The 66,712-nt window shown below is 32.3% G+C and overlaps 1 pseudogene; it reads right to left on the bottom strand.

The window, feature by feature from the left end:
- Positions 1-9,429: 9,429 nt before the first annotated feature.
- LOC136216803 (factor of DNA methylation 4-like) lies at positions 9,430-42,427 on the bottom strand (annotated as a pseudogene).
- Between the last annotated feature and the right edge of the window lie 24,285 nt (positions 42,428-66,712).

Here is a 66,712-nt window from a genome sequence, read left to right as displayed (position 1 = left end):
TTTGCTACCAATTTCTTTTAGACCTACTCGTTAGCAAGGTAAAAAAAGTAAAAAGTAAAATGAAACTATCGCCCCTTCACACATTGTTTGATTTCATGAGATTCTAATTAAAATGCATCACTTAAGATTTCAACCATTCTCAATCTTTTCTTCCATATCTAGTATAGCCTATCTTTTCTTCCATAACAAGTATAACCTCTCATCTCTTTCACAACTACCCATTTTTCGTCCTTCTGAGAATCTAACTGAAACTCCTTCTTTTCCTTGTACAACACAGTTTCATCATTTGAGTTTGGTAGAGTTCACAATTAAAGGAAAGAAGAGAGGGGAAAATAAGATAAAAAGTGAGAAGGGTCAGGTAAAGTTCATGAGTAAAGGAAGAGATGTAGATTTAAATCCCTTAATTAGACTGAAAATCCATTGATCTAGAAAAAATAAATTCCTCTTTCCGCTAATTTATGTGTTTAATGTGGCTTTGATAAATTATGGATTTTATAAGCATTGAGTATTATTAATTGCCTTTAATTCGTGGACTGATCACATTAAGGATCAGATTATTTTCTGTAGATACATGTAACTGAAAACAACCAAGGAAGGAAAAACTTTAAAAAATGAAGGCTATAAATAACTAGTTGGGCAAAAATTATGGACCTAAATTATATCATGACTGCAATTCTAAAAGGTTATCCCTGGTGTCTTTATGGATTTTGTAATTTTGTATCAACAATAAGGTATATGTTGTTTTGTCTCTTCTACAAATTGTTCCTTACACTGTTAGAATAGTCAAGCCAAAATGCAAAGCCCATCCTTTCCGCCTATTAACATAATATTTTATGTTATCTTTTTTAGTATTTATAGACATATACTAGGGGAGGGGGGGTCAAAAATCACCAGATTTGCAGTCATTAGAATCAAATTGAGTATTTTCTTCCTTTGATTGTTCTTCATTCAATTTTGCATATTTCTTTTTGAAGATGAGTGAGTAGTTCACTCTACAAGCTGAAGCTAGCCTTGAGCTGGCGGCTATAAGTTATTTTCTTCCTTTTCATGAATGAAAACATATTTGATGGTTGCTTAATGGATTATTAATGCATTATAGGAATAGCTAGCCTATATTTTGGTTGAATAAGCTCTATTTAGGAGATGGAGACACTATTAGCAACTTGTGATTATGACTAGTGACATGAATAATTGCATGATACGTGTTTTTAACAACTACAAATCTTAATGCTTGAAAATTGGTAGACATAAGGAGACTTACTTATTTGTTTCTAAAGAATGTTGGGAATAAGAGACGCCTCACTCAATTCAATCCATTAGAAGAGACCCTAGACTTACGACCTCAATTTCATTCATCGGGAGATATATGCATGTTCAGCGTCTATTCTCGTTGTGATTTATGCATGTTATTTGTTATTTATAAGTAAATCTATCAACTTGTCTACCGTTTGTTACTATAATCTCACATTCATCTATTTTAATTTAATTTACTTTTATGTCGTCTCCTTATTCAAGAACCCGTTGCAGGCGGTCCCATGGATTTTCTAAGAGGATTGGAATAAATGTCAAAGGCTTATCGCTGATTTGAGATTCGTGGCTTCTCACATTATGCGAGAGGGTAACTGTGTGGCCGACTCACTGGCTAATCACACAAGACTCGGACACTCAAATACGTGGTGGGGTGAAATCCCATCTTTCTGTAATAGCCTAGTTTTAGCTGATTCGATAGGCAGAGTTAATTATCGGTTCTCTTAACGCTTTATTGGCGAAACCTCTATATTCTTTCATTATTTATTTATTTATTTATTTATTTGGGCTTTGGTCCAGGTCTAGGGAGGTGCCAGCATAGCTGGGATGTCCTGAAAGCCGGTTCCTTCCCTCGCCTTTAATCAAAAAAAAAAAAGAGCATCTGTTTTTTTCCATTGTACTTCTTTTAATATGTAAAAATGTTTTAAAATATAAAAGTTTAACTATATTTATAAACTTTTAAAATATCAAAACATTTTTATAAACTTTAAAACTATTTTGATACTTTATCGCTATATAAAGAAACTACAATATTTATTTTTGCAGTTCTCTCAAAACTAATTATGTAAAATCCCCAAATTATTTGTTACTGTAATGAGGCCTAATATCTAGTCCTTCAATAATAAGCCCACCTTAAAGTTTATGGACTAATCTTAAAAAATAAATGATAACTTAAAACCATGAAAGTTCAAGGGTTTAATTATGAGTTTAGCAAAAAAAAAAAAAACAAATTATTATGATATTTTTTTTTTTTTTTTGACAATAAGCTTACATTGATAGTTTTTTTTTTTGAAAAAGCTTAAATTGATAATTAAATCTTAATAATACCTTTTATTATATTAGTAATTATTTTTTATATAAAATGATATTCTAATAATTTCCTCTTAAATAAAAACATTGAACTTTAATTGTGTGATAGCTATAAATGTTTTAATTATATTTATATTCGTAGTAATGTTTATGAATGGTTACTAAGAAGTTTTTTGTTTTTATGAATGAATAATTCGTATTAAAACTTAGCAAATGCTAGGAGCAATGCAAGATGAAATAAAACTAGGAAAGTCATTGAAATAGACTTGAGATTGGGTAAATCATCCACATTATTACTCAGTAGGATCTGAAGTCTCCATCAATGAGGACCCATCCAACCATTATTCACCATTCAAAACAGTTAGCTGTTGAGATTTTATACACCTTCAATGGTAAACCTGAATACTTCCATATCTCGAGAATCAGTCCTCGACCCGACCTCAGATTAGGAGGAGAAATCATAATCCCCAAATCGGTAATTGCATTTCTCTACTAAGTGGTTTATCGTTATTCTTCATATATATCTGATACAGATCGGTTTTGTCTGAAAGTTTTAATCGTAAACTTTCAAAGATATTTCTTCTCTCGCTAAACCAGAAGGAGTGAATCCCGGGTTTTACGGACTAAATCAGTAGGAAATCAAAGATCCCCCATTGATGAAGGTGAAAACCTTAACAAGCTTCTTGAAGAAGATTTAATATTGATTGATAAAAAGTTGAACATTACAAAGAGAAAGAGATGAATTTATATCATCTCAAAAACCTAATTGCCAAATTACATAAAAGGGCAAATTACATAACTAATTAAAATATAAAGGTAAGGGTAAAGTGGGTTAATGGTAAAGGGGTGGCATGATTGTAAATAGGGAGGGGCATGGGTTGTAAATAAGGAGTGGAAGGATTGTAAGTAAGGAGGAAGCTGGAGTAAGGAGCAAGTTCCTTAAAATGAAGGTACGCGGAGCGTGCCTAATTCTACGCAGAGCGTAGATTGGCTGTTGAGCTCTTCTCCAGATCAGTAGCCATTTTACGCGAAGCGTAGATTGGCTATTGAACTTCCTCTGGATCATTTCTTCTTATACGCAGAGCGTGTTTTCCCTCTACGTGGAGCGTGCCTAATCTAAGCCCCGCGTAGATGACCTCCTGGACTTTTCTCCGGATCAAACCTTCAAGTACGCGGAGCGTGCCTAAAAGTACGCAGAGCGTACCTGAGCTGATGAGTTGTTATGTGGTCATGTTTTGGCCTCTTTACTCGCTTGTTGCTCGTGCTTGGTTCTTCCTCTGACTTCCCTCGTCCGGACCCGATCTCAGAAGGAGATGCCCCGCATCATACACTCTCTCTTAAAAAGAACTTGACCCCAAGTTGCTTGCCACATATTGATGAGACATGTTCGTTGTAAATGGACCCAAGCTCTCAAATCGAACCAAGGTGTTTTTCGAGATGAATTCAATGAGTCCACTCCAAATATTGCCGGACTCACCTTCTCCTCACGAGCTTTTCCCCATATCTGCACAAGTGCCTCACCCCGGACTTCATCTTCCATGGTACTCATCTCCCAATCTCCACCAATATCGGATGCTCTACCAACATCGAATGGTATGTCTTGGCGAAGCTTGTCAAACCACTTCCCAATAAATGCTTGGATGATCTTCCAACGCCCCTCATTTGGTTGCACGGACCACCCATAGATCCTCTTGATCTCCCCATCACGAACTTGAGGAATCAACACAATCTTCTTCCGCTCTTGGCCTATCTCGAATTGAATGTCCCGACGACACGTATCAACCCAATTAGAATCAATCTCACAAATATTCTTCAAAACCCCAACATGATCTTGAGTCGAATATGCCCGGACCTCAATGTACCTCACGCCATCAACTCGGATGCTAATTTCAACCTCCATTTGCTCATAGTCGACCTCAAAAGGCATGTACCGGCGCCATACATCAACCCCAATTGGAGCGATCCCTTGAGTACTCTTCACAACCCAAACATGACTTTGAGTTGAATATGCCCGGACTTTGCTATCATTCATTCCACTAACTCGACTATCATGCTCAATCTCTCTTTGCCCATGGCCCACATCAAACGGAATATCCCGACGACATTTGTCCACCCACATCATAGTGAACCCAAGCACACACATAGTAGTTCCTCCCTGACCTTGGGTTAACAGTCCCGGAACTTCAAGACTTGTCACTTTACTAACTTGGCCATTATTCTCCAAGTTTTGAATTCCGTCAATCTCCTCAACATCTCTCAAGCGGCTATTCCCATTCATCAAAGACTTCATAAACCCCACTCTCTTCATCACAAGATCGCTTCTCATTGACTCCTCATAGGGTTGATGCTTCCTCAACAAGCACCACATATACCCACACAAATACATGTCAATAAAGCACAACATAGTGAGTTCCGAATTTACCAAGTCTTGACCTCCTTCCATCTTCTCTATATTCCCCGGGAAGCCATTCTCCTTCAATAAACAATCACCAAAGCCCCCAATAAGATCACCCTTCATGGTTCCATCATAGGGAAGGTTCTCCCTCAACATAAAGCTCACATTTCTCACAACAATATCACATCTCATGGGCTCCTCATAGGGAAGGTTCTCCCTCAACATACACACCCAAGATTCCAACACAAATATCTCAACAAAGCACAAAAGAATAAGTTCAGATTTTACCCAATGAGAGACTCGATTCCCTTGCATGTGGCATGTGCTAGGCATCTCGGTGTTTTCAATAGGCTTCATAGAGAAACCTTCATCCTCCTTTCTAGAGCTCAATTCATCATATGTAGAGCTAGGTGCACTATCTCTCGGATCCCAAGCTATGTCTCGTGGTAGCTTCCTCAAAGGTGGAAGCCCTTTAGGAAGCCCTTTAGGTGGCTCATTGAAAGACACATGCTTGTCACCCTTGAACATCGGCTCTACTTCTTCACTTCCAACTTTGCTACCCCCATTCTCAACCTCATTCTCCTCTTTGGATTTGACTTCACTAGAAGAGTGGCTAGCTAACTCATCCATGGAACCCACGTCAAGAGGACTCAATGTCTCACCCGTTCCACCAATGCACCCATTCACACTCAACTCCCGAGTTAGACAATCTTCCAAAGTGGCCTCCGTTTTCTTACTAGGAGAACTCTTCAAAGGTGTAAGGACATATCGAATTCCGCCTTTGCATATGGTATAGGTGTTGCTTCTTCCCGCATGTGAGGCATCACAATCAAATTGCCATGGCCTGCCAAGTAGCACATCACAAGCACCCATCTCCACAACATCACACATAGCTTCATCCCCATAAGCTTCAATAGTGAAAGGAACTTTACACCAATGAGTAACTTGAAGCTTTTCCACCTCGTTGACCCAGCCAAGGCGGTAAGGTCTAGGATGTGGCTCGGGATCCAACCCAAACTGACTCACGGCGGACCGACTAATGATATTCACTTGGCTTCCTCCGTCGATCACCATCTCACACTTCTTCTCAAGGACTAAGCATCGAGTTCTAAATAATCGATGACGTTGGCTAGGCTCCTCTTCACTAGGCATTGGCACCCTAGTCACCAAATACACATTGTGCTCATTGCCATCATCATTAACTTCATAGGTGTCTTCATCTTGGCTCCACTCAACACTTCTCGACTCATCCTCATCTTGGAACCGATTTTCTTCACCATCATAAGCATCTTCATTCCGGCCCCACTTTACATTTTCCGTCTCATAGTCATCTCGGAACCGACCTTCATCATACTCATAAGTGTCTTCATTCCAGTTCCACCCAATATTTCTCGACCCATAGTCATCTTGGAACTGATCTTCATCATCATAAGCTTCTTCGCTTCGGTTCCACTCTACATTCTCAAACTCATCTTCATGACGAAACCGTCCTCCATCATACTCATAGATATCTTCCTTGTAGTTCCGTTCAACATCCTCCAATTCATCATCACAATAGAATCTAGCTTCATTATCTTCACAAGGAGCCTCGTGCCGATCCCACTCAACACACCGACGCCCATTCTCATCATAGTAGACCCCATCTTCGTCTTCCTCATGAGCGGCCCCATATTGGTTCCACTCAATGTTTTGACGTTCATCCTCCCAATGGTAAATTCTACCATCTTCATCATAATCAAACTCATATGCACTATGACAAAGTTCACCATCCTCACATATTTCATCTTCGGAAGCGTGCTCTCTCTATTCAACCTCATCCTCAAATTCGCCTTCATAATAATCACACTCCTCATGTCTTACTAGCTCATTCTCGGATTGGTTCTCCTCTTCATCAATCTCCTCTTCTTCATGGTTGTATTCAAATTCATTTCCATCTTCATCAACGATCCGTCTTTTCCCACGACCTTTCGTTTCCTCCCACTCCTCTTCATAATTCGAACCGACTAATTCACGTGCCAAGTCGCCCGACTCAAAAGACATACTACAACCCAACATGGTAGAACCACCAACATCTCTCCCATCTCCATAACCATCAATCTCCACACATAAATTAATTTCATCATGCTCCTTAAAGAGATTAATAAGCCCAAACTCCTTCTTCCCCTCTTCAAGACAAGTACCCTCAATATCCTTAAGCATACATATGTAGCTATGCTTAAGAGGCATTTCATCAAACACTTGGGGAGCATCACTTGCTACATTGTTTTCCCCAACATCCTCACCTACCAACTCTCCTTCCTCCTCCTCCACACATAAATCCACATTCTCATTCACAACATCATTATCAAATAACCCAAAATGAGAATCTAATCCACAAATAACATCACCAACATCCAACCCCTCACTAGAAATAAATTCATCCATAATTTCCAAATGAGAATTTGACAATGTTGGGTTTACCTCTTTCTTGTATAATGGAGGAAAGGTTTGGGATGAACCTTGAGGATGCAAAAGAGAGGTTTCTTCATCCGTTTTCTGTTGGGCTCGACGTTGTCGTCGCCTACTATTTCGGGTTCCCCTTTGGAGTCTCTCCATCTCTTCTTGCTCCAAGTTCTCTCTTGTCTTTCTCATCATCTCGTCATATTGGAGCTCCATCTCCCGTGTCTCGGCTTCAAGATGTTCCTTTAAGGCTTGTGAATAACTCGGTTGAATCATTATCGAAAGAAGTCTCCGTTCAAGGAAAACGATCGGCTCTGATACCAACTGATACAGATCGGTTTTGTGTGAAAGTTTTAATCGTAAACTTTCAAAGATATTTCTTCTCTAGCTAAACTAGAAGGAGTGAATCCCGGGTTTTACGGACTAAATCCGTAGGAAATCAAAGATCCCCCATTGTTGAAGGTGAAACCTTAACAAGCTTCTTGAAGAAGATTTAATATTGATTGATAAAAAGTTGAACATTACAAAGAGAAATAGATGAATTTATATCATCTCAAAAACCTAATTGCCAAATTACATAAAAGGGCAAATTACATAACTAATTAAAATATAAAGGTAAGGGTAAAGTGGGTTAATGGTAAAGGGGTGGCATGATTGTAAATAGGGAGTGCCATGGGTTGTAAATAAGGAGTGGCAGGATCGTAATTAAGGAGGAAGCTGGAGTAAGGAGCAAGTTCCTTAAAATGAAGGTACGCGGAGCGTGCCTAATTCTACGCGGAGCGTAGATTGGCTGTTGAACTTCCTCCGGATCATTTCTTCTTATACGCGGAGCGTGTTTTCCCTCTACGCGGAGCGTGCCTAATCTAAGCCCCGCGTAGATGACCTCCTGGACTTTTCTCCGGATCAAACCTTCAAGTACGCGGAGCGTGCCTAAAAGTACGCGGAGCATACCTGAGCTGATGAGCTGTTATGTGGCCCTATTTTGGCCTCTTTACTCGCTTATTGCTTGTGCTTGGTTCTTCCTCCGACTTCCCTCATCCGGACCCGATCCCAGAAGGAGATGCCCCGCATCAATATCTCAGTTAAGTGTTTAAGCTTTAGTTGGTGAGGATTTGAAGGCTTACACATAAGTTTTAGTATAACTAGATTATAGAGCTCCCTAGCTTCCTGTCCTTATTCTGAAGAGATTTAAACTCACATAAGAAAACTCTATTCCCTAAGTCCTTCAATTGAAACTCATTTAGTTTTCAAACTATGGAGAAAGCTTGTGTCATTCCTTTAGGCCTTGATTGGATGGAGGGTTTAGGAGGGTAAATAAAGGAAGGGAAGGGAAGGGAGAGGAAGGGGAAGGGAGAGGAAGGGAAGCACTAACCTTACCCTTGTTTGGTTGGATGGTAAGGGTTTATAAATGTTTGTACCTTTCCCTTGTTTGGAATGAAGGGTTTGTAAGGGAATGAAAAATTATAAAGTGACTAAAATGTCCCACTCAATTAATTATGTATATTAGGTACTTCCCATATAATTAAATCATATTATAAACCAGCTTTTTTTTTGGGTTCAATGATCGAAGCTTGCTTCAATGTAAATATACATAATTACTTCTTTTTTTGCTCTAATTTTTTTTGCCAATTTTACTTTTCTCGATCTTCGATCTTCGATTTTCTCGTGCTGCTTGGTTTCAATTTGAAGCAGTTAGTGAGTTAACAGAAAATGCAGATTTTATACTAACATGAATGGATCTCGGTGGCCGCCGGCAGAAGAAGCGGCGGCGGCGGCGGCGGAGCTGTTGAAGTACAATGATTGATGGAAGCGTTGTTGTTGGGGGTAATAGGTGAAGGTGTGGGAATGTTTGGGGCTAGAATCGTAATAATGGAAGATGTGGGGGTAGTTTTGTCATTTTGAATTTGTTACAAGAATATTCGAAGAGAAGGATGTACTGTTTGTTTTTATGGGCAGCTACAGTAGCTACTTCCAATTATTTTTTAACTAATATATGAAAATAATATATACTGGACCCCACCCATTAGTATAGGTAAATTTTTAACAAGGGTAATAATGGAAAATGAAATTTGTAACCCTCCTAAACCCTCCAAATTGGTGGGTTTGAAAATTGAAACAAATATACACAAATCAAACCCTTCCAAACACTTCTCAAAACCCTTACCGTTCTAAATTTATATCCTCCAAACAAGGGTTTCCACAAACCCTCCCAAACCCTTCCCTTACTAACCCTCTCAAACCCCCATCCAATCAAACCCTTAAGGTTTAACGACTTCAGTGACAATATCCATCCAAACGGTGAGGGTTTCAGCACCAAGCTCCGTCACAGCATCCTTAGGACCAGTTAGAATTATTTTATTCATAAGGACTCTAGCTGTGTCATTGTAACTACGTATGCGTAAGCAAAGATCAACAAGAAAGAGGAAGAGGGGGAAAGGCCACAAGGGTAATAGCGTCTCACACCACTAGCGTGCTAGGAGGGAGGTGAAGCAAACAACCACTAAGGCATGTGTTACTAAAAATATTTTGATCTTTGGACATTAAAAACATCGAAACAATTGGAATTTTTTTTAAGAATGGAAGGAAAACAGATTTTTGCACATCCATATCTCATAAAGGTACTGCATATTGGACTAGGTTGCACAAAAATTATTTTTGCATTAATTCAAAACCTATGCCATAAATAAAGGCCTATCGAGCGTCTTACAAAGTTCCACAGCCTTTAATGACCAAATTAGTAAGTTGTGAATATTTTTTTTTAAAATACGTTATTAACTTCATCTATATTTGAAATTATTAAAAAAACAAAATTTTACAGTTTGAATTAAGGTTTTTACAATTTTCCTACAGTCATATTACATATCCCAAACTGCTTTGAAATAGTAAAAAATACAAATTAATGAAATGAATAATAACGTTTTAACTGAATTAGATGAGACATTTACCATGGGTTAAGCACAAAATATTCAGATGAGACATTTTTTAGCACCTCAAGCAACTGAAGATCAATCCTATGCGGAAAAATATAAAGGTTATTATAAAATTCTCCATTCTCTATTTTATTGATGTTGAATTTTAAATAAAAAACAAAAAATAATTTTACCCTCAAATTATCCAAATTAATTCAACTATTAAATAAGGACTTGAATTTTTAAAAGGAAAAAAAATTGTGGATTAGGATGGAGATTTTATTGGGAGGAACATGTCCTTTTAATACCCTATTAAAACATTGACACATATTCCTCACAGTAGTATTTAGAATAGACAAAAAGCATCATCCTACCTTATCTTTTATTTTTTTAGTTCATTAAGTCATTAATTTTTTTATTTAGATACATTAAATCTCTGGTTTTTTTTATCACATTAAGCCCATGGTAACCAAAAAAAAAAAAATCAGTCATAAAATTCGATTAACTGAGTATTATTTATTTTACATGTCTTCAAATTTTGTATTTTTCAGAATTTGAAAATAATTTTTGATATTTGTAATATATTTATAGAAAAATTGTAAAATTCTTAATTCGAACTGTAAAAAAACATAAATAATGAAATGAATAATAACGTTTTAACTGAATTAGATGTTCACAACTAATTAATTTTACAAACAGAGACTTAATGAGACAAAAAATAAATGATAATAGATTTAATGTGTCCAAATAAAAAATTAAAGGATTAATGAACCAAAACATAAAAGATGAAAGGTCTAAAGATGCTCTTTATATTCCAATGAGTCTTTTATTCCTAATAAAATCCCATTAGAATATGCTATATAGAACACAAGTGATTGGCTCATTTTTTCAATAAAAGTCATATATGTCTAAAATAGTATTTAGGGGCTCGTTAGGCATTGCTGAGTGAAAAGTGTTGTTGGGAAAAACGATACTAAAAAAAAGTAGATATAATACACAATACAACTTCTAAAAGTCAAAAAATAAAAAAATAAAAAATATACGTATTAGGTTATATTGAAAGTAAGGGTTATTTTTGTCCAAAAAATTTAATATTAGTTTTCCCAATAAATTGTGACATCTACTTTCTCCAAAAGCTAGAAATTATTGTTTTTCGTGAAAGCAACTTTCCCAGCTTTTAAGGAAAGAAATTCTGTAGTTACCAAACACTACTTTTAAGTTGTAATTGTAAAGCTGAGAAAACTATTTTAGATTCTCGGAAAGCAATGCCAAATATGTCTTTAGTTGTTAGTTTTATATGTCACGTCGATATTCAATTGAATTTATATGTATATAAATTAACCAAAAAAATTATTGAAATCAAATATAAAATTTACTAATTTTATTTAAAAAATGATTTTTAATAACTTTGTATTTGTTAACATAATCGCCAAAATTAAAGATCACTAGATTGATAAATTAGAAATCTTTGATTTCAATTTATAGTAACAAATTGGAAATCATTCTTTTCTATCTTGAAATGAATAATAAATGAATAGAACCCAATAAAATCTAATATTGCTTCATTAAGTTTTCATGAAGCTAAATATGTTGTACTTAATACCTTAATTTTTTTCTACTTTTCTTCGATTTCCACTCCTCGAGCAAATATGTTATTCCCTCCTTCAGCGTTGCCTTTTTGTTCTCTTTTGAATTCCAAATTTCTTTTATGATATATCTTCCACTAGGGTTGTACTCGTTAATTTCTTTCAAACTTTTCAGCACGGCATCATACACTTCATCGCCAAATTCATTCTTCAGTTCTTTTAATTTTTCATCATCATCATCAAGTATCTCCTGCATAGATAAAATTAATTCCATAGATAAAATTAATTCCAAAAGTTTGAAGGAATCAGTATTAATCAAAAGAGAATAAGTGCAAGTCACGAGGAAGAAGAATACAAGACATTCTTCAAGTGAAGGTCACAAACATGATGCTAAGGAGAATTAGAAGTAAGTGTGTGGTACCTGATCAATTTGGTGTTTGAAGTTGACTAGTAGATAGAGGTGTTCGATAGTCGGTTCGATTTAAAAATCGAACCGAACCAAAATAACCGAAAACCGAATAATTAATAAAATAGAAGCCAAACCTAACTGAATAAAAATAACAAAACGATTGAATAATTTGGTTCGGTTTGGTTCATCGGTTTCACCATATTCTTTTACTAAACTAAAATAAATTATAGATAAAAAAATTAATTAATTTAATTTCAATAAGAAGCCTAAAATAATTATATAAATCATGTTATTTTGATTTCAAAATTCATAGTGACTAGAATACGTTAGATTTGAATAGAACATTGAAAACATAATTATAAAAATATAGGTAGTGGGCTATTGTTACTTTTTTTCTTTGACAAAATAAGTATTTTTTTTTTAGAATTACCATTTAGAAATTAATATTACACTTGCAGAGAATATTATAATAATATGTTATAAATCATGTTACTTATATTTATGTGAAAACTTAAAAATTGAAAAGTTTTTTTACACAATAAAATTGGCTAATTGAAAAATTAAAAACTTAGAAAACTATTAGTCATCATGTTATAATTGTAAATCTATTTAGAGTTTATTTTAATTAGTTTGGTTAATTCGATAATTTTGTTATAAAAACCGAACCAGTCGAAATTAACGAAATATTATATATATTATAACCGAAACCAAATTAAATATACTGAATAAACGAACCGAAAAACCAAATTTCATCGGTTTGATCGGTTATTTCGGTCCAATTTAGTTTTTGAACACCCCCTACTAGTAGAATCAATTTAATCTAAAATTTTAAGTATCAATTGATCTTTTAACTTAACATTAGAGTCACAGTCAAAAGTAACATATGCTAATATATGATTAGTAGTTATTTAATATATGTCACTTACTCATGCTGACACTGACACGTGTTACTTTTAGACTAATTTAATTTCAAATGTCAAGTTAAAGGACTAAATTGATGTTCGAATTTGATTTTAGACTAATTTAATTTCAAATGTCAAATTAAAAGACTAAATTGATATCCGAATTTGATTTTAGACTAATTTAATTTCAAATATCAAATTAAAAGACTAAATTGATGTCTGAATTTGATTTTAGATTAAATTAATCTTAATAGCCAATTTAAAAACCAAATTGATCTTTATATTGCATAAATAAAATTAAAATTGAGACTATGTTTACTTTGTTTTTAATAAAGTAAATATTACTTTGTTTGTTTTCACCATTAGATGATGGAGTGTAAAATTAGTCTAATGGTAAAAACAAACAAAAATAATATGAGAGAGAAATCGGCAATAAAAGTATATTTTCATACAAATACAAATGGAACATAATAGATATAATATCAATAAAACAATAAATTTAGTGCATCAAAATTCAAAATATGGAATAATTAAGTGGGATGAGGTCAAAATCTTCAGTCAAGTAGGGTGATATTTTTAATTTTAGTACAATTTTTAAGATTTAATTATTATATATAAATATATATATATATGTAATTTGTGTAATAGAACTGCTACATCTCTCATTTGTATCACATTATCCGATCATTATATATATAAATGCAAAAAAAAATTATTGTTTTGTTTGATTTTTTTTAAATAATGTCAAGTTTTATTAACTTAAATCAAATGAATATTGCTAAAAAAAATTATGGTAGATATGTCCACTCATTCCGAACAGATACAAATAATTGACTGCTTTTATTAGAGTATGGGCAGCCAAATTCGCTAAACGTTTAATAAAGGAGATAGAGCACAACTCTAAATCTCGTAACAAATGAATATAATAAAAAATAATGTTAACTAAATACGAATGATCTTCTAAACCTATTTGAACTTGAGAACCTTAGTTACAAATTTTAGCTAAGATAGCAGCAAAATCAACTAAAGTATAAGTATAAACCTTCCTTTAAGTTCAAAAACCTTATGAATGTGAAATTCTACAAAGTCAACCAAGATAACAACAAGTCTACATGTAAAGAATATGAGAATTTAATTACCTCACAATGTCCATCCTTTTCAATAACCTTAAATGGGTGCCAGTTAGGGTCTCGCAGATACTCATCCCACAATGAACACAGCTCTGCTGCTTTTATTTCAGCAACTTCAGGAGAAAATTTTCTCTTTGCTGCAGCAAGGAATGGTCTATTATCAAGCTCGCCTATTTTCTTCACACCAATAGCAGCACGGGTATTTCCACAACTATTTTCACTCAAATACTATGGAGGAAAAATATTAGACTCAGCAAAATAGCAGAGAGAGTACATATAATAGAAGATGGTAATTTCCACTTTCAGTTCCTTTTTAAACATAAGCGTGATCCATTTACTCTTTAAATTTAACATGTGCTTTAACTTGTACAAATCGAATAAACAAGGTTGTAAAAAACGTTAGAGACTAGTCGGGCGGACATGACCCTCGAAGATTAATCGGAGATTAATCAAATTTGTATTTTTGTATTGTTTATTTGTTAATCAACAAATTGTTATATAAATTTAATTAAAATATATATTATACTATCTAAAAATAATAATATAAAATTATTAATATAGAAAAACAAATATATTTGTATAAATAAATATATATATATATATATATATATATATATTTTAAAATTAGAAAACATTAACATTTCAAAAATAATATCTTTAAAATAACTTAAAAGTGAATTATAATAAAAAAATCATAATAAAAGAATTTTTTTTTTTTTGTTTATGGTTGCCTAGGCAGCGTTGAGTCGGCCTAGGCAGAGTCAAGCGGCTAAAAATCGTTTAAGGACCATATAAACGTCTAAAATAACTAATTGAAGAAAGTCGAAACCGAAATTGTCGACTTTAAGTGTCTAGGTGGTCTAGACGGTCTTGGTTTTGAAGACTGCCCATAAGTAAGGGTTAATAAAACATCCTTAAACATATGATAAAAGATAGTTCTAGCACTTACACTTATTAATTCTTTACGCGCATCTTGCAACTGGTCATTATTCCTCCGTTCCTTCACCATAAGAGTTTGATTAAGAGAATCTAGGTAATCCCGTTGTTCTTCTTTTTCCTTTAAATTATTCTCCATTTTATTCATCTCTTCTTCTTGTTCTTGCATGTGCTTCCTTACTTCTAATTCCCCTTTCATTCGTTCAATCTCCAATTCCAATTTTTGTCTGGCATCAAAATCCTTCTGCAGTTCAAGATTTTTCTGGCGGAGTTGCTCTTTTTCTCTCTACCAATATCAGTTGGATAGGAAAAGAATTAGAAACGTTGTTTTAACAGTGAATATTTTGCATTTCTTTTCATCCTCTTGTTCAAAGAAATGAATGAAAAAAAATCACCTCTTGTCGTTCTGCCAACATCCACAGTTCCTCACTTGCCTCTTTCTGCGCCGCAATTGCCTTCTTATTCTAAAAGAATGAAGAGGTGATCTTAGCACATTTTACTATTGAAATTAGAACAGATTATTTCCATTAGAACAACCACTGCAAAACGCTATTCTTGTGTTACAGCCCACAAACTATATATTTTAGCAAACTCCAATGATAAAACTGAAATTGGGGGCATATACAAGATATTAAAAAATTTAACTTATTTAACACATTTGACTATTTGTCAAATACTTTAACCATATTCGACGAGAATCAACAGTTCGCAAAACATATGAAGGAACCAAAACAGATGCATCATACGAAAAAAAGTCATGTCAAAGAATATTTTACCTCTTCCTTTTGATAATGAAGATTTCTCATCACATTGTCGTTTTGAATTTCTTTATCTTCCACTTGTCTTTCACGCCTCTCCAAATCTTTTCTTTCAGCTTCCAGTTTTTGTATTCTCTCCTCGTGATTTAAATAAATCGTTGCACGCTGAAAATGTGCATCCAGTTGCATCCGTCCAATTTCTACATTCAACATAAGCAAATAACAATCATAATTAGCTGCAGAATGTATTACTTAAATCATGTATGATTCAAATTAATTCCATCTAAATTTAACACTTGTCCCTTACAAGATTTGGGGAGAAAAGAACAAGAAGAAATTGAGAGGGAAAGACAGGAACTTTTATAGCCTATTAAATTAAAAAAAAAAGAAAAAAAAAGGATCTTGCCTTCATCATGCTTTCTGAACATTGAATCAATTTCTTCTATTAGATTGTTCAAAGATGCATCGGCTTCCTCATCTTTTACTTTCATTTTTGCAAGACTCTCAGTCTTCATTTGCAAGCTATTGCTTAAATTGATCATAAGATTTGAATCCTTTTATCTGTCCTCAGCTTCTTTACCATCGGCAGTTTTTAAATTACCATTTTTTCTCAGATAACCACCAAGAATAGTTTGTGAATTGTAGTCATCATCACTTGCAATCCATCCATATAATCTCTCCCCACGATTGTTTGAGAGGGGGTTAAAGTAGTCCTCCTTTCCAGAATGATTGACTTTAAATTCTTTATCAAACATTATTGCACTGCTGAAGCCATCCCATTCTGTCTTAAACTCAACTATAGCGAATCCTGAATGACCTGCGTGGCTCCACACGGGACGAACCCTAACTGGATCAAATCCCTTTGCTGTCAATTCATCCTTAAGCTTTGAACCACTCTCCCCAACCCAACGTCCACCTTGAAATTGTGTTTGAACATTGGCAATTATTCCCATCCAAGGCCAAACAAACAATCTTTTTGATTCATTCCCAATTGAAGAACTCGGAATGTCGGGATGCAAGGGCTGGCTTTGACTATTATCATCACTCTCCTTTTCCTTTCCTTTTCCTGAAGAACGAGACATTTTTTTTACCTGAAATACAAACATCAAAATCGAAAGACAACGTTAAGGTGCTTGGAAGGAGAAAGGAAAGGGATGGTACAATGAGCACAAACATGAAGCATAAAGAGTAATTTTGAAAACCATAGTCGTTTTGATAATCACGAACAATCCACCCAAACAAACTAACATGTGAAGTTCTCTACAATAACCAAAAAAAAATGCTAGGTTCGAACTTAGGAGTCTCAGGTTTGCATGTTATGAAGATTTATGCAGTTGATACTACCTCAGCTCAACCAAAACAATGAAAATGAGTCATCCAAAAAGAACAATCCAAGCTAGCAAAGCAGATTATCCAAAATCACTGAGCACAAGTCAATGAACAAAAAAATTTGATCAATCTCAGCCGTGCTCATTTAGAGTTTCAACTATATGCAGAATACATAATAATGAATCTGACACTTGGATGATTCGTAGGAATTCAGATGGAAAACGGCAAATTGTAGCATCTTTCCGCTGATAGGAATGGAAGTTGCTTTTTGACAGCCATAAAATTTCCACTTTCCATCAAAATGTCAAATATCAAGGCCCATTATTAGATGCATTATTTCACTCTTGTACCCCAAGACTAGTTAGCTTTGCAATGTGATGTTCTATCTCACCTATGTATAATATTATTTATTAATTTTATGATTGGTAATTTGAAATATTATATTATTTTTATATATTAATTCAAATATAAAATGTAATATTGTCTATTTTCAATTAAAAATATATAATTAAATATATAACAATATAATATTTTAATTTGAATAATAATAAATCTATTATTTTTTATATAATATATTTTATTTTATACGATATTCGTAATTTATATACCATTAAAATAAACAAATATATATTATCTATAATATATTAAAAAATGTTTTAGAAAAAGTATAAATACAATGAAAATTTTACCTATCTACCATAAATTAGTTAGTGTTTTATGATGTTCGACAAATCAATATATTAAAAAAAACCAATAATTTAGTATTTTACTATTTTTTACTAAACTAATTAATGTTGAATTGAGTGGTAAAAGACCTCAAATCACTTAAACTAGAGATTTCGAGTTCAAATCTTAATGTACGTAAAAAAAAATTAATTGGAAGGGGATCCATCTAAAGGTGTATGATAAAGGTAAAGGCTATAGAATTGATCTACCTTATCAACCTTCGGGTGTAATTATACAATTTTGATCCTTATGGTATTATTGCTCTTCACTGTTAGTCATATTATATATATATATATATAGATCTAGAGAGATTTCAAAAATTAATCTAAATTCTGTAGAACTCTTAGATATAATACGAAAAGGAATACTTTTTCCCTTCACAATAAGGAAAAAAAAAACAAAAGTGAAACTATCAAGTAAAAAATGCTGAAGAATTTTTATGAAGATTGAGAGTTTTGAGATCTATCTCTTCTCTTTTATATCTTTCCCTCTCTTTTAGATCTATCTTCTTTTTTTCAGATCTGTCTTCTCTCTCTCAGATCTGTTGTCATGGTGAAGAATTTTTATGAAGATTGAGAGTTTTGAGATCTATCTCTTCTCTTTTAGATCTTTCTCTCTCTTTTAGATCTATCTTCTCTTTTTCAGATCTGGCTTCTCTCTCTCAGATCTGTTGTCATGGTGAAGAATTTTTATGAAGATGGAGAATTTTGAGATCTATCTTCTCTCTCTCAGATCTATTTCTCTCTTTTAGATCTATCTCCTCTCTTTCAGATCTCTCTTCTCTCTCTAAAACACAGGATCAATTTTATAACTCAATTTTCTCTCTCTCTCTCTCTCTCTCAATTAGTTATAACTAAATTAACTATAACTAATAGTAGAATTTAAGAAAAGTAAATCTCTCTCTCTCTCTCTCTCGGCGATGACCAAGGCGATCGTGAAGGTTAAGGGGGATGGGTCGGTGAAGGCAGGCGGCTGGCCTGTGTCGGATCTGGTGGTGGCGGGGCGCGGGCGGGGCAATGTCTCCGAGATCGATGAGGCGTGGGCGGCGGCGGATGATGGGAGATCCGAGGGATCTCCTCGGGGGAGGAGGCGGAGCAGCGGGATTCGGAGGGATCGGTCGAGGGATAGGAGTAGATCGGAGTGGGTGGATGGTGGGGAGGCAGATTCGGCGGTTTCGACGGGGGGTGCTAGGGGTGCGTCGGTGCCATTGGGGGCTTCTAGGGATGCGGCGGCCGATCGGGGGCTGGAAGGTGTTGGTGCCGCGGCCGCGGCCTTGGACTCGTTTTTCGCGGAGGGACGCGCGTATGATTCCGGAGTTAGAGGGCCGCTTCCGGTGCTTGGGCCACAGGGAGTACCGGCCGTCTCTCCCCAGCAGGATGAGCATGTCGTGCGACTTTCGTTGGCCGCGCAGGCCGTGCTGGCCGCGCAAGCCGCGCAAGCCGCACAGACTACGCAAGCCGCTCAAGCGGAAGTTTCCGTGGATTTGGGAGGCCCCTCCTGGAGGGATAAGTTGCTAGGGGTGTCAAAGGAGGATCCCATGATGGAGGTGGATGCTTTTGAGAATGATTCCGGGGATTTTCTCTCTGATTCCGATTCTGAGGATGGAGAGCCTGATAACCCGCTGTGTCCTAGGATCCGGCTGTCCTCAGATGACAAGCGGGTCATGAGATCGAAGTGGAAATTGGCGTTAATCGTCACTGTGTTGGGGAAAAGGATCAGTTTCAATTATTTTGCCCAGAGGATCCAGGCTCAATGGGCAAAGAAAGGAAAGGTTACTATCACAGACCTTGAAAATGACTATTATGTCATTAAATTCACAAGGGCTGAGGATTTCAATGCTGTTGTGAATGGTGGTCCGTATATTATCTCCAATCATGTGTTGGCTCTGAGACCTTGGGTCCCAAATTTTGATCCCCATGATTGCTCTGTTAACAGGATCCTTACTTGGGTTAGGTTCCCGGGCCTACCTCTTGAATACTACAGTGATAGGTTCCTGAACAAGATTGGTAGCCTTGTTGGGAAAGTCCACCATGTTGATAAGACTACCATTGGGGCAGTGAGAGGCAAGTTTGCCAGGGTCTGTATCGATATTGATCTCGCTAAGCCTCTTCTTTCTCAGTTCTGTACTCAAAACAAGGTCTATCATATTGAATATGAAGGTATACACAACATCTGCTATGAATGTGGTATGTTTGGCCATACCCTTGAGGGTTGTCCTAAGAGGAGGAAGGACGTGGAGGAGTTGGTGCAACCTATCATAGGCGAAGCTGAGAAGAGTCAAGGGGAAGTAAGGAGCTTTGGCCCATGGATGCTTGCCAAGAGGCCAGTGAGAAGGAAGCCACGGGCTAATGTTAATGCTAATCATTCACCAGATATCAGTACGAAGATGACTACTCTCCAGATTGCTCCTGAGATCAAGGTCAGACCCCCGGATATTAAGAAGGGGATTGAGACTGGAGTGGACTCAGCTTCGGGTTCCGGGTCAAGGTTCGGTGTTTTGTCTATGGAGGAAGATCAAGACTCGGATCCTTCTGATAAGCAGATTGATTTAAGCATGCCTGGTCTAGAGTCGGTAGAGCATGCCTCTAGTCTGGGTAATTCTATTAATCCTCTCTTTGTCTCTAATGCTTCTGCTAAAGGCAAAGAGATTCCCCAGTCTATCCTGTCAGCTGGGAAGGGTTTGAGTAGGGAGGCGAGTACTCTACATCCTCCTGTTGATGCTCCTATTGGTAAGACTATAGGAGTGAGTAAGTTAAACATGAAGAATCCCAAAGGGAAACCTAAAAAGAACCTTCATGGTTTGAATTCTTTGGATAAAAGGGGTCCTTCTGGGACCGCCTCTAGGCTCTCCGGAGCCCCAAACAAATACCTGATCTAGGGTTTGGGCCTGCGTCTGTAGTCTCCCCCTCTGATGGACTTCTTCGTTTGGAATGTTAGAGGTGCGGCGAGCAAGGCTACCCGCATTCATGTCAATGATCTCATTAAACAGTTTAACCCTTCCTGCTTTGTCCTTCTTGAGACCAAGGTTAGTGGAGCCAAAGCAGATGAGGTGGTTAGAAAGTTTAAGAATTGGAATTGCGTCAGGTCGGAGGCTACTGGCCGGGCAGGGGGGATTTGGCTCTTTTGGAAGCCAGGTCAAGTCAATATTGATATTGTTACTATGGACAGTCAATTCATCCATAGTAAGGTGTGTTACCCGGGTAATAAACCCTTCTTTATTACCTTCGTCTATGCTGATCCTGTTTCGACTAACCGAAGAAGGCTGTGGGAGATCCTTCATTCTTTTAGCTCTAACATGGTGGAGGCGTGGTTGGTTGCCGGGGATTTTAATGACATTGCCCTCTTGAGTGATCAGAGAGGAGGGGGTAATCATTATGTGAACCGGTGTCTTAATCATAAGCAAAGTATGGATATGTGCGGGCTTTCGGACCTAGGTGCTGCTGGCCACAAATTTACCTGGAAAAGAAATAGTGTGTTTGTTAGGTTGGATAAGGTGTACGCTAATGTTGCAGCGATTTATAGGTTTTCTGAGGTCAAGGTACTTAATCTCCCTTTCCGTCACTCAGACCATTGCCCTATCCTCATTAATTTGGTCAAAGGAAATCGGCTGAAAGGTAATAGACCTTTTAGGTATCTGGTGGCTTGGGAGTCTCACCCCGAGTTTAAGGATTTCGTTAAAAGCAATTGGCATCCCCACTCTGATGTTCTCCTCGCTACTGAGGAATTCAGGAGGAATGTGGCTGTTTGGAATAAAAATACTTTTGGTCATATTATCAGGAGGAAGAACAAACTCTTGAGGAGAATGGAAGGTGTTCAGCGTTGCTTGGAGGTTCGTTTTGATCATAGCCTGAATGGTCACCTAAGAGCTCTTCAGAACGAGTTGGAAGCTGTGCTTAGACATGAAGAGCTTCTGTGGTTCCAGAAATCTAGGAAGGCTTGGATTCAAGACGGGGACCGGAATACCAGGTTTTTCCACCTCTCAACGATCATTAGGAGACAGCGAAATAGGATCGAGGCTATTAAAGACGCCAGTGGTGAGTGGATTTTTGAGGAGGAGGACATTCGGCGCCTTGCCCTTGATTTCTACAAGGACCTGTTCAGAGAGGAAGCTGTGGACCTAGAGAGTGCCCACTCTGGCATTTCCTTTCCTCGTTTGGGGGAGGATGCTATTAATAATGCTTTCCATCCCATTGAGCTTAAAGAGATTGATCTGGCCTTCTCCAGCATCGGTTCCACTAAGGCTCCTGGTATTGATGGTATCCCCGCTAGTTTCTATCATAAACACTGGGACACTGTTAAAGAGGGTATATACAGCTTTGTGTTAGGTGTCTTTGGTGGTTCGAACGATATCAGTTTGGTTAATAAAACCCTCCTTGTCTTGATTCCTAAGGTTGCCAAGCCTTCTTCCTTTCTCCAGATGAGACCCATCAGTCTTTGTAATGTCTTGTATAAAGCTATTACTAAGATTGTGGCTAATAGAATCCGGAAGATCCTTCCGGATATTATCAGCCAAAATCAAGGGAGCTTTGTTCCTGGAAGACAATTGATGGATAACGTTGTTATTGCCCAGGAGGTTGTCCATTCTATGAAGATTAAGAAAGGCAAGAAAGGGATCGTGGCTCTCAAGCTGGATCTGGAGAAAGCCTATGATAGGTTGAACTGGAGCTTTCTTCTGGATAGTTTAGCCAAAGCTGGTATCCCGGAGAACTGGAGGAATTTGATTGGAAAGTGTATCTCCTCTCCTGTTTTCCAGGTTATGATCAATGGGGATATGTCGGATGAGTTCTCTCCATCCAGGGGTATTCGTCAAGGGGATCCTATGAGCCCCTTCCTTTTTGTTATTGCCATGGAAAGATTGTCTCACCTGATCCAAGAGGCGGTGAGCAAAGGGACTCTCCACCCTGTTTCCATCAACAGACATTGCCCCCCTGTTACCCATTTACTCTTTGCTGATGATGTCATGCTTTTTGTGGAGGGTAATGAGGAACAAATTAAGGCTGTGATGGATATCCTCGACTGCTTTTGTGAGGCTTCTGGCCAGAAGATTAACATCCATAAATCCCGTATGCTTTGTTCCAAGAATATGGATAATAGCTTGTGTAGAAGACTGAGTGAGATGTCTGGCATTCCCCTGACTCAATCGTTTGGGAAATACCTTGGGGTCCCTCTTCATAGTGACAGGGTGTCCAAAGCCTCTTTTAAAGACATTTTGGACAAATCTAACAGTTTGTGTGCTAGCTGGAAAGCTAATTCTCTTTCACTTGCAGGTCGCCTTACTTTAATCCAGTCTATCAACTGCGCTGCTCCAAATCACATCATGCAAGCCTGTAAGCTCCCTGAGCCGGTCCTCAACGACCTTGATAAAATTAATCGGCGTTTTCTGTGGGGAGAGTCTGGGGATGGGAGGAAGATTCACCTGGTCCCTTGGAAGGAAGCCTGCCAGCCTAAGAGCAGGGGGGGTCTTGGTATAAGGCAAGCTAAGGACAATAATAAAGTCCTGTTAATGAAGCTTCTTTGGAGAATGTGGCAATCCCCCTCCTCCCTTTGGGTTCGTCTTCTGTGCGGCAAGTATAGGAAAGATAGAATCTTTGGTGGCCCGAAGGAGAGGGTTGTCAGCTGTTCCTTCCTCTGGAAAGGGCTTAGTGCTGTTTTTGCTGAGTTCTGTACGGGGATTGGCTTGGAGGTGGGTAATGGGAGATCTATTAGTTTCTGGTATGACACCTGGATTGGTGACAAACCGTTGATTGAGGTGTGCATCGCCCCTCCGCCGAATGATCTCCTCTCCTGGAGAATTGCTGATGTGGTGGACTCGGAGGGAGACTGGATCTGGTCTAAGTTCGACTCCTTTCTTAGCCTGGAGACCCTCCTTAATATTAGAGGTGTGAAGATTAGTAATCAGGAGGAGGATAAGGACAGACACTGCTGGGCCTTGACTAATAATGGTTCTTATTCTTGCAAATCGGCCTATGAAGCTTTTACCCCTAATAGGGCTAATCCTCCTTTGGAAATTTGGAAGTCCATTTGGGCCCTCAAAGTCCCCTACCGCATTAGGAGTTTCCTATGGCTGGGAGTCAAAGACAGGCTCCTCACGAATGCAGATAGACACAGAAGGCACTTGGCTGTATCTGGTGCCTGTAGCAGATGCAGCGGCCATGTGGAAACCTTGTGCCATGCTTTGAGGGATTGCCCGAATAGTAGAAAGGTTTGGGAAGGGGTCCTTCCTCACCACATCCTTCCTTCCTTTATGGGGTTCTCTGATATTGACTGGTTCTCTGAAGGCGTTAATGGGAATTTGTTGGCCAGTATGGAGCACGGGGCTATTCTCTTCGCTATTATTTGTCACCAAATGTGGAAATGGAGGAATGAAGAGTTATTTGCTGAGAAGACTGTCTTTATTCCTGACCTCCGGTTTTACTTCTCGAAAAAACTCTCTGTTATTACAAAGAGTTTTGAAGGAGAGCCCCTGGTTCACCCCTCCCCGGTTAAAGAGGTCCAGTTAGTTGGTTGGAGGAAGCCCAGGGAAGGGGTTGTCAAGTTGAATACGGATGGCTCCTGCCTTAGTAATGGCAGAATTGCTGCTGGTGGAGTTCTTCGGGATGCTGGTGGCGCCTGGCTGGCTGGGTTTACCCATAACTTAGGTACGGGCTCCTCCTTTACTGCAGAGCTCTGGGGGATCTTGTCTGGCATTAAACTCGCCATTCGCATGGGTGTTAAAAGACTTTCGGTGGAGTCTGACAATTTGGAGGCTATCAACAGGATTTCGGATAGACAGGCTGTTTGTCTTAAGAGTCAGAATCTCATTAAAGCCATCTTGAGGCTTCGTCCTGCCTTCGATTCTCTTACCTTCTCCCATATTTATAGGGAGCAAAACCGCGTGGCGGATCGCTTGGCAGCTGCTGGGCATGGGGGGATGTTAGGTGTTTCTACCCTTTCCGTTCCTCCTTCTTTTCTGTTACCTTCTCTTCTTGAGGATAGGATTGGGGTCAGTCTTCCTAGACTGATCCCGGGTTAGGTTTTTGTTTGTTTGTTTTTTTTTCTTCCCTTCTTACCAAAAAAAAAAAATAAAGGTAAAGGCTATGCTTACTTTGTGTGTTTTTACCATTGGATTAATTTTCTAATCCATCATCCAATGGTGAAAACACACCAAGTAATGGTACTTTGTCAAAAACAAAGTAATTTTCTAAACGTTTAAGTCTGTATTGATGTTATTTTTTAGGTCGAATCTAAATTTATACTTTCCTAAAAACCATATGCATATTTTAGTATCTTATTCATTGTATTTAGAATACAAGATTTGCATTTCAAAATTCATTGAACTTAGAACTTTTTGCTTTTTTTTTTTGGAACCAACTTTGAACTTTTTGCTAAGATGTCGTATTAAGAAAAATCAATTATATAAAAAATCATTATACTCGCCTAAAAACCATAATTCTATTTTAGTATCTTATCCATTATATTTAGAATACAAGATTTGCATTTCAAGATTCATTGGTCTTAGAATTTTTTTTTTTGCTGAGATGTCATATTAAGAAAAAATGAATTATATAAAAAAGTCCTAATACATAAATAACCCCATGAACTTGTCCAAATGTTGCAACTTCCCCCTCCAACTTTCAATTGTAACAACTTACCCCTCAAACTTGTCCAATTGTAACAACTTACCCCTTAAACTTGTCCAATTGTAAAACACAACCCCAAATTGCTGACATGGACAACAATTGAAGAAACACGTAAAATACAAAATCTGCAACGTTTGTGGAGTATGATAATCAGATCTTTGGCGTGATACGAATCCGGGGAAATTTTTTTACGGTTGCTTCAAATACGGGGTAAAAAAATTCCCAATTTGGGGTTATATTTTACAATTGGACAAGTTTAAGGGGTAAGTTGTTACAATTGAAAGTTGAGGGGGGCAGTTGCAACATTTGGACAAGTTCATGGGGTTATTTGTGTATTAAGCCTATAAAAAATAATTATATTTTCCCTAAAGACCATAAACCTATTTTAGTATTTTATCCATTATATTTAGAATAAAAGATTTGCATTTCAAGATTCACTCATCTTAGAGACTTTTTACCGAGATGTTGTATTAGGAAAAAATTAATTATATAAAAAATAATAATATTTCCTTAAAAATCATAGGCGTATTTTAGTATTTTATCCATTATATTTAGAGTACAAGATTTGTATTTCAAAATTCACTGATCTTAGAACTTTTTGCTGAGATGTCATATTAAAAAAAATCAATTATATAAAAAATAAGTAATTATTAATTTTCATTATTTCTACATTTATATAGTAATTATAAATTTGCCATTTAAACTGAAACGGTTTTATGAGAAAATCAAAAACTATGAACTCTATATTGATTTTCTCTATCCCTTCACTTTCTTTATGGCTTTGATTATCTCCCACAAATCTAAAAGGTAAGAGTTCTATATATTTTTCCACATTTTAAATTCTTTCTCTTCTTGGCTTACGGTTCTTGTTTGGCAAATAGTTGTTAGTTAATTATCTTTTTAGTTAGCTGATTTGACTAGCTGATTGTTTATCTTGTTTGGTAAAACTCAGCTGATTGTGTAACTTGTTTGGTAAAACTCGGCTGATTGTGTAACTTGTTTGGTAAAACTCGGCTGATTGATAATAGTTGTTTGTATAAAATGACCAACAAAGACATGGTAAAATCTTATAAAGCGGTTTTTATTGATAAACTACTTAATAGCATTTTGTTCAAAAATTTGGAGAATTCAAACTTTGATATCTCTAACTGAAGAAATCTGATAAAAATAGAAGAACTAAAATGTGTTAAAAATTATAAGAAATCTTTATGTTTCTGAAAGTAATTATTCGATTTTTTTCTTATATAGTAGTTATTTTGTACTCAATTGTGATGTTGCTTTGTTTTTGTAAAACAATAGTTGTTATAGTTCCATTTTTAGAGATAAAATTTCATTTCTACCGTTACTCAGGTTCCACACCTCTCGCTACCCTATCGATGTCTTCTTTTTATTTTATTTTGTTTGTAAAAATGATTTTGTCATTTGGAAGTATAATTTGTTTTATCTAATTTATCTATTTCCCTTTACCAAGATCCATTAATCGTTATTTCATATAAAAGGGATTGAACGTGTGTACCTTTCTTTGAAGAACAATCTACGGTTGCAAACGAAATACCCACGTAGAAATCAACTGTTTTATCACGAGCACAACTAAACAAAAGAAACGGTTAGCAGTCAACCAATGTAACAATCAAGTGTAGATTGTCTCTAATGGTATCCACATAAACTAAAAAGAGAATGAACTAGAGAGGTAATTGTTCGAGTGAGACTCAAGGAGAATTTCTAGCCCTTCAGAATATTGGTTTACAAAAACATGTAGTATAAGGAGTATTTATATTTATTTTTTTGCAAGTTGTTAACTCCTTACGATTAATATAGTATAATTATCATCAATACTCCATTAATTTGTCATTTAACTCTGCATCAATCCTGCATTTAATTTGTCATCAACTCTTCTCTTAGAAAGAATAGCGTTTTTCAAAATTTCTATTAATTTTCATTATTCCTCTTAAATTAAACCTTTTTTGGTACTAAGTGGTTATAATTAACTAAAATTAATTTATGAACTTAATACTTAATTAAGAAAAATAAAATTTTTAACTAATGGAAAAAAAACATTTTCACTCTCTTCTTTATAAGCCCAGTGGCGAATCCAGGATTTGAGGAGGAGGGGGGAGGCAAAACTCTATGTAATTTTTTTTTTGACAAAATAGCATTAATTGAAAAAATATACTTTAGTTCCTACCAAAAAAAAAATATATATATACTTTAGTACATAATTGCTATTCGATACAAAATGTCTTAAAATAAAAAAACTTCTAATGCTAAGTAGATCGACGATTATGAGGTGGCAATTGACATCTACAATCTGTCATAGCTTAAAAACAATCTGCTGCCTCTACCTATACTGCTTCTTTTTAAGGTTAACGCGCAAAAATACCCCTATGGGTTAGGAGCAATTTTACTCCTAACATCTAAAATGGTGCAATCTTACCCCTAATATTTGTAGCCAAGAGTAATTTTACCCCTAACGTTGATAAATTGGATCAATTTCAGACACTATTATAAAATACAGTCATTTTTTCCTTATTTTGCACAATTGCATATCAATTTGTTCTAAAAAAATGATATAATGTTTTTTATAATTTAATAATAAAATTGGAGATTAATATTTATAAATTCGGTGAATTTGTTTAATTTTTTTTTTGTCTAATTCGTACAAAAGACAGTATATTTTCAATATTTTTTTCTTATTTTTTTCACATCCCAACATATGTTTGTGAATTGTTACTGATAAAATAACGCATGTGTGAAGTGTAGATGACAAGATTCATGACCGAGAGGACAGTTTGATGAATTATTTCTCAAATCGACCCAATTTATCAACGTTAGGGGTAAAATTGCTCTTGCCTTCCAACATTAGAGATAAAATTGCACCATTTTAGACGTGGATTAAACTTTTATTTGGGGTAATTTTTTAAAAAAATTACCTCATTGGACTTGGTTGGAAAAATTTTCCCTAGAAGGGGCTGTTTCCCAACCAGGGTTACTTTTTTTATATCTTTTTGAATTTTTTTTTTACCTATTACGGCGTCGCCGTAATGGGCTAGTAGATATGCCGTAATGGGCTAGTAGATATGAAAATGGATTCCTGTCCACAAGTGGCTCACGCCACTACCCCAACAAATATTAAAAAAAAATCATTATTATTTATAAAAATAAAAATAAAATTTATAAAACAATTATAAAAGAAAGAAATTAATTTATCATTTTCTAAAAATAAAATTATATATTACAATTATATTATTGAATTTTTATTTTATAAAATTTTGATTAAAATTTAAATATAATTTGAAAACGTTAAGATTAAATTTGTACTATTTCATACGTTAGGACCAGGGCCGTTCCTGACCTTTTAGAGGCCCGGGGCGAGATGATAATTTGGGCCCCCATATATTCATTCTACTTTTTTTTTAAGTTGTAGGCCAGATGATTTTTATTATTATTATAAAGGATAAGGTACAAATTTAGTCATATGGTTATTAGGAGAGAGCAATCAGCGTTTATGCATAAAATAGTGCAATTTTAAACCTAACGTTATCAATTGGTATAGTTTTGAGCTTAATTGACAGAAATGAGGTTTTTTATATGTAATTTTTTGTTCTATCCTCGCTCCAACCTCCACTGTTTTGGTCACTCAATATGGTTGAAGTTGCACATTTCATGTCAATGAAAAGAACTCATTTTTAATCAACTAGGTTTGAAATTGCACCAACTCGTAAAGGTTATTTAAAATTGCAATATTTTCTACATAAAAGCTAAATTGGTAGTGCAGTAGTAGCGACTATATACTAAGTAGAATTATTTATGTACTAAAATAATAAGCATTTATGTCATGTAAAATTGAAAAAGTAAATAAATATAGGCAAACAATATAATTAAACTCCGAACTTCGGCTGTTTTAAGGATTAAACTCCTGATCGATTATTTTTTCACATTGAACCCTTTATCATTGATTTTGTTATGAATTTAGAAAAGATTAAATGGTTATTTCTCTTATTGAATACATAAATAAATTGATAATTTTGATTTAACAAAACAAAAAAAATGATAGTGATAAAATGGGGGTGGAAAGGAAAAAATATTTGACAATAATAAAAATGAGAAAGAGAAGATTTGAACCTCAAACCACAAGGCTTAATTAGAATCATAAGCCCCTTACTTATACCAACTAAACCAATTCATTTTTATGTTACTTATACATCTCGGCTTTATATATGTACAATCTAAAATATTTTTTTGGGCCCCTTAATGTTATGGGCCCTGGGCGGGCGCCCCGCGTTTCATGGCCCAGGGCCGGCCCTGGTTAGGACTACACTTGAAACGTTGCGATTAAATATTTAGTGCATTACTAATAAAAAAAAAATTTAGTATATTAATAACAGAGTAAAATATTTTAGATATTTTCAAAGAAATTGTGATTAATTTATATGTAACAAGCTTAGTTTTTTGAAACTGTCTAAAATATAGTTTTTTGAAACTGTCTAAAATATAGTTACGAAAAAAATGTATGAAACTGATTCAAGTTTCGACAAACTGTTTTAGAAGGTCTGACGTGGCTAAATAACAGTCAAACAAATTTTTTCCAAATTTTCGGTAGCATATGATTAAAATTGATCTTCCTTGGAAACGGTAATGTTAAATTTGCACAATTTCATACGTTATGATTAAATTTGTACCTCACTTGAAATGTATACGTTAAAAATTTATCACATTACTAACAAAAAAAAAACATTTAGCGTATTAATAACACAATAAAATATCTAGTGCATTAATAACACTATTATAATATATATTTTATTTTTATAAAAAGATAAATTAATTTCTTTTTTATAATTAATTTATAAATTTTATTTTTATTTTTATAAAATAATAATAATTTTTTCTTAATACTGCCCCACTTGTAGACAAGAATCCATTTTCTTGTCCACTAGCCCATTACGGCGCCAGTAAAAAAATTCAAAAAAATATGAAAAAGTAACTCTGGTTGGGGAAACAGCCCTTTCTGGGGAAAAATTTTCCAACCAGGTCCAATGAGGTAATTTTTTATAAAAATTACCCCAAATAAGAGTTTAATCCTTTAGACGTTAAGGGATAAAATTTCTCCTGACCCAAAACGTTAAGGATATTTTTACACCTTAACCCTTCTTTTTATATCAAAAACCCACAAGGCAAAACGGCGTCGTTTTGAGAGGAACCAAAGTTTTGGACTAAATTTTATTTTATTGGGGATGATGGGGGCACAAATGGCCCATTTGACCTCCTACATCCGCCTCTGTATATGCCTATATCTTGACTTCCATCATAATCTCTGATTTATAATCAACCTCCAAAACAATTAATTGTATCTCAACATTTTCTCTTTCTTAATCACATATCTATTAGCTTCAAAATTCATCATTTTATCGTTTTCTCAATTTCTTATACTCCTAAGAACACAAACTCATCAGACCATTTTAAAGTCTAATATCCTTATTTCATATATAATAAACTCTCAAATATCAATTTCCATTCATACTTAATGTCATGAATTTAACCTATAATACAAATTATCAAATACTTCCTTCATTTGTAGACACCTAAGTATACTATTTGATACTAAGTATACTACAAGCCATCAAATGTAATTTTTACAACTTACTTAACTAGTTACTCCAATTCTCGAAATTTTCCAAATTGTTTCTTAGCTATCACCAAATATCCATATTCCTTAATTACTATCAACCTTAGGTCCGAAAAATTTAACCTAGGCTCTGATACCAAACTGTCACACCCGACCCTAAACAACCTCAATCGGCATCAGGCGTGAAATAGAAAGATCATAATCAACACTTAATAGTCTCCAAACTATGTCCATAATATTCAATTAACTCTCCAATCAATAAATAACTATAATATAACCTAATATTAGAGTGTAATAACTAAATTAAGGACACGGACGTGACAATATCTTATTTTATACTGTGTCATTAAAATAAATATATATATACGTATTATCTATAAGAATTTTTTTAAAAGATTATCCATAAGATATTTTAAAAACTATTTTCATGAAAAAAATTATAAACAAAATGACAAATTTACCTATCTACCACAAACTAGTTAGTGTTTCATCATGTTCGACACATTAATATATTAAAAAATTAATAATCTAGTATTTAACTATTTTTTACTAAACAAATTAATATTGAACTTAGTTGTAAAAGATCCTAAATCACTTAAACTAAAGATTTCAAGTTCGTGTCTTAGTATACATAAAAAAAAGTAATTGGAACTAGGACCGGTCCTGACAATTTATGGATTCTAGACGAAATAAGAGATAAAGTGCCCTTAAAAAAAGGGTTTTGCTATACGTCGCCCATATTTTACTTACCATCGCCTCCTGTTTGACATTTTTGCCCTTTTCAATTTTCATTCAAAAAAGTGAAATTCTCTCAACCCCGAAGAACAAAACGAAGAAAAATCATGCCTCCAAAACAAGGAAAAATACTTGAACATCTAAGTTTCGTATTCACCAATAATCTGAAATTTAACGAATTGAACTTGAAACGAAATTTTTTTTCGTTGAATTTGCTCTAAACGGGTAGCCCATACGGTCCGATCCATGGACCGGTAGTCTGAACTACCCTATTTTACCTAGGCAAAATGGGTAGGCTACCCTGTTTTGCATAGGTAAAATAGGGTAGCCTACCCGTTTTGCCTAGGTAAAATAGGGTAGGCTACCCGTTTTCCTTTAGGGAAAATGAGTTTATTTATTTATTTATTTTAATTATAATAAATATTAATTATAGATAAATTACGTATTAACGCGTGCAATACATAATTTACGTATTTTTTATTTCCAATCAATAATTTATATATACGTTTTTTCTATCCAGTCAAAACATAATTTACCTATAATTAAATTTACGTTCTAAAAGGTAAATAAATATAATTTACCAAATAAAAATTAATTGGACACTTCAATACGTATTTTTTATTTCCAATCAATACATAATTTATCTATAATTAATATTTATTATAATTAAAAAAAATAAATAAATAAACTTGTTTTCCCTAAAGGAAAACGGGTAGGCTACCCGTTTTTACCTAGGCAAAACGGGTAGCCTACCCGTTTTTACCTAGGCAAAACGGGTAGCCTACCCGTTTTGCCTAGGTAAAATAGGGTAGCCTATCGGTCCATGGACCGGACCGTATGGGCTACCCGTTTCGAGCAAATTCAACGAAAAAAAAAATTTCGTTTCAAGTTAAATTCGTTAAATTTTAGATTATTGGTAAATACGAAACTTAGATGTTCAAGTATTTTTCCTTGTTTTGGAGGCATGATTTTTCTTCGTTTTGTTCTTCGGGGTTGAGAGAATTTTACTTTTTTGAATGAAAAATGAAAAGGGCAAAAATGTCAAACAAGAGGCGACGATAAGTAAAATAGGGGCGACGTATAGCAATCCAGTAAAAAAATTGTACTTAAATGTTTAAAATAGAAAATTGAGCCAATTTTAAACCTAAAATATCATATTATTTAGTTCCTTTTATACTTGAATAGGCATCCTAACTATATTTATAACAAAAAGATGACTATATATAAGTAAAAAAAAAAAAACTAAATTTGGTCCCCTTTTGGCTTTGGCTTTGGGCCTTCGACAGCCACACTCCTGACCCATTCCTATGGTCAGTCCTGATTGGAAGAGAATCTACCTAAAGAGTGTCTAACGAACTTCGAACCTAGTAATTTGATAAATTTTAAAAAAATATTGTTTTACTAAAACAGAATGTATTAAATTTAATTAGTAATTATTTCATAAAGTTTAATTTTAGCGATTAGGTTAAAAAACATTAATGACTATTTAACTTATGTTTCATTTAATCGATAATTAATTAATAAATTAGAAACTCAATAATGTATTTTTTTTTATTAAAAGCGAGGAAGATGATATGTCACATCGGATCCTAAACCACCTCAATCGACATCGGGCGTGAAATAGAAATATCACAATCAACACTTAGTAGTCTTCCAATTATCCAAATATCATATATATCATACTTTTCAAGAATTATTCTTAGATATATTATAAAATAAATCCATATTTCTACTACATTCAAGTCTTAAAATATTACCCAATACAATCAAATCTCCAAATGAGAGGCAAATGTCCTAACTAAGGACAAAACCAATGACTTGACACTTCAACCTTGTCTATCAACCAGTAACATCTCCAATACATTGCTCTTTCTCGCCTAAAACATTAAAACATTTAAAAACGTGAGACAAAAATCTCAGTAAGCAATTATCAACTACATAAAGTACTTATACTCAAAATAACTATATATATATATATATTAATTTTCAAAAATGCATCATATAAAATTCATATTCATACAAATAAACATTTTATGAATTAAACTACAATAAAATACTCAAAATAATACTTTTAACCGAATATGCAAATTTTTTTTTTTTGACAAGGGAATATGCAATTTAAAATATCATAAGATTGTTATAAACATTATTTCTCAAGTATCACACATTGTAAAATTGTATTTAAATACTTAATACCAAAACTTGTGTTCAAAATACTCGTAAATCAATAAATACTTCATAAATCGTATATTAATAACAGAGTAAAATATTTTAGATATTTTCAAAGCAATTGTGATTAATTTATATGTAACAAGCTTAGTTTTTTTGAAACTGTCTACAATATAGTTTTTTGAAACTGTCTAAAATATAGTTACGAAAAAAATGTATGAAACTGATTCAAATTTTCGACAAACTGTTTTAGAATGTCTGACGTGGCTAAATAACAGTCAAACAAATTTTTTCCAAATTTTCGGTAGCATATGATTAAAATTGATCTTCCTTGGAAGCGGTAATGTTAAATTTACACAATTTCATACGTTATGATTAAATTTGTACCTCACTTGAAACGTATACGTAAAATATTTATCACATTACTAACAAAAAAAACATTTAGCGCATTAATAACACAATAAAATATCTAGTACATTAATAACACTATTATAATATTTATTTTATTTTTATAAAAAGATAAATTAATTTCTCTTTTTATAATTAATTTATAAATTTTATTTTTATTTTTATAAAATAATAATAATTTTTTTTTAATATTTGTTGGGGCAGTGGCGTGAAGCCACTGCCCCACTTGTGGACAGGAATCCATTTTCCTGTCCACTAGCCCATTACATCGCCATTGGCACCATAATGGGTAAAAAAAATTCAAAAAATATAAAAAAGGTATGCCTGGTTGGGAAACAGCCCCTTCTAGGGAAAAATTTCCCAACCAGGTCCAATGGGGTAATTTTTTATAAAAATTACCCCAAATAAGAGTTTAATCCTTTAGACGTTAGGGGGTAAAATTTCTCATGACCCAAGACGTTAGGGATATTTTTGCACCTTAACCCTTCTTTTTATATCAAAAACTCACACGGCAAGACGACATCGTTTTGTGAGGAACCAAAGTTTTGGACTAATTTTTATTATTATTATTGGGGGAGGGGGGGTGCCAAATGCCCCCTTTGACCTCCTATATCCGCCTCTGTATATGCCTATATCTTGACTTCCATCATAATCTCTGATTTATAATCAACCTCCAAAACAGTTAATTATATCTCCACATTTTCTCTTTCTTAATCACATATCTATTAGCTTCAAAATTCATCATTTTATCGTTTCCTCAATTTCTTATACTCCTAAGAATACAAACTCATCAGACCATTTTAAAGTCTAATATCCTTATTTCATATATAATAAAGTCTCAAATATCAATTTCCATTCATACTTAATGTCATGAATTTAACCTATAATACAAATTATCAAATACTTCCTTCATTTATAGACACCTAAGTATACTATTTGATACTAAGTATACTACAAGCCATCAAATGTAATAATATTAGAGTGTAATAACTAAATTAAGGACACGGACGTGACAATATCTTATTTTATACTGTGTCATTAAAATATATATATATATATATATATATAGAGAGAGAGAGAGAGAGAGATGAGAGATCAGGTGTGACACATCTCTTATGGTGTGACAAGCCTTATTGTGTGACAATGACCAATTTTGTAATTAACTAAAAGGAGGTGGCAAATTTGTAAATAAAAGGAAAGAGAAAATTGTTTTATATTTTTTTTAAATGCATTTTCCCGACTTTTCCAACCTCGTTTTTCAAAAAATTTTATACCGTTGGACTCGTCTTAATTAAATGGTCATTTTAAGATCCATGAAGCTCAAGTAAAAAAAATTTCGGTGAACGGAATCCGGGTGGACGTTTTTCGGCAAGAAAAAAAGTGTCCAGAAAATTCTCAAAACAATTCAGAACATGTAAAACATTATTCTAAGAAACTTTAATTCTTGGGTCGAAGCGAGATTTCTTACGGTTTAGTCCCAATAAAATTTTTTTCTTAATTTTATCTATTTTACATGCTTCAACAATTTGTTGGATAAAAATTGTACGGAATCTCGCTTTGAGCCAAGAATTAAAGTTTCTTAAAATAATGTTTTACATGTTTTGGAATTTTTTGATAATTTTATGAACACGTTTTTTGTCCTACTTACGTTGTTCTAAATCAATGTATCATTTGTTCCAACATAATACTTATATTGTTCCAACAGAAAATTGTTTTATTTCTTTTCTTTAAAATACATTTTTCTGACATTTCTAACCTCTTTTTTCGAAAAATTTTATACTATTAGACTCGTCTAAATTAGACAGTCATTTTAAGATCCCTGAAGCTCAAGTAAAAAAATTTCCGATGAACGGAATCCGAGTAGGTGTTTTCTGGCAAGAAAAAAGTGCCCAGAAAATTATAAAAAAAATCCAAAAAAATGTAAAACATTATTCTAAGAAACTTTAATTCATGGGTCGAAGCGGGATTTCTTACGGTTTAGTCCTAATAAAACTTGTTCCTTAATTTTATCCATTTTACATGCTTCAACAATTTATTGGGTCAAAACTGTAAGGAATTTCGCTTTAAGGGCAAGAATTAAAGTTTCTTAAAATGATGTTTTACATGTTTTCGAATTTTTTGATAATTTTCTGGGCACGTTTTTTGTCCTACTTACATTGTTCCAAATCAGTGTACCATTTGTTCCAACATAATACTTGCATTGTTCCAACAGAAAAATATTTTATTTCTTTTCTTTAAAATACATTTTTCCGACATTTCTAACCTTGTTTTTCGAAAATTTTTATACTATTAGACTCGTCTAAATTAGACGGTCATTTTAAGATCCTTGAAGCTCAAGTAAAAAAAAATTCCGGTGAACGGAATCCGGGTGGGCATTTTCTGGCGAGAAACAAAGTACCCATAAAATTCTCAAAACATTCCAGAAAAAGTAAAACATTATTCTAAGAAACTTTAATTCTTGGGTCGAAGCGGGATTTCTTACAGTATAGTCCCAATAAATTGTTGAAGCATGTAAAATGGATAAAATTAAGGAAAACATTTTATTGGGAATAAACCGTAAGAAATCTTATTTCAACCCAAGAATTAAAGTTTCTTAGAATAATATTTTACATTTGTTGGAATTTTTTGAGAATTTTCTGGGCACTTTTTTTCTCACCGGAAAACGCCCACCCGGATTCCGTTCACCGGAAATTTTTTTACTTGAGCTTCATGGATCTTAAAATGACTGTCTAATTTAGACGAGTCTAATAGTATAAAAAATTTCGAAAAACGATGTTAGAGATGTCGGGAAAATGTATTTTAAAGAAAAGAAATAAAACAATTTTCTCTATCCTCTCTTTCATTTTATTTACCAATTTGCCACCTTGCCCTTTTTAATTATCATCAAAATTACGTAGTTTTGTTATGTCATACAATAAGCTCCTTGTCACAACTTAAGCCCTTGTCACGCTGGATCTCACCCTATATATATATATATTATCTATAATATATTAAAAAATGTTTTAGAAAAAGTATAAACACAATGAAAATTTTACCTATCTACCATAAATTAGTTAGTGTTTTATGATGTTCGACAAATCAATATATTAAAAAAAACCAATACTTTAGTTACTATTTTTTACTAAACCAATTAATGTTGAATTGAGTGGTAAAAGAACTCAAATCACTTAAACTAGAGATTTCGAGTTCAAGTCCTAATATACGTAAAAAAAATTAATTGGAAGAAGATTCATCTAAAGGTGTATGATAAATCTTAAATCAAGCAATCATATAAATTATAAAAAATATTTTTTACCAAAATAGAATGTACTAAATTTATTTAGTAATTATTTCATAAATTTTAATTTTACTGATTAGGTTACAAAAAAAAAATAATATTATTAATAAGAATTTAACTTATGTTTCATTTAATCGATTATTAATTAATAAATTAGAAACTCAATAATGCATATATAAATATTAACATAAAATATATATTAAAAATATTTATCCAACTCGGGAACCGGTACCGAAAGGGAGTGTAATGACTTGTCAAGTCCTCGACTTAGTGGTAAAAGGTAGTTCATTTCAAAGTAAAGCTAGTTTTAGTGGAGTGGATGAGACATGCCACGGTCCATTGACCCCGGGGGGTGGATTCACTAGTTCTCTATTAATGTTGCCCCATAGACCAGACATTGACCTTAACACTAGCGAATAATTGTTGACTCAAGTCTCCTATCGGCCTTGTTAGGAAGATATACACTCTATGTTCCTATCATAAATTATCACCTCATGAGGAGGAGCTTGGGGTTCAGGAAGTGTACCAAGAAAGACATTGATATGTGGAGAAAAGAGGGGGATCATCGGGAAGTTCGGGATCAGTGGGCTCCAAACCATGGTGGACTTATGGGAGATCCCGAAACAATGTGCACCCTTTATAAGCTTATAGTACAATACTTGGGCAATGTTAGTGAACCTCAACAAGTTGTTGATGGTCGGAAGTGGTTCCATTGAGCTTAAGGTTGGCAATGGAGTTCTTGGGCGTGTGGAGCGGAAAACACGTGTAGGGAAGCGCATTATTTCTTATCCTATGCTAGAATTGGGGTCTAAATCTTTTCAAAAGGGGGAGAATGATGCGAGCATCTCCTCAAAGAATCCAAGCCAAGGGTGATGGGGTCTTACATCGTGTAACATCAGCCACACATCGTGTCAGATGGCCACACGGCATGTGGATGGATTGCTGAAGCTTCAGACACTTTTGTGCAAATTCACACGGCGTGTGACTTTCCTCACACGTCGTGTGACCTGTTTGGAAATACCATCGAAGACGGTCTTGTGACCGCACGAGTTGCTTGAGTTTTTCAGCTACACAGCGTGTCAGACATACCACTCGCCGTGTTGGATTGCTTCATTGCCAATGAGACAAATCTGTCATAATCTTGCTTCATTCCATTTACTATTTTGCCACTCTGTAATTAGTGTTTTTCCATCAAGGTTTATTTACTACTTTGCCATTTATCCTTTCTACCTCACTTTATCATTATTTAGTTAGTTATGAGTTGTAACCATAGTGAGAGCTTTCTTGTCTTTTATCTTTACTTTAAAGGAGATATTTAAACCCTAAAATTTGTAAGAATATTATCTTTTCATCAATTAAATACAAATTCTCTTTGAAAGCAAAGTTTATTATACCTCTATTTAGGATTAACTCCTAATTTAACTAGTAAAGAAATTCTTTCATTGGTTTAAGATCAAAGTCAACCTTACCGTCTTTTATCATTATCATTCAACAATAGTGGTTGAAGGTCGTGAGATAGTCATAATCCCCATCAAAATTGATATCATCAGGCAGCAAGTAGTGATTCAAGTTGTGTGGCATAAATGTTGTGACATCATCATTTCCAAATTAAAAAATGTTGCTATTTTCAGAGCTTGCTGCAACTTTAACATTGTCTCCATATTCAAAACATTGTATCATGTTGGGCTCGGGTTCAAGGTTCGGACTCAAGCTCAGGTACAGGTGTGGGTGCGGGTGCGGGTGCGGGTGCGGGTGCTGTCTTAGAATGAACACGAAAGCAATCATTAAATCCTCGGATTAATCTCTTAGTAGGGACAATTAAAAAAATATCCCCATAGGCCTGGTTGGGAAATATTCCCCTAGAATGGGCTATTCCCAACCATGGTAAAGAAAAAATAAATTTTTTTAATATAGTTTTACCCATTATGGCGCCATAATGGGTATGTTGACAGAAATCCCACAAAAGGATTCCTGTCAACACGACACTGCCCAAAATTTATATTATAAATTTTAAACTTTTTTTATATAATAATTTTCTTAAAATTAATATAATAAAATTTATTATATTATAAAAATAAAATTATAACTGTAACGTTAGGGTTAAATTTGTATAATTTCATACGTTAGAACTAAATCTGCACTTTATTTGAAACGTTACGGTTAAATATTTGGTGCATTACTAACGTATGAATTGTGTAAATTTAATCATAACGTTTCAAGAGAAATGCAGATTCAGCCCTAACGTATGAAATTGTATAAATTTAACCATAACGTTTTAAGCGAAGTGCAGATTTAGTCCTAACATATGAAATTGTGCAAATTTAACCGTAACGTTTTCAAGTAAAATCAATTTTAACCATGCGCAACCGAAAATTTGAATAGACCTGTTTGACTGTTATTTATCTACATCGAACCTTCTAAACTAGTTTGTCGATAAATTGAAGCAGTCTAAAATATTTTACTGTGTTATATAGTTACAAAAAAAAATGAAACTGCTTCAATTTATCGACAAACTGATTTAGAAGGTCCGATGTAGCTAAATAACAGTCAAACTAGTCTTTTCAAATTTTCGGTAGCACGTGGTTAAAATTGATTTTGATTAGAAACATTAGGGTTAAATTTGCACAATTTCATATGTTATAGCTAAATCTGTAATTCGCTTAAAACGTTAGGGTTAAATTTATACAATTTTATACGTTAACGCTAAATCTGCACTTCCTCTGAGATGTTAGGATTAAATTTATACAATTTCATACGTTAGTAATACACTAAATATTTAACCGTAAAGTTTCAAATGAAATACACTAAATCCTCCATATTCAGAATGGTTGAGTTGACAACTGCATTTTAAGGATCTCAATTTGTTAATCAAACACCATATTTTGTTCAGTGCAAGTTACTTATATTAATTAGTACATCTCAGCTCATTATATATTATGATCTATGGGCAACATGGAAAGTTTTTTTATATAAGCGTTCGTAGGGCTGTGCATTATGCGGTTTGAAACCGCAAAACCGAACCGAACCGACACTATTCAGTTTTTCAGGTCGGTTTTATTATTACACGGTTCGGATTTGGTGTGTTATTTTGGTGAATATCGGTTTTCGGTTCGGTTCGGTTTCTAATAAAAACTGAAATAACCGAACCGCACCGATTAGTTGCTACTATGTGGTTTTATACATGTATGGTTGGAAAAAAAATTCTAATCCTTCCTAAATTTATACACACCACCTATCTAATGATAACACAACCTCCTAATTTTTGAATTTATGATTCTAAAAAAAAAACATTTAATATAACCATTAAACTCTAATTTAACATCTATTTACCTTAACTTTGAATTTAATATAACCATTAAATTCTAATCTAATACCTATTTACCTTAAAAAACATTTAATATAACCATTAAATTATGTTCTTACTTTTTTTTTTTGGTAGGAAGGGAAAGGAAAACAAAACAAAACAAAAAACCTAACCCGGGATCAGTCTAGGAAGGCTGACTCCAACCCTATCCTCAAGAAGAGTAGACAAAAGAAAAGAAGGAGGAACAGAAAGGGTAGAAACACCTAACATCCCCCCATGCCCAGCAGCAGCCAAGCGATCCGCCACGCGGTTTTGCTCCCTGTAAATATGGGAGAAACTAAGAACTTCAAAGGCAGGACGGAGCCTCAAAATAGCTTTGATAAGATTCCGGCTGCTCATGCAAAGGGCCTGACAATCAGAGATCCTGTTGATAGCCACCAAATTATCAGATTCCACCAAAAGCCTCTTAATACCCATGCGAGTGGCCAGTTTAATTCCTGACAGAATACCCCAGAGCTCTGCAGAAAAGGACGAGCCCATCCCCAAGTTGTGAGTAAACCCAGCCAGCCAAGCGCCACTAGCATCCCGAAGAACTCCTCCAGCAGCAATTCTACCATCACTAAGGCAGGAGCCATCCGTATTTATGCCAGCTAACCATTTGTCCCGAAATAGTATCGTACAAAGCAAAAGTGGATGCCAAAACCCGAACATTAGAAATTGAGGCTTTGAAAAACAACAATATGTCATCTGCGTACAATAGGTGTGTGGGCATCATGTAGGTCCTTGAGTAATTTGCAGGTTGCAGCTTCCTATGATCCACCAACTAGGTTAACAATCTACTTAGAAAATCTTCAGCTAGCCTGAACAAAATTGGTGAAAGCGGCTCTCCCTACCGCACTCCTCGAGAGCACGAAAAATAACCTTGAACTCCCTTACCCGTCATAATAGAGATTCTAGCAGATGAAAGAATATTAAGAATCCATATTCAAAATTGAGGTGAAAAAACGAAAGCGTGAAGAACTGCTAAGAGAAAGTCCCATTTAGCGTATCAAATGCCTTTTTATGTCTATTTTCATACTCATAGTACCCCCAAAGCATTTCTTTTGCAAAAGATTAACTCCTTCTGATGCTAAAGCAATGCATTGATGAATACTCCACCCTGGAATAAACCCGAACTGATTAACTGAGACAATATTTCCAGCTATTCGAGCTAATCTATCAGCTAAAATCTTTGAGATAACCATGTATTGCTCAATCTGCACAGCGTCCTCCACCTTTGGAAACAGCGCCATCAGACTAGAATTTAAACCCGGACTAATCAGAGCCATAACCATGTTGAAACCATCTATGCCCACAATGTCCCAATATTTCTGAAAGAAATGTCCTGTGAAACCGTCCGGTCTTGACGTACTACTAGAGCTCATTCCCATAACCATATCTCTGACGTCCTGTGTTAATTATTTTAATGAGGAATAAGGTATAATGTCAATGTTGACTGTCATAAATGATACTCATAACGTCAGTAATAATACAATGTTACCCATAATATCATTAATGATATAATTATACCCCTAATATTAGGAAGTTTGACTATTTTTTCCTATAACATTTGAAACTTGGGTTAATTTTTATTAATTATTATGGGAGTATTTTATGCAACCATGAACCTCGTTATCTCCACTCTACTTGTGCATGATGTTATCATTCAAGCAATACTAGATCAAAGACAAGTGTACACACATGAAAAAACAATTATATCGTGTTTTGCACCAGATCTAAGACACATGTGCACAGTGATAACACGAGGAACAAGTAGAGTAGAGATAATTTTAATGACTTCATAGAATATAATTTTAGTTGGGGGGTAAAATAAGTCCAATCTGACAACATTATTGGAGTTATTTTTGGACTTTATCCCTTTTAATAATTAGAATGTGATATGATATCAAATCACTAGTCGGACACACAAATAATGACCATGTTTGGCAAATAGAGTTCAGGCTTTAGCAGTAAGCTTATAACTATAAGAAAAACGCAAATAAAAGACTAAATTTGGAGAACAGTTCTAAATTGGACTATAATTTGCAACAAATTCAATCTTTACTCAAATTTCTTGGTTGCAAAATGAGTATTGGTTTGTTACCCATATTAGGGACTCAAAGTTGATACTAAAAATTCATCTGGTTGCAAAGTTTGCAACTGCTGTTCTCTCAAGAAAATGTCCATGTTACAAATATTGGGCGACAAAATTGCTACCAAAATTATAGGATGTGCTTTGGTATCAAATATTTATTGATTGGTAAATTTGCTACCAATTTCTTTTAAACCTACTCGTTAGCAAGGTAAAAAAAGTAAAAAGTAAAATGAAACTATCGCCCCTTCACACATTGTTTGATTTCATGAGATTCTAATTAAAATGCATCACTTAAGATTTCAACCATTCTCAATCTTTTCTTCCATATCTAGTATAGCCTATCTTTTCTTCCATAACAAGTATAACCTCTCATCTCTTTCACAACTACCCATTTTTCGTCCTTCTGAGAATCTAACTGAAACTCCTTCTTTTCCTTGTACAACACAGTTTCATCAGTTGAGTTTGGTAGAGTTCACAATTAAAGGAAAGAAGAGAGGGGAAAATAAGATAAAAAGTGAGAAGGGTCAGGTAAAGTTCATGAGTAAAGGAAGAGATGTAGATTTAAATCCCTTAATTAGACTGAAAATCCATTTATCTAGAAAAAATAAATTCCTCTTTCCGCTAATTTATGTGTTTAATGTGGCTTTGATAAATTATGGATTTTATAAGCATTGAGTATTATTAATTGCCTTTAATTCGTGGACTGATCACATTAAGGATCAGATTATTTTCTGTAGATACATGTAACTGAAAACAACCAAGGAAGGAAAAACTTTAAAAAATGAAGGCTATAAATAACTAGTTGGGCAAAAATTATGGACCTAAATTATATCATGACTGCAATTCTAAAAGGTTATCCCTGGTGTCTTTATGGATTTTGTAATTTTGTATCAACAATAAGGTATATGTTGTTTTGTCTCTTCTACAAATTGTTCCTTACACTGTTAGAATAGTCAAGCCAAAATGCAAAGCCCATCCTTTCCGCCTATTAACATAATATTTTATGTTATCTTTTTTAGTATTTATAGACATATACTAGGGGAGGGGGGGTCAAAAATCACCAGATTTGCAGTCATTAGAATCAAATTGAGTATTTTCTTCCTTTGATTGTTCTTCATTCAATTTTGCATATTTCTTTTTGAAGATGAGTGAGTAGTTCACTCTACAAGCTGAAGCTAGCCTTGAGCTGGCGGCTATAAGTTATTTTCTTCCTTTTCATGAATGAAAACATATTTGATGGTTGCTTAATGGATTATTAATGCATTATAGGAATAGCTAGCCTATATTTTGGTTGAATAAGCTCTATTTAGGAGATGGAGACACTATTAGCAACTTGTGATTATGACTAGTGACATGAATAATTGCATGATACGTGTTTTTAACAACTACAAATCTTAATGCTTGAAAATTGGTAGACATAAGGAGACTTACTTATTTGTTTCTAAAGAATGTTGGGAATAAGAGACGCCTCACTCAATTCAATCCATTAGAAGAGACCCTAGACTTACGACCTCAATTTCATTCATTGGGAGATATATGCATGTTCAGCGTCTATTCTCGTTGTGATTTATGCATGTTATTTGTTATTTATAAGTAAATCTATCAACTTGTCTACCGTTTGTTACTATAATCTCACATTCATCTATTTTAATTTAATTTACTTTTATACACAAATAGATCTCACATTTCAATTATAAAGGAAGTTACTTTCTAAGGAATTTGACTATTTTGGGCCAATTAGTGTCTATAGTAGACCGTTCTATCATTGTGAAGATGATAATATACTTATTATTTTATTATTATTACCTAGTGTACTTGCTAGAGTCATCACAGTTTAGGACAACAAGCTTTTAAGGCTATATTCGTATATTTATAATTAGGGCTATTTTCATATATTTATAAATTCCATTTGAATAATAATAAAATATTTTATTTTAAGAAATTGTAGACACATGTGTAAGTTTTTTCTTCAAAAAATAGATATTCTCATTAAAATTGTCTAAATTTATCTATGTGCCAAAATAAAAAGAAAAGAGCATCTGTTTTTTTATCCGTTGTACTTCTTTTAATATGTAAAAATGTTTTAAAATATAAAAGTTTAACTAAATTTATAAACTTTTAAAATATCAAAACATTTTTATAAACTTTAAAACTATTTTGATACTTTATCGCTATATAAAGAAACTACAATATTTATTTCTGCAGTTCTCTCAAAACTAATTATGTAACTTCCCTAAATTATTTGTTAATGAGGCCTAATATCTATTCCTTCAATAATAAGTCCACCTTAAAGTTTATGGACTAATCTTAAAAAATAAATGATAACTTAAAACCATGAAAGTTCAAGGGTTTAATTATGAGTTTAGCCAAAAAAAATTATTATGATTTTTTTTTTTTTGACAATAAGCTTACATTGATAGTTTTTTTTTTTTTGAAAAAGCTTAAATTGATAATTAAATCTTCATAATACCTTTTATTATATTAGTAATTATTTTTTATATAAAATGATATTCTAATAATTTCCTCTTAAATAAAAACATTGAACTTTAATTATGTGATAGCTATAAATGTTTTAATTATATTTATATTCGTAGTAATGTTCATGAATGGTTACTAAGAAGTTTTTTGTTTTTATGAATGAATAATCTTGTATTAAAACTTAGCAACAATGCAAGATGAAATAAAATTAGGAAAGTCATCGAAATAGGCTTGAGATTGGGTAAATCATCCACATTATTACTCAGTAGGATCTGAAGTCTCCATCAATGAGGACCCATCGAACCATTATTCACCATTCAAGACAGTTAGCTGTCGAGATTTTATACACCTTCAAAGGTAAACCCGAATACTTCCATATCTCGAGAATCAGTCCTCGACCCGACCTCAGATTAGGAGGAGAAATCATAATCCTCAAATCGGTAATTGCATTTCTCTAGTAAGTGGTTTATCGCTATTCTTCATACATATCTCAGTTAAGTGTTTAAGCTTTAGTTGGTGAGGATTTGGAGAAGTAGAGGAAATATTATTAAGTTTGAAGGCTTACACAAGGGTAATAGCGTCGTCTCACACCACCAGCGCGCTAGGAGGGAGGTGAAGCAAACAACCACTAAGGCATGTGTTACTAAAAAGATTTTAATCTTTGGACATTAAAAACATAGAAACAATTGGAATTTTTTTTTAAAGATTGGAAGGAAAACAGATTTTTGCACATCCATATCTCATAAAGGTACTGCATATTAGACTAGGTTGCACAAAAATTATTTTTGCATTAATTCAAAACCCATGCCATAAATAAAGGCCTATCGAGCGTCTCACAAAGTTCCACAGCTTTTAATGACCAAATTAGTAAGTTGTGAATTTTTTTTTTTTGAATACGTTATTAACTTCATCTGTATTTGAAATTATTAAAAAAAATATTTTTTACAGTTTGAATTAAGGTTTTTACAATTTTCTACAATCATATTACATATCTCAAACTGCTTTGAAATAGTAGAAAAATACAAATTTCGAATGCACGAGAAATGAATAATAGTCTGTTAACCGAATTTTATGTTCAAAATTACTTTTTTTGGTCATCAAGAGCTTAATAAGACAAAAAATAAATGATCAAGCACTTAATGTATCTAAATAAAAGATCAAAGGCTTAATGAACCAAAAAATGAAAGCTCAGGGGACCTGATGAAATGCTTTTTACCTTACTTAAACTTAAAATATTATGAAAATTTCCCATGGGTTAAGCACAAAATATTTAGAAGATGAGACATTTTTTTAACACCTCAAGCAACTGAAGATCAATCCTATGCGGCAAAATAAAATATAAAATAAAGGTTATTATAAAATTCTCCATTCTCCATTATATTAATGTGATCTATCTATATACTTAAAGCAGCTTACATTCAAGCTGATGTGTTATTTCTATAGAATTTTAGATTATCTTTTTATATATTTATTTCTCTGGTTTAAATGGAATTTACCTTGTATACTCAACTGCTTCTCTCCACTCTCTCAATCTTCGCCCACGTCTAATCTTCCTCAACTATAACTAGGTTTGTTTTCATCTTAACTCTGATTTTCTTAATTTTCTGTAAGTGTTTTCTTGATTGGATTTGTTTATCTCAGAAGACCATTCAAGTTGTTTGTTTATAGTCCGTCAAGATTTTAATTCACTTCCCATATGTTCCATTTAATTACTGTCAAGTGCTCCTTATTTTTCTGGGTTCAGTCTATTGCACTTTTGGTCAATATTCACTGAAATTTCTCTTAGTGATATGCAGTTTCGTAACTCAGATTTTCTAAAAAAACAAGTTCTCTAATTCAGATTATGCAGGTTGTGATACAGAAAATATTAGAAAGATTCAAATGGTTTTCCCTCTCCCTCAGCATTTGCAAAATTACAATTGCAAAATAACAATTGAACTCTATTATGACTCACATTTTCTTTCGTGGTCTAACTTTCTCCTCTCTTTGTATTCTCTATGTGTGCAGGTGATATTAAAGAGATGTGGTGATTCTCCCAATTGGTAAGCCATTATAATATGTGATACCTCATTTGCTATTTTAGGTTTCATAATGGATTCTTTGTTGTTGCATCATTTTTCAGAGGTGATTTCTAATTCATCACGGAAGGACTAAACAGAATTGATGAATCTAATGTTGAAATATTGTAACAAGTTAACAGATCTACTGCTTAATTTATAGCGATATCTAATTTCGTTGGGTTGAATTGATTTCGGCAAACATGATATAATTACATGGATTAAGCGATAGTTTTACATCAGCCGAAGAATTCCTCTTATTCAAACTTCCTAAATTGTTCCCTAATTCAGGCTATTGTATGTTTTAGAATGTTCTGATTATTTAATTTAACACCAGTTAGTATATTACTTAACTTTCTTTGGTTTTGTACAATTGGTTGAGTGTTTTCTGATTGCAGTTTACTTTTGATAATGGAGCGTAATCATGTTATATGATGTTATTGTAATGTCAAGAGTCTACTTTTAGATTTCTTATAAACCTTGATATTTGATATGTGGTGAAGTCTATTGCATTTTATAAGCTTACGAAGAGAACTTTTCTTACTTAAATTAGTGCCTTTTATTGGTAAAATACAATGTACCTATATAATACCTTCTTAACATTATTAACATATTTATATTTTGTTATTTTTATGTCCTTTTTCATATGTTTCTTCACAACCCAATCAAGCTTCAAATATAGAAGAATTGAATTTTAGCTCTTAAGATGATGATTCTGATTCTTGACTATAACGAGTATGCAAAAGAAGTCAAGTACTGGAATTTCTTCCTATGTCTTATGAGATTGTTATCAAAGAGGCAAAGTTAGAGGTTTTGGGAAGTGGTTGAGACTCCATGCGGTTCTTTCTACCTTGACTACTCGATTTTTCATTCCCAGTGAATTTGAATTATAACCACCAATTGAAGCATTTGCATGATCGACTTACTACCGGGCATTGCTCCTAAGATTTCGTCAAGGTTAGTTTTTTGTTTTGATTATTATTTTCATTTCTCCATTTGATTGTGTAGTTCTCATCATTTCTCAAGTTGCTTTTCTTTTCAAGGTCTTGAGATTTTACTCATTTATTTTGTTTAACATTTATTGATGTGGTCATTAGTCTCACTTATGAACAATGGATGACAATTTAAATAATTAGATTATTTTTTTTTATTAAAGGTTGGTTAATGAGAAAGCAATTAAATTTATGTATATGAATTAGTTTAAGAATTTTGTTACAAGTGTTTTTATTCTATCGGTTATTAGATTGTTTAATCGTATGATTTTGTATTTTGTCACTCATAAACTCAACTTGGATATCAAATACGACCTTTCTAAATTAATTCTCTCTATCTATGTATATTTATAGATATAGATGTATTATGTATTTCATGGCAAACCAAATTTAATTTAAATCATTATAGCATAATGATATTTTCCACAACATAGCATTATAGCCTTATATCATATCCACATCATCTGCAAGCATGATGTACATTATACATCTACTATATCTATAAAGTTTTAATAGATATGATGCCAATTACAAAAGTTCAAACAGATATCAAGTTATAAATTGATTTTTATAAATTTAAATCTCTCATCTTATAAAATTTGGAAAATTGGCACAAAAATAATGGGCTTCGTATCTTTTTAGATTTTTTTCCACCTAAAGGTGTGAAATGGACCTACACAGTCCGATTTTTTTTAATTGTTAAGTTTTGTTCATAAATTGGAATTTTTCCTTTACTTAAAATTGTCTATTGTTTTATTTCAATATAAATTATAATCCATTACAAAGTCCGTGCAGGTGTTCACACTAGTTTTAAATAAAAAATAAAAAATAATATTACCCTCAAATTATCCAAATTAATTCAACTATTAAATAAGGACTTGATTTTTTAAAAGGAAAAAAATTGTGGATTAGGATGGAGATTTTATTGGGAGGAATATGTCTTTTTAATACCTATTAAAACATTGACACATTCCTCACAGTAGTATTTAGAATAGACAAAAAAGCATCATCGTTCCTTATCTTTTATTTTTTTTAAGTTCATTAAGCCATTAATTTTTTATTTAGATACATTAAATCTCTGGGTTTTTTTTTATCACATTATGCCCATAGTAACAAAAAAAAAAATCAGTCATAAAATTAGATTAACTGAGTATTATTTATTTTACATGTCTTCAAATTTTGTATTTTTCAGAATTTGAAAATAATTTTTGATATTTGTAATATATCTATAGAAAAATTATAAAATTCTTAATTCGAACGGTAAAAAACATAACTAATGAAATGAATAATAACGTTTTAACTGAATTAGATGTTCACAACTAATTAATTTCATAAATAGAGACTTAATGAGGCAAAAAATAAATAATTATAAATTTAATGTGTCCAAATAAAAAATTAAAGGATTAATGAACCAAAACATAAAAGATCAAAGGTCTAAAGATGCTCTTTATCTTTATATTCCAATGAGTCCTTTATTCCTAATAAAATCCCATTAGAATATGCTATATAGAACACAAGTGATTGGCTCATTTTTTCAATAAAAGTCATATATGTCTAAAATAGTACTTAGGGGCTCGTTAGGCATTGCTGAGTGAAAAGTGTTATTGGGAAAACGATACTAAAAAAAAGTAGATATAATACACAATACAACTTCTAAAAGTCAAAAAATAAAAAAAAATAAAAAATATACATATTAGGTTATATTGAAAGTAAGGGTTATTTTTGTCCAAAAAAATTTAATATACTTTCTCCAAAAGCTAGAAATTATTGTTTTTCGTGAAAGCAACTTTCCCAACTTTTAAGGAAAGAAATTATGTATTTACCAAACGCTACTTTTAAGTTGCAATTGTAAAGCTGAGAAAACAATTTTAGATTCTAGAAAAACAATGCCAAATATGTCTTTAGTTGTTAGTTTTATATGTCACGTCGATATTCAATTGAATTTATAAGTATATAAATTAACCAAAAAATTATTGAAATCAAATATAAAATTTACTAATTTTATTTAAAAAATGATTTTTAATAACTTTGTATTTGTTAACATAATCGCCAAAATTAAAGATCACTAGAATGATAAATTAGAAATCTTTGATTTCAATTTATAGTAACAAGGGATTAAATGTTAAAATTGGAAATCATTCTTCTTTTCTATCTTGAAATGAATAATAAATGAATAGAACCCAGTAAAATCTAATATACGATTGCTCCATTAAGTTTTCATGAAGCTAAATATGTTTGTACTTAATACCTTAATTTTTTCTACTTTTCTTCGATTTCCACTCCTCGAGCAAACATGCTACTCCCTCCTTTAGCGTTGCCTTTTTGTTCTCTTTTGAATTCCAAATTTCTTTTATGATATATCTTCCACTAGGGTTGTACTCATTAATTTCTTTCAAAGTTTTCAGTACGGCATCATACACTTCATCGCCAAATTCATTCTTCAGTTCTTTTAATTTTTCATCATCATCATCAAGTATCTCCTGCATAGATAAAATTAATTCCATAGATAAAATTAATTCCAAAAGTTTGAAGGAATCAGTATTAATCAAAAGAGAATAAGTGCAAGTCATGAGGAAGAAGAATACAAGACATTCTTCAAGTGAAGGTCACAAACATCAAGGAGAATTAGAAGTAAGTAAGTGTGTGGTACCTGATCAATTTGGTATTTGAAGTTGACTAGTAGATAGAGGTGTTCAATAGTCGGTTCGGTTTAAAAATCGAACCGAACCAAAATAACCGAAAACTGAATAATCAATAAAATAGAAGCCAAACCTAACTGAATAAAAATAACAAAATGATTGAATAATTTGGTTCGGTTCAGTTCATCGGTTTCACCATATTCTTTTACTAAACTAAAATAAATTATAGATAAAAAAAATTAATTAATTTAATTTCAATAAGAAGCCTAAAATAATTATATAAATCATGTTATTTTGATTTCAAAATTCATAGTGACTAGAATACGTTAGATTTGAATAGAACATTGAAAACATAATTATAAAAATATAGGTAGAGGGTATTGTTACTTTTTTTGACAAAATAAGTATTTTTTTTAGAATTACTATTTAGAAATTAATATTACACTTGCAGAGAATATTAGAATAATATGTTATAAATCATGTTACTTATATTTATGTGAAAACTTAAAAATTGAAAAGTTTTTTTACACAATAAAATTGGCTAATTGAAAAATTAAAAACTTAGAAAACTATTAGTCATCATGTTATAATTGTAAATCTATTTAGAGTTTATTTTGATTAGTTTGGTTAATTCGATAATTTTGTTATAAAAACCGAACCGGTCGAAATTAACGAAATATTATATATATTATAACCGAAACCAAATTAAATATACTGAATAACCGAACCGAAAAACCAAATTTCATCGGTTTGATCGGTTATTTCGGTCCAATTTGGTTTTTGAACACCCCCTACTAGTAGAATCAATTTAATCTAAAATTTTAAGTATCAATGTGATCTTTTAACTTAACATTAGAGTTACAGTCAAAAGTAACACATGCTAATATATGATTAATAGTTATTTAATATATGTCACTTACTCATGTTCACACTGACACGTGTTACTTTTAGATTAATTTAATTTCAAATGTCAAGTTAAAGGACTAAATTGATGTTCGAATTTGATTTTAGACTAATTTAATTTCAAATATCAAATTAAAAGACTAAATTGATGTCCGAATTTGATTTTAGACTAATTTAATTTCAAATGAAAAATAAAAGACTAAATTGATGTTCGAGTTTGATTTTAGATTAAATTAATCTTAATAGCCAACTTAAAAACCAAATTGATCTTTATATTGCTTAAATAAAATTAAAATAGAGACTATGTTTACTTTGTTTTTAATAAAGTAAATATTACTTTGTTTGTTTTCACCATTAGATGATGGAGTGTAAAATTAGTCCAATGATAAAAACAAACAAAAATAATACGAGAGAGAAACCGACAATAAAAGTATTATTTCATTCAAATACAAATGGAACATAATAGAATAATATCAATAAAACAATAAATTTAGTGCATCAAAATTCAAAATATGGAATAATTAAGTGGGATGAGGTCAAAATCTTTAGTCAAGTAGGGTGATATTTTTAATTTCAGTATAATTTTTAAGATTTAATTATTATATATAAATATATATATATATATAATTTGTGTAATAGAACTGCTGCATCTCTCATTTATATCACATTATCCAATCATTATGTATATAAATGCAAAAAAAAAAATATAATGATTGTTTTGTTTGAATTTTTTTTAAATAATGTCAAGTTTTATTAACTTAAATCAAATGAATATTGTTAAAAAATTATGGTAGACATGCCCACTCATTCCGAACAGATACAAATAATTGACTGCTTTTGTTAGAGTATAAGCAGCCGAATTCGCTAAACGCTTAATAAAGGAGATAGAGCACAACTTTATATCTCGTAACAAATAAATATAATAAAAAATAATGTTAACTAAATACGAATGATCTTTTAAACCTATTTGAACTTGTGGACCTTAGTTACAAACTTTAGCTAAGGTAGCAACAAAATCAACTAAAGTATAAGTATAACCTTCCTTTAAGTTCAAAAACCTTATGAATGTGAAATTCTACAAAGTCAACCAAGATAATAATAAGTCTACATGTAAAGAATATGAGAATTTAATTACCTCAGAGCGTCCATCCTTTTCAATGATCTTAAATGGGTACCAGTTAGGGTCTCGCAGATACTCATCCCACAATGAACACAACTCTGCTGCTTTTATTTCAGCATGTTCAGGAGAAAATTTTCTCTTTGCTGCAGCAAGGAATGGTCTATTATCAAGCTCGCCCATTTTCTTCACAACAATTGCATCACGAGTATTTCCACAGCTATTTTCACTCAAATACTATGGAGGAAAAAAATTAGACTTAGCAAAATAGCAGAGAGAGTACATATAATAGAAGATGGTATCCACTTTTAGTTCATTTTTAAACATAAGCGTGATTCATTTACTCTTTAAATTTAACATGTGATTTAATTTATACAAATCGAATAAGCAAGGTTGTAAAAAACGTTAGAGACTAGTCGGGCGGACAAGACCCTCGAAGATTAATCGGAGATTAATCAAATTTGTATTTTTGTATTGTTTATTTGTTAATCAACAAATTGTTATATAAATTTAATTAAAATATATATTATACTATTTAAAAATAATAATATAAAATTATTTAATATAGAAATATGTATATATATATATATATATCTTTTAAAATTAGAAAACATTAACATTTCAATAATAATAAGAATTATAATAAAAAAAATTCATAATAAAAGATTTTTTTTGTTTATGGTTGCCTAGGCAGCGTTAAGTCGGCCTAGGCAGAGTCAAGCGGCTAAAAATCGTTTAGGGACCATATAAACGTATAAAATAACTAATTGAAGAAAGTCAAAACCGAAATTGTTGACTTTAAGTGTCTAGGTGGTCTAGACGGTCTTGGTTTTGAAGACCGCGCATAAGTAAGTGTTAATAAAACATCCTTAGACATATGATAAAAGATAGTTCTAGCACTTACACTTATTAATTCTTTATGCGCATCTTGCAACTGGTCATTATCCATCCGGTGCTTCACCATAAGAGTTTGATTAAGAGAGACTAGCTCATCCAATTGTTCTTCTTTTTCCTTCAAAACATTCTCTATTTGATCCATCCTTTTCTTCATCTCTTCTTCTTGTTCTTGCATGTGCTTCATTACTTCTAATTCCCCTTTCAGTCCTTCAATCTCCAGCTCCAATTTTTGTCTAGCATCAAGATTCTTCTGCAGTTCAAGAATTTTCTGGCGGAGTTGCTCTTTTTCTCTCTACCAATATCAGTTGGATAGGAAAAGAATTAGAAACGTTGTTTTAACCGTGAATATTTTGCATTTCTTTTCATCCTCTTGTTCAAAGAAATGAATGAAAAAAAAATCACCTCTTGTCGTTCTGCCAACATCCACAGTTCCTCACTTGCCTCTTTCTGCGCCGCAATTGCCTTCTTATTCTAAAAGAATGAAGAGGTGATCTTAGCACATTTTACTATTGAAATTAGAACAGATTATTTCCATTACAACAACCACTGCAAAACCCTATTCCTGTGTTACAGCCCACAAACTATATATTTTAGCAAACTCCAATGATAAAACTGAAATTAACTTATTTTAGCAAACTATATATTCAAGATATTAAAAAAATTAACTTATTTAACACATTTGACTATTTGTCAAATATTCGACGAGAATCAACAGTTCGCAAAACATATGAAGGAACCAAAACAGATGCATCATACGAAAAAAGTCATGTCAAAGAATATTTTACCTCTTCCTTTTGATAATGAAGATTTCTCATCACATTGTTGTTTTGAATTTCTTTATCTTCCACTTGTCTTTCACGCCTCTCCAAATCTTTTCTTTCAGCTTCCAGTTTTTGTATTCTCTCCTCGTGGTTTAAATAAATCGTTGCACGCTGAAAATGTGCATCCAGTTGCATCCGTCCAATTTCTACATTCAACATAAGCAAATAACAATCATAATTAGCTGCAGTTTGTATTACTTAAATCATGTATGATTCAAATTAATTCCATTTAAATATAACACTTGTCCCTTACAAGATTTGGGGAGAAAAGAACAAGAAGAAATTGAGAGGGAAAGACAGGAACTTTTATAGCCTATTAAATTTAAAAAAAAAAAAAAGGATCTTGCCTTCATCATGCTTTCTGAACATTGAATCAATTTCTTCTATTAGATTGTTCAAAGATGCATCGGCTTCCTCATCTTTTACTTTCATTTTTGCAAGACTCTCAGTCTTCATTTGCAAGCTATTGCTTAAATTGATCATAAGATTTGAATCCTTTTGTCTGTCCTCAGCTTCTTTACCATCGGCAGTTTTTAAATTACCATTTTTTCTCAGATAACCACCAAGAATAGTTTGTGAATTGTAGTCATCATCACTTGCAACCCATCCATATAATCTCTCCCCTCGATTGTTTGATAGGGGGTTAAAGTAGTCCTCCTTTCCACAATGATTGACTTTAAATTCCTTATCAAACATTATTGCACTGCTGAAGCCATCCCATTCTGTCTTAAACTCAACTATAGCGAATCCTGAATGACCTGCGTGGCTCCACAAGGGATGAACCTTAACTGGATCAAATCCCTTTGCTGTCAATTCATTCTTAAGCTTTGAACCACTCTCCCCAACCCAACGTCCACCTTGAAATTGTCTTTGAACATTGGCAACTATTCCCATCCAAGGCCAAACAAACGATCTTTTTGATTCACTCCCAGTTGAAGAATTCGGAATGTCGGGATGCAAGGGCTGGCTTTGACTATTATCATCACTCTGCTTTTCCTTTCCTTTTCCTGAAGAACGAGACATTTTTTTACCTGAAATACAAACATCAAAATCGAAAGACAACGTTAAGGTGCTTGGAAGGAGAAAGGAAAGGGACGGGACAATGAGCACAAACATGAAGCTTCATCTGCATCTGAACATATAAGTAATTTTGATAATCAATTGATAATAGTTCATAAAAAAGAAGCATAAAGAAGAATCAGTGCAAGGTAGGTCCTTGATAAGAAAACCATAGATCACATCAATGACGAGAAACTAAACCATAAATTAAGTGTCATAAGCTGTTATATGCAGAGTTTTATTTTCAAGGCATTTTCTATGAGTTGAAACATTAAAAACAATTTGTTATGTAAGTGGAAAACACCTATGTATAATATTATTTATTAATTTTATGATTGGTAATTTGAAATATTATATTATTTTTATATATTGACTCAAATATAAAATGTAATATTATGTATTTTCAACTAAAATTATATAATTAAATATATAACAATATAATATTTTAATTTGAAAAATAATAAATTTTTTATTTTTTATATAATATTTTATTTTATACGATATTCGTAATTTATATACCATTTATTTAATTCCTTTATATTTTTGTAATTTATGTTATATAAGAAAATATATTTTTTAAAACATACGTTATAACATATATTTTAACTTTTAAAACACGAACTATGAAGTTTAGAACGTACGACATATTTTTTAGAACATACGTTATGTTTTTTAGAACACGTGTTATGTTTTTTCGAACATGAATTATAAATTATATTATAGAACAAATGAAAAAACGATCCAGATATCTACTGATTTTTTTAGAACATTATAAAAAAAAGAAATGTGCATAATAATGAATTATTAATAGAAAAAAATTCAAGAACATGCTCCAATTTCTTATTTATTTAATTCCTTTATATTTTGTAATTTATGTTATATAAGAAAATATATTTTTTTAAACATACGTTATAACATATAATTTAACTTTTTTTTTGAAACAACATATATTTTAACTTTTAAATCACGAACTATGAAGTTTAGAACATACGACATATTTTTTAGAACATACGTTATGTTTTTTAGAACATGTGTTATGTTTTTTCGAACATGAGTTATAAATTATATTTTTGGAACAAATGAAAAAACGATCCAAATATCTACTGATTTTTTTAGAACATTATACTTAATTTTTGGAACACAAACTACAAACTTTAGAACATACGTTATGTTTTTTAGAACATACATTATGTATTTTAGAACATGTGTTATGTTTTTTCGAACATGAGTTATAAATTATATTTTTAGAACAAATGAAAAAACAATCCAGATATCTACTGATTTTTTTAGAACATTATACTTAATTTTTGGAGCACAAACTATAAACTTTAGAACATACGTTATGTTTTTTAGAACATACGTTATGTTATTTAGAATATGAGTTATAAATTATATTATAGAACAAATGCAAAAATGGTCCATATATTTACTGTTTTTTAAAACATTATACTTAATTTTTAGAACACAAATTATAAAGTTAAAAACACATGTAACAATATTTAGAACATCGTCCTTAACATTTTAAAACATAAATTACAAAAAATATGGAGGAATTAAATAAATAAGAAATTAGAGCATGTTCTTGGATTTTTTTCTATTAATAATTCATTATTATGCACGTTTCTTTTTTTTTCTATTAATAATTCATTATAATGCACATTTAATCGATATTAATAAGTGCATGCGTTAAATATTAAACAATAGAAGCTAGATAAATTAAATAAATAAGAAATTAGAGCATGTTCTTAGATTTTTTTTCTATTAATAATTCATTATTATGCACATTTCTTTTTTTATTAATAATTTATTATTATGCATATTTAATCGATATTAATAAGTGCATGCATCAAAATTAAACAATAGAAGCTAAAAGGGCAATGGTATATTAATCAGTGCGCGACATAAATTACAAGAAAAGCAATTGGCTTATTGGTAACTTGTGTGGAGTGTAAACATAGAATCCCAGGTTTGACTCCCCCAAGCAGCAGCATTTTTTATTTTATTTTTCTACCCAAAACTACGTAGTTTTGGGTGGTTCTCACCTAGGAAAGGGTTCTCACAAGAGCCCTCTCCTGTATGTATATATATATATATGTATATATATATATATATATATATATATATATATATATATATTATCTATAATATATTAAAAAATGTTTTAGAAAAAGTATAAACACAATGAAAATTTTACCTATCTACCATAAATTAGTTAGTGTTTTATGATGTTCGACAAATCAATATATTAAAAAAAACCCAATACTTTAGTTACTATTTTTTACTAAACCAATTAATGTTGAATTGAGTGGTAAAAGAACTGAAATCACTTAAACTAGAGATTTCGAGTTCAAGTCCTAATATACGTAAAAAAATTAATTGGAAGAAGATCCATCTAAAGGTGTATGATAAATCTTAAATCAAGCAATCATATAAATTATAAAAAATATTTTTTACTAAAATAGAATGTACTAAATTTATTAGTAATTATTTCATAAATTTTAATTTTACTGATTAGGTTACAAAAAAAAAATATTATTAATAATAATTTAACTGGTCTTAGCACTTTTTTTTTTTTTTTTTTGCTCTGATGTCATATTAAGAAAAAATGAATTATATAAAAAATAACTATATTTTCCTAAAGACCATAAACCTATTTTAATATTTTATCCATTATATTTAGAATAAAAGATTTGCATTTCAAGATTCACTCATCTTAGAGACTTTTTACTGAGATATTGTATTAAGAAAAAATTAATTATATAAAAATAATAATATTTTCCTAAAAATCATAGGCGTATTTTAGTATTTTATCCATTATATTTAGAATACAATATTTGTATTTCAAGATTCACATGACTTTTTGTTGAGATGTCATATTAAGAAAAAATCAATTATATAAAAAATAAGTAATTATTTTTACTCTTTAGTTTTAATTAATTTTCATTATTTCTACATTTATATGGTAATTATAAATTTACCATTTAAACTGAAACGGTTTTATGAGAAAATAAAAAACTATGATCTCTGTATTGATTCTCTCTATCCCTTCACTTTCTTTATGGCTTTGATTATCTCCCACAAATCTAAAGATTAGAGTTCTATATATTTTCCACATTTTAAATTCTTTCTCTTCTTGGCTTACGGTTCCTGTTTGGCAAATAGCTGTTAGTTAATTATCTTTTTAGTTAGTTGATTTGACTAGCTGATTGTATAACTTGTTTGGTAAAACTCAGCTAGCTGATTGATAATAGTTATTTGTATAAAATGACAAAGAAAGACATGATAAAACCTTATAATTTGTTCTTACTTGATTAAGAGATTCAGATCTATTTAGAAGCGGTTTTCATTGATAAACTACTTAATAGCATTTTGTTCAAAAATTTAGAGAATTCAAACTTTGATATCTCCAACTGAAGAAATCTGATAAAAATAGAAAAACTAAAATGTGTCAAAAATTATAAGAAATCCTTATGTTTCTGAAAGTAATTATTCGATTTTTTTTCTTATATAGTAGTTATTTTGTACTCAATTGTGATGTTGCTTTGTTTTTGTAAAACAATAGTTGTTATAGTTCCATTTTTAGAGATAAAAATTTCATTTCTACCGTTACTCAGGTTCCACACCTCTCGCTACCCTATCGATGTCTTCTTTTTTATTTTATTTTGTTTGTCAAAATGATTTTGTCATTTGGAAGTATAATTTGTTTTATCTAATTTATATATTTCCCTTTACCAAGATCCATTAATCGTTATTTCATATAAAATGGATTGAACGTGTGTACCTTTCTTTGAAGAACAATCTACGGTTGCAAACGAAATATCCACGTAGAAATCAACCGTTTTATCACGAGCACAACTAAACAAAAGAAACGGTTAGTAGTCAACCAATGTAACAATCAAGTGTAGATTGTCTCTAACGGTATCCACACAATCTAAAAAGAGAATGAACTAGAGAGGTAATTGTTCGAGTGAGACTGAAGGAGAATTTCTAGCCCTTCAGAATATTGGTTTACAAAAACATGTAGTATAAGGTGTATTTATATTCCTTTTTGCAAGTTGTTAACTCCTTACAATTAATATAGTTTAATTATCATCAATACTCCATTAATTTTTCATTTAACTCTGCATCAATCCTGCATTTAATTTGTCATCAACTCTTCTCTTAGAAAGAATAGCGTTTATCAAAATTTCTATTAATTTTCATTATTCCTCTTTAATTAAACGTTTTTTTGGTACTAAGTGTGGTTATAATTAACTAAAATTAATTTATGAACTTAATACTTCATTAAGAAAAATAAAATTTTTAACTAATGGGAAAAAACATTTTCACTCCCTTCTTTATAAGCCCAGTGGCGAATCCAGGATTTGAGGAGGGGGGCAAAACTCTATGTAAATTTTTTTTTGACAAAATAGCATTAATTGAAAAAAATATACTTTATTACATAATTTCTATTCGATACAAAATTTCTTAAAATAAAAAAAAAACTTCTAATGCTAAGTAGATCGACAATTACGAGGTGGCGATTGACATCTACGATCTGTCATAGCTTGAAAACAATATGCTGCCTCTACCTATACTGCTTCTTTTTAGGGTTAAGGTGCAAAAATACCCCTAACATCTAAAATGGTGCAATTTTACCCCTAATGTTTGTAGCCAAGAGCAATTTTACCCCTAACGTTGATAAATTGGATCAATTTCAGACACTATTATAAAATACAGTCATTTTTTCCTTATTTTGCACCAATTGCATATCAATTTGTTCTAAAAAAAAGGATATAATGTTTTTTATAATTTAATAATAAAATTGGAGATTAATATTTATAAATTCGGTGAATTTTTTTAATTTTTTTTGTCTAATTCGTACAAAAGACAGTATATTTTCAATATTTTTTTCTTATTTTTTTCACATCCCAACATATGTTTGTGAATTGTTACTGATAAAATAACGCATGTGTGAAGTGTAGATGACAAGACTCATGACCGAGAGGACAGTTTGATGAATTATTTCTCAAATTGACCCAAATTATCAACGTTAGGGGTAAAATTGATGTTGGCTTCCAACATTGGGGATAAAATTGCACCATTTTAGACGTGGATTAAACTTTTATTTGGGGTAATTTTTTTAAAAAATTACCCCATTGGACCTGGTTAGAAATTTTTTTTCTAGAAGAGGTTGTTTTCCAACCCGGGTTACTTTTTTTATATCTTTTTGAATTTTTTTACCTATTACGGTGCCATTACGGCGCCATTGGCACCGTAATAGGCTAGTGGACAGGAAAATGGTTTCCTGTCCACAAGTGAACAAATATTAAAAAAAAAATTATTATTATTTATAAAAATAAAAATAAAATTTTTAAAACAATTATAAAAGAAAGAAATTAATTTATCATTTTCTAAAAATAAAATTATATATTATAATTATATTATTGAATTTTTATTTTATAAAATTTTTATTTTATAAAATTTTTATTAAATTTAAATTTAATTTGAAAACGTTAAGATTAAATTTGTACAATTTCATACGTTAGGACTACACTTGAAACGTTACGGTTAAATATTTAGTGCATTACTAACAAAAAAAAAATATTTAGTATATTAATAACATAGTAAAATATTTTAGATATTTTCAAAGCAATTGTGATTAATTTATATGTAACAAGCTTAGTTTTTTTGAAACTGTCTACAATATAGTTTTTTGAAACTGTCTAAAATATAGTTACGAAAAAAATGTATGAAACTGATTCAAATTTTTGACAAACTGTTTTAGAATGTCTGACGTGGCTAAATAACAGTCAAACAAATTTTTTCCAAATTTTCGGTAGCATATGATTAAAATTGATCTTCCTTGGAAGCGGTAATGTTAAATTTGCACAATTTCATACGGTATGGTTAAATTTGTACCTCACTTGAAACGTATACGTAAAATATTTATCACATTACTAACAAAAAAAAACATTTAGCGCATTAATAACACAATAAAATATCTAGTACATTAATAACACTATTATAATATTTATTTTATTTTTATAAAAAGATAAATTAATTTCTTTTTTATAATTAATTTATAAATTTTATTTTTATTTTTATAAAATAATAATAATTTTTTTTTAATATTTGTTGGGCAGTGGCGTGAAGCCACTGCCCCACTTGTGGACAAGAATCCATTTTCCTGTCCACTAGCCCATTACATCGCCATTGGCACCATAATGGGTAAAAAAAATTCAAAAAATATAAAAAAGGTATGCCTGGTTGGGAAACAGCCCCTTCTAGGGAAAAATTTCCCAACCAGGTCAAATGGGGTAATTTTTTATAAAAATTACCCCAAATAAGAGTTTAATCCTTTAGACGTTAGGGGGTAAAATTTCTCATGACCCAAGACGTTAGGGATATTTTTGCACCTTAACCCTTCTTTTTATATCAAAAACTCACACGGCAAGACGGCATCGTTTTGTGAGGAACCAAAGTTTTGGACTAATTTTTATTATTATTATTGGGGGAGGGGGGGTGCCAAATGCCCCCTTTGACCTCCTATATCCGCCTCTGTATATGCCTATATCTTGACTTCCATCATAATCTCTGATTTATAATCAACCTCCAAAACAGTTAATTATGTCTCCACATTTTCTCTTTCTTAATCACATATCTATTAGCTTCAAAATTCATCATTTTATCGTTTCCTCAATTTCTTATACTCCTAAGAATACAAACTCATCAGACCATTTTAAAGTCTAATATCCTTATTTCATATATAATAAAGTCTCAAATATCAATTTCCATTCATACTTAATGTCATGAATTTAACCTATAATACAAATTATCAAATACTTCCTTCATTTATAGACACCTAAGTATACTATTTGATACTAAGTATACTACAAGCCATCAAATGTAATAATATTAGAGTGTAATAACTAAATTAAGGACACGGACGTGACAATATCTTATTTTATACTGTGTCATTAATATATATATATATATATAGAGAGAGAGAGAGATGAGAGATCAGGTGTGACACATCTCTTATGGTGTGACAAGCCTTATTGTGTGACAATGACCAATTTTGTAATTAACTAAAAGGAGGTGGCAAATTTGTAAATAAAAGGAAAGAGAAAATTGTTTTATATTTTTTTTAAATGCATTTTTCCGACTTTTCCAACCTCGTTTTTCAAAAAATTTTATACCGTTGGACTCGTCTTAATTAAATGGTCATTTTAAGATCCATGAAGCTCAAGTAAAAAAAATTTCGGTGAACGGAATCCGGGTGGACGTTTTTCGGCAAGCAAACAAGTGTCCAGAAAATTCTCAAAAAAATTCAGAACATGTAAAACATTATTCTAAGAAACTTTAATTCTTGGGTCCAAGCGAGATTTCTTACGGTTTAGTCCCAATAAATTTTTTTTCTTAATTTTATCTATTTTACATGCTTCAACAATTTGTTGGGTATGTAAGGAATCTCGCTTTGAGCCAAGAATTAAAGTTTCTTAAAATAATGTTTTACATGTTTTGGAATTTTTTGATAATTTTATGAACACGTTTTTTGTCCTACTTACGTTGTTCTAAATCAATGTATCATTTGTTCCAACATAATACTTATATTGTTCCAACAGAAAATTATTTTATTTCTTTTCTTTAAAATACATTTTTCTGACATTTCTAACCTCTTTTTTCAAAAAATTTTATACTATTAGACTCGTCTAAATTAGACAGTCATTTTAAGATCCCTGAAGCTCAAGTAAAAAAATTTCCGATGAACGGAATCCGAGTAGGCGTTTTCTAGCAAGAAAAAAGTGCCCAGAAAATTATAAAAAAAAATCCAAAAAAATGTAAAACATTATTCTAAGAAACTTTAATTCATGGGTCGAAGCGGGATTTCTTACGGTTTAGTCCTAATAAAACTTGTTCCTTAATTTTATCCATTTTAGATGCTTCAACAATTTATTGGGTCAAAACTGTAAGGAATTTCGCTTTAAGGGCAAGAATTAAAGTTTCTTAAAATGATGTTTTACATGTTTTCGAATTTTTTGATAATTTTCTGGGCACGTTTTTTGTCCTACTTACATTGTTCCAAATCAGTGTACCATTTGTTCCAACATAATACTTGCATTGTTCCAACAGAAAAATATTTTATTTCTTTTCTTTAAAATACATTTTTCCGACATTTCTAACCTTGTTTTTCGAAAATTTTTATACTATTAGACTCGTCTAAATTAGACGGTCATTTAAGATCCTTGAAGCTCAAGTAAAAAAAAATTCCGGTGAACGGAATCCGGGTGGGCGTTTTCTGGCGAGAAACAAAGTACCCATAAAATTCTCAAAAAATTCCAGAAAAAGTAAACCATTATTCTAAGAAACTTTAATTCTTGGGTCGAAGCGGGATTTCTTACAGTATAGTCCCAACAAATTGTTGAAGCATGTAAAATGGATAAAATTAAGGAAAAAGTTTTATTGGGACTAAACCCTAAGAAATCTTATTTCAACCCAAGAATTAAAGTTTCTTAAAATAATGTTTTACATTTGTTGGAATTTTTTGAGAATTTTCTGGGCACTTTTTTTCTCACCGGAAAACGCCCACCCGGATTCCGTTCACCGGAAATTTTTTTACTTGAGCTTCATGGATCTTAAAATGACCGTCTAATTTAGACGAGTCTAATAGTATAAAAAATTTCGAAAAACGATGTTAGAGATGTCGGGAAAATGTATTTTAAAGAAAAGAAATAAAACAATTTTCTCTATCCTCTCTTTCATTTTATTTACCAATTTGCCACCTTGCCCTTTTTAATTATCATGAAAACTACGTAGTTTTGTTATGTCATACAATAAGCTCCTTGTCACAACTTAAGCCCTTGTCACGCTGGATCTCACCCTATATATATATATATATATATATATTATCTATAATATATTAAAAAATGTTTTAGAAAAAGTATAAACACAATGAAAATTTTACCTATCTACCATAAATTAGTTAGTGTTTTATGATGTTCGACAAATCAATATATTAAAAAAAACCAATACTTTAGTTACTATTTTTTACTAAACCAATTAATGTTGAATTGAGTGGTAAAAGAACTCAAATCACTTAAACTAGAGATTTCGAGTTCAAGTCCTAATATACGTAAAAAAAAATTAATTGGAAGAAGATTCATCTAAAGGTGTATGATAAATCTTAAATCAAGCAATCATATAAATTATAAAAAATATTTTTTACTAAAATAGAATGTACTAAATTTATTTAGTAATTATTTCATAAATTTTAATTTTACTGATTAGGTTACAAAAAAAAATAATATTATTAATAAGAATTTAACTTATGTTTCATTTAATCGATTATTAATTAATAAATTAGAAACTCAATAATGCATATATAAATATTAACATAAAATATATATTAAAAATATTTATCCAACTCGGGAACCGGTACCGAAAGGGAGTGTAATGACTTGTCAAGTCCTCGACTTAGTGGTAAAAGGTAGTTCATTTCAAAGTAAAGCTAGTTTTGGTGGAGTGGATGAGACATGCCACGGTCCATTGACCCCGGGGGGTGGATTCACTAGTTCTCTATTAATGTTGCCCCATAGACCAGACATTGACCTTAACACTAGCGAATAATTGTTGACTCAAGTCTCCTATCGGCCTTGTTAGGAAGATATACACTCTATGTTCCTATCATAAATTATCACCTCATGAGGAGGAGCTTGGGGTTCAGGAAGTGTACCAAGAAAGACATTGATATGTGGAGAAAAGAGGGGGATCATCGTGAAGTTTGGGATCAGTGGGCTCCAAACCATGGTGGACTTATGGGAGATCCCGAAACAATGTGCACCCTTTATAAGCTTATAGTACAATACTTGGGCAATGTTAGTGAACCTCAACAAGTTGTTGATGGTCGGAAGTGGTTCCATTGAGCTTAAGGTTGGCAATGGAGTTCTTGGGCGTGTGGAGCGGAAAACACGTGTAGGGAAGCGCATTATTTCTTATCCTATGCTAGAATTGGGGTCTAAATCTTTTCAAAAGGGGGAGAATGATGCGAGCATCTCCTCAAAATCCAAGCCAAGGGTGATGGGGTCTTACATCGTGTAACATCAGCCACACATCGTGTCAGATGGCCACACGGCATGTGGATGGATTGCTGAAGCTTCAGACACTTTTGTGCAAATTCACACGTCGTGTGACCTGTTTGGAAATACCATCGAAGACGGTCTTGTGACCGCACGAGTTGCTTGAGTTTTTCAGGTACACAGCGTGTCAGACATACCACTCGCCGTGTTGGATTGCTTCATTGCCAATGAGACAAATCTGTCATAATCTTGCTTCATTCTATTTACTATTTTGCCACTCTGTAATTAGTGTTTTTCCATCAAGGTTTATTTACTACTTTGCCATTTATCCTTTCTACCTCACTTTATCATTATTTAGTTAGTTATGAGTTGTAACCATAGTGAGAGCTTTCTTGTCTTTTATCTTTACTTTAAAGGAGGTATTTAAACCTTAAAATTTGTAAGAATATTATCTTTTCATCAATTAAATACAAATTCTCTTTGAAAGCAAAGTTTATTATACCTCTATTTAGGATTAACTCCTAATTTAACTAGTAAAGAAATTCTTTCATTGGTTTAAGATCAAA

This window comes from Euphorbia lathyris, chromosome 2 (genome assembly GCF_963576675.1).
Source record: "Euphorbia lathyris chromosome 2, ddEupLath1.1, whole genome shotgun sequence".
Taxonomy (NCBI): domain Eukaryota; kingdom Viridiplantae; phylum Streptophyta; class Magnoliopsida; order Malpighiales; family Euphorbiaceae; genus Euphorbia; species Euphorbia lathyris.
Note: the sequence above shows the minus strand (reverse complement) of the source record. Positions and strands in the feature narration are given on the sequence as shown.